Source organism: Ranitomeya imitator, chromosome 2, assembly GCF_032444005.1.
Source record: "Ranitomeya imitator isolate aRanImi1 chromosome 2, aRanImi1.pri, whole genome shotgun sequence".
Classification (NCBI taxonomy): domain Eukaryota; kingdom Metazoa; phylum Chordata; class Amphibia; order Anura; family Dendrobatidae; genus Ranitomeya; species Ranitomeya imitator.
The window spans coordinates 292,665,627-292,726,574 of NC_091283.1; the positions used below are offsets into that span (position 1 = coordinate 292,665,627).

Consider the following 60,948-nt stretch of genomic DNA (forward strand, 5'->3'; position numbering starts at 1 on the left):
CGCAACAAAGATCTATGGAAAACATTATGAATGGCAAAAGAGGCAGGAAGAGCCAAACGAAAAGACACCAGATTAATAATTTCAGAAATTTTATAAGGACCAATAAACCGAGGCTTAAACTTAGGAGAAGAAAACTTCATAGGAACATGACGAGAAGACAACCAAACCAAATCCCCCACACAAAGCCGGGGACCAACACACCGACGGCGGATAGCAAAACGTTGAGCCCTTTCCTGAGACAACGTCAAATTGTCCACCACATGAGTCCAAATCTGCTGCAGCCTGTCCACCACAGAATTAACACCAGGACAATCAGAAGGCTCAACCTGCCCAGAAGAAAAACGAGGATGAAAACCAAAATTACAAAAGAAAGGTTAAACCAAAGTAGCCGAACTAGCCCGATTATTAAGGGCAAACTCGGCCAACGGCAAGAAAGACACCCAATCATCCTGATCAGCAGACACAAAGCATCTCAAATAGGTTTCCAAGGTCTGATTAGTTCGCTCAGTTTGGCCATTAGTCTGAGGATGAAACGCCGAAGAAAAAGACCAATCAATGCCCATCCTAGCACAAAAGGCCCGCCAAAATCTAGAGACAAACTGAGAACCTCTGTCAGACACAATATTCTCCGGAATGCCATGCAAACAAACCACATGCTGAAAAAATAATGGAACCAGATCTGAGGAGGAAGGCAACTTAGGCAAATGTACCAGATGGACCATTTTAGAGAACCGGTCACAAACAACCCAGATAACAGACATCTTCTGGGAAACAGGAAGATCCGAAATAAAATCCATGGAAATATGCGTCCAGGGCCTCTCAAGGACCGGCAAAGGCAAAAGAAACCCACTAGCGCGGGAACAGCAAGGCTTGGCCCGGGCGCAAGTCCCACAGGACTGCACAAAAGCACGCAAATCGCGAGACAAGGAAGGCCACCAAAAGGATCTAGCAACCAAATCTCTGGTACCAAAAATCCCAGGATGACCAGCCAACACTGAACAATGAACCTCAGAAATTACCTTACTTGTCCATCTATCAGGAACAAACAGCTTCCCCACTGGACAGCGGTCAGGCCTATCAGCCTGAAATTCCTGAAGCACCCGCCGCAAATCAGGGGAGATAGCAGAAAGAATCACCCCCTCCTTAAGAATGCCAACCGGCTCAAGGACTCCAGGAGAATCAGGCGAAAAACTCCTAGAGAGGGCATCAGCCTTAACATTCTTAGATCCCGGAAGATACGAGACCACAAAATCAAAACGGGAGAAAAACAGGGACCATCGAGCCTGTCTAGGATTCAGCCGCTTGGCTGACTCGAGGTAAATCAGATTCTTATGATCGGTCAGGACCACAACACGGTGTTTAGCTCCCTCAAGCCAATGTCGCCACTCTTCAAACGCCCACTTCATAGCCAACAACTCCCGATTGCCGACATCATAATTGCGTTCCGCAGGCGAAAACTTTCTGGAAAAAAAAGCACACGGTTTCATCAAAGAACCATCAGACTCCCTCTGAGACAAAACGGCCCCTGCCCCAATCTCAGAAGCGTCGACCTCAACCTGAAAAGAAAGAGAAACATCTGGTTGACGCAACACAGGGGCAGAAGTAAATCGGCGTTTAAGCTCCTGAAAGGCCTCAACAGCCTCAGAGGACCAATTCGTCACATCAGCGCCTTTCTTCGTCAAATCAGTAAGGGGCTTAACCACACTGGAAAAGTTGGCAATGAAACGACGATAGAAATTAGCAAAGCCCAAAGATTTTTGAAGACCCTTCACAGATGTGGGTTGGATCCAGTCATGAATAGCTTGGCCCTTAACAGGATCCATTTCTATAGACGAGGGAGAAAAAATAAAACCCAAAAAAGAGACCTTCTGAACTCCGAATAGGCACTTAGACCCCTTCACAAATAAAGCATTATCACGAAGGATCTGGAACACCATCCTGACCTGCTTCACATGAGACTCCCAACCATCGGAAAAAATCAAAATATCATCCAAATATATGACCATGAATTTATCAAGATAATTGCGGAAAATATCATGCATGAAAGACTGGAACACAGATGGAGCATTAGAGAGCCCAAATGGCATCACAAGGTATTCAAAATGGCCTTCGGGCATATTAAATGCAGTTTTCCATTCGTCACCCTGTTTAATACGAACAAGATTATATGCCCCTCGGAGGCCAATCTTAGTAAACCAACTAGCCCCCTTAATCTGAGCAAACAAATCAGTAAGCAAAGGCAAGGGGTATTGGAATTTGACCGTGATCTTATTAAGAAGACGATAATCAATACAGGGTCTCAAGGAGCCATCCTTCTTAGCAACAAAAAAGAAACCCGCTCCCAATGATGACGAAGAGGGCCGAATATGCTCTTTCTCCAAAGATTCCTTAACATAGCTCCGCATGGCGGCATGCTCTGGCACAGACAGATTGAAAAGTCGGCCCTTAGGGAACTTACAACCAGGAATCAAGTTAATAGCACAATCACAGTCCCTACGAGGAGGAAGGGAACTGGACTTGGGCTCATCAAATACATCCTGGAAATCCGACAAAAACTCAGGGACCTCAGAAGAGGGGGAAGAGGAAATTGACATCAAAGGAACGTCACTATGTACTCCTCGACAACCCCAACTAGTCACCGACATAGTTTTCCAATCCAGCACCGGATTATGTTCCTGTAACCATGGAAATCCCAGTACAACAACATCATGCAGGTTATGCAACACCAGAAAACGGCAATCTTCCTGATGTGCAGGAGCCATGTACATAGTCATCTGTGTCCAGTACTGAGGTTTATCCTTGGCCAAGGGTGTAGCATCAATGCCCCTCAAAGGAATAGGGCTCTGCAAAGGCTGCAAGGAAAAACCACAGCACCTGGCGAATTCTAAGTCCATTAAGTTCAGGGCAGCGCCTGAATCCACAAATGCCATGACAGAACAGGATGACAATGAGCAAATCAGGGTCACAGATAAGGGAAATTTAGGCTGTATAGTACTAATGGTAACAGACCTAGCGACTCTCTTAGTACGCTTAGGGCAATCAGAGATAACATGAGCCGAATCACCACAGTAAAAACACAGCCTATTCTGACGTCTGAATTCCTGCCATTCTATTCTAGTCAAAATCATATCACATTGCATAGGTTCAGGACTTTGCTCAGAGGATACTGCCATATGGTGCACAGCTTTGCGCTCGCGCAGACGCCGATCAATCTGAATGGCTAGAGACATAGATTCGCTCAAACCGGCAGGCGTAGGAAAGCCCACCATAACATCTTTAAGGGTTTCAGAAAGACCTTTTCTGAAAATAGCAGCCAGAGCCTCTTCATTCCATTTAGTGAGCACAGACCATTTTCTAAATTTCTGGCAGTATAACTCTGCCGCTTCCTGACCTTGACACAAGGCCAACAGGGTTTTTTCTGCATGATCCACAGAATTAGGTTCGTCATACAATAATCCGAGCGCTTGAAAAAATGCATCTACATTCAATAATGCCGGATCCCCTGTTTCAAGAGAAAAAGCCCAGTCTTGAGGGTCACCACGCAGCAAGGATATGATGATTTTTACTTGCTGAATGGAATCACCAGAAGAACGGGGTTTCAAAGCAAAAAACAATTTGCAGTTATTTTTAAAGTTCAAAAACTTGGATCTGTCCCCAAAAAACAAATCAGGAGTAGGAATTCTGGGCTCTAAAGCCGGAGTCTGGACAACATAGTCCTGGATACTCTGTACTCTTGCAGCAAGTTGATCCACACGAGAAAACAAACCCTGAACATCCATGCCAAAGCATATATCCTGAACCACCCAGATATCAAGAGGAAAAAAAAAAGACAAACCAAAGAACAGAAAAAAATGGTTCAGAACTTTCTTTTCCTTCGTTAAGTTTGCATTTAATTCATTTTTGGCCACTTGTACTGTTATGATACGGTGGTCTAGGAGCAACATGGAACGAGCTCTGAAGGACGTGGTAACTGTACTGACCGCAGTCCCTAAGCTCAACACAACACTAGAAGTAGCCGTGGAATGCTCCTAACTCTCCTTAGGCATCTCGTCACAGCCTAAGAGCTAACTACCCCTAAAGAAAGAAGCAGGAAAACTATCTTGCCTCAGAGAAAATCCCCAAAGGATAGATTAGCCCCCCACAAATAATGACTGTGAGTGGAGAGGGAAAAGACATACACAGAATGAAACCAGGATGAGCACAGGAGGCCAGTCTAGCTAAATAGATAGGACAGGATGGAATACTGTGCGGTCAGTATAAAACACTACAAAAATCCACGCAGAGTTTACAAAAAATCTCCACACCTGACTAAAGGTGTGGAGGGCAAATCTGCCTCCCAGAGCTTCCAGCAAGACAGAATTAATTCACACTGATAAGCTGGACAAACATAGAAAGCACAGAATGGATAAGTCCACAATCTATGGACAGAAAAGAGCAAGCAAAAACTTAGCTTAGCTGAACTGGTCAGGATAACAGGGAACTCCAAAGAGATGTGAATCCAACCAGGAACCATTTGCAAGTGGCACTTGCTGAAGAAAGAGCCAGACTTAAATAGCCGAGCAGAAGAGACGATAAGTGGAGGCAGCTGATGACAGCTAACTCCAAGGAGCAGCCATACCACTAGAAACCACAAGAGGGAGCCCAAGAGCAGAACTCACAAAAGTGCCAGTTACAACCACCGGAGGGAGCCCAAGAGCGGAATTCACAACATATAACCTCATAAAGGGACAGTGGTCAGAATTGTAAAAATTGACCTGGTCATTAACGTGCAAACCGCCCTTGGGGGTAAAGGGGTTAATCTCATCTGTATCTCAAGGTCTCAAGCTATTGTTGTGCCAAAAGTTAGGCCCATTATGTGGATGGGGATAGTAGACCCAGGAGAGCCATCACCACAGGGGGTCTCACATGCAGTCGCAGATGATGGGTTTAAGACATATACTTCATTATTTTGAGCTAAAAGCAAATGTTTAAGGAGGAGGGAGAATAAGAAGCCAAATGTTTAATGAGAAGTTGTTGAAATGACATGAACAGGAGAGGATCAAGACTGAGCTGGATGGATGGCCTATGGAGTCTTGGAGATTGGTTGCCGGCTGTGCTGGACCCCCCGCTATGATTGAGGGATCTGTCGTTTGGATTTCACAAACTTTCTTAAGGATTGTTGGTCCTGGATACATGGAGGAGGAGCCTGGACTGTAACTGCACACCATACTGGTGAGAAATACGAAATCTGTGGGCCAACTAAAAGTTCTGAGACAGTGAGTATCGCCTGGTATTGAGGCAATGGGACTATCGGCCCTGGGGAGGGACTCTTGTGGTCTGGGGTCAATGTATTTCGGCCATCTGCCTGGATTTGTTGCAACACCATGGACTTATGGAATAAAAAATAGTAGCATCGTTAACCTGCCTAGGTGATTATTACAAAACACAACCTCAGATCTTCACAGCATATGATGGAGAGATGACATGTGAGAGGAGGAGATGTAATGTGAGAGTGGGGAGATGGCATGTGAGAGGGAGGAAATTGCATATCTAGGGGAAAGATGTCATGTGCGATGTTCATGTGTTTTCCTGTCAGCTCGGAGGAAGCTCGCGAAATGTCAATTTATACCAGAGACAGAAACCATCGTTGATCTTGCATTGCCAGAAATTATATTCCTTAGATCAAAACACAAGACATTTTCTATGTAGTAACCTTTGTAATTTATTTCTGTAATTTTCTATGTCCAAACATGTCAGGAAATATAAATATTGTGTGATGTTTTTTCACCTTTTCTGTGTTAACTCCTTCATGACCCAGCCTATTTTGACCTTAATGACCTGGCTGTTTTTTGCAATTCTGACCAGTGTCCCTTTATGAGGTAATAACTCAGGAACGCTTCAACGAATACTAGCGGTTCTGAGATTCTTTTTTCGTGACATATTGGGCTTCATGCTAGTGGTAAATTTAGGTCAATAATTTTTGTGCTTATTTGTGAAAAAAATGGAAATTTGGCTAAAATTTTGAAAATTTCGCAATTTTCAAATTTTGAATTTTTATTCTGTTAAACAAGAGAAATATGTGACACAAAATAAAGTTAATAAATAACATTACCCACACGTCTACTTTAGGCTGGTTTCACACTTGCGTTTCAAAACGCATGCATTTTAAAAAAAAAACGCATGGTGAAAAAACGCATGTAAACGCGTGCAAACGCTGCGTTTTTTTGACGCATGCGTTTTTGCATGTGGTGAAAAAATGCGGCGTTTTGACGCGTTTACATGCGTTTTTTCATGCGTTTGCGTTTTTTAAACGCATGCAGATAAATGTGTGACAGCTGCCAATCATCAAAATAAAGTAAAAGACCCACTATAAACAGAAAGAGCTAGGGTTAGGGTTAGGGGTAGGGTTAGGGGTAGGGATCCTAACCCTAACCCTAAAGGGATCCTAACCCTAACCCTAAAGGGATCCTAACCCTAACCCTACCCCTAACCCTAACCCTACCCCTAACCCTACCCTTAAAGGGATTAGGGTTAGGGGTAGGGTTAGGGGTAGGGTTACGGGTAGGGTTAGGGGTAGGGTTAGGGGTAGGGTTAGGGGTAGGGTTAGGGTTAGGGGTAGGGTTAGGGGTAGGGTTAGGGTTAGGGGTAAGGTTAGGGTTAGGTTAGGGTAGGGTTAGGGGTAGGGTTAGGGTTAGGGGTAGGATCCCTTTATCAATTTTATGGTGTGGGGTGGTTTATCAGTGTGTTTTTATGTTTTGTTTTTTTAAAACGCATGCGTTTTTTTAAAACGCATGCGTTTTTAACGCATGCAAACGCATGCACAAAAAACCGCATGCGTTCCCATTGACTCCAATGTGTTTTTTGACCCAAAAAAACGCATGAAAACGCATGCGTTTTTTTGTGTCCAAAAAACGCCTCTCAAAAATACTACAAGTTGCATTTTTGAAAATGAACGCATACAGTAGAAAAATGCATGCGATTGAAAACGCGACCAAACGCGTACACAAAAAAACGCATGCGTTTTCAATGTTAAATATAGGGAAAAAAACGCATGCGTTTTTTTGTGCAAAAAACGCTGCAGACAAAAACGCAAGTGTGAAACCACCCTTATATCAGCGCAATTTTTGAAACAAAATTTTTTTTTGCTAGGAAGTTATAAGGGTTAAAAGTTGACCAGCGATTTCTCATTTTTACAGCAAAATTTACAAAACCATTTTTTTTAGGGATCACCTCACATTTGAAGTCAGTTTGAGGGGTCTATATGGCTGAAAATACCCAAAAGTGACACTTCTAAAAACTGCACCCCTCAAGGTGCTCAAAACCATATTCAAGAAGTTTATTAACCCTTCAGGTGCTTCACAGCAGCAGAAGCAACATGGAAGGAAAAAATGAACATTTAACTTTTTAGTCACAAAAATGATCTTTTAGCAACAATTTTTTTATTTTCCCAAGGGTAAAAAGAGAAACTGGACACCAAAAGTTATTGTACAATTTGTCTTGAGTACGCTTATACCCCATATGTGGGGGGGGAACTACTGTTTGGGCGCACGACAGGGCTCGGAAGGGAAGGAGCGCCATTTGACTTTTTCAATGAAAAATTGGCTCCAATCTTTAGCGGACACCATGTCGTGTTTGGAGAGCCCCTGTGTGCCTAAACATTGGAGCTCCCCCACAAGTGACCCCATTTTGGAAACTAGACCCCCCAAGGAACTTATCTAGATGCATAGTGAGCACTTTGAACCCCCAGGTGCTTCACAAATTGATCCGTAAAAATGATAAAGTACTTTTTTTCACAAAAAAATTTATTTTAGCCTCAATTTGTTCATTTCCACATGGGCAACAGGATAAAATGGATCCTAAAATGTGTTGGGCAATTTCTCCTGAGTACACAGATACCTCATATGTGGTCACAAACCATTGTTTGTGCACACGGCAAGGCTCGGAAGGGAAGGAGCGTCATTTGACTTTTGAATGAAAAATTAGCTCCAATCGTTAGCGGACACCATGTCGCGCTTGGAGAGCCCCTGTATGCCTAAATATTGGAGCTCCCCCACATGTGACCCCATTTTGGAATCTAGACCCCCAAAGGAACTTATCTAGATGCATAGTGAGCACTTTGAACCCCCAGGTGCTTCACAAATTGATCCGTAAAAATGAAAAAGTACTTTTTTTTCACAAAAAAATTCTTTTAGCCTCAATTTGTTCATTTCCACATGGGCAACAGGATAAGATGGATCGTAAAATTTATTGGGCAATTTCTCCTGGGTACACTGATACCTCACATGTGTGGGTAAACCACTGTTTGGGCACACGGCAGGGCTCGGAAGGGAAGGAGCGCCATTTGACTTTTTGAATGAAAAATTAGCTCCAATCGTTAGCAGACACCATGTCGCGTTTGGAGAGCCCCTGTGTGCCTAAACATTGGAGCTCCCCCACATGTGACCCCATTTTGGAAACTAGACCCCCCAAGGAACTTATCTAGATGCAGAGTGAGCACATTGAACCCACAGGTGCTTCACAAATTGATCCATAACTATGAAAAAGTACTTTTTTTCACAAAAAATTTCTTTTAGCCTCAATTTGTTCATTTCCACATGGGCAACAGGATGAGATGGATCCTAAAATTTATTGGGCAATTTCTCCTGGATACAGTGATACCTCACATGTGGGGTAAACCACTGTTTGGGCACACGGCAGGGCTCGGAAGGGAAGGAGCGCCATTTGACTTTTTGAATGAAAAATTAGCTCCAATCGTTAGCGTTTGGAGAGCCCCTGTTTGCCTAAACATTGGAGCTCCCCCACATGTGACCCCATTTTGGAAATTAGACCTCCCATGGAACTAACCTAGAAGTGCGGTGACCACTTTAAACCCCCAAGTGCTTCACAGAAGTTTATAACGCAGAGCCGTGAAAATAAAAAATAATTTTTCTTTCCTCAAAAATTATGTTTAGCCCGCAATTTTTTATTTTCACAAGAGTAACAGGAGAAATTGGACCCCAAAAGTTGTTGTCCAGTTAGTCCTGAGTACGTTGATACCCCGTATGTGGGGGGGAACCACTGTTTGGGCACACGTCGGGGCTCGGAAGGGAAGTAGTGATGCTTTGAAATGCAGACTTTGATGGAATGGTCTGCGGGCGTCATGTTGCATTTGCAGAGCCCCTGATGTGCCTAAACTGTAGAAACCCCCCACAAGTGACCCCATTTTGGAAACTAGACCCCCCAAGGAACTTATCTAGATATGTGGTGAGCACTTTGAACCCCCAAGTGCTTCACAGAAGTTTATAACGCAGAGCCGTGAAAATAACAAAATAATATTTCTTTCCTCAAAAATGATGTTTTAGCAAGCAATTTTTTATTTTCACAAGGGTAGCAGGAGAAATTGGACCCCAATAGTTGTTGCCCAGTTTGTCCCGAGTATGTCCCGAGTATGCTGGTACCCCATATATGGGGGTAAACCACTGTTTTGGCGCACGTCGGGGCTCGGAAGGGAGGGAGCACCACTTGACTTTTTGAACGCAAGATTGGCTGGAATCAATGGTGGCGCCATGTTGCGTTTGGAGACCCCTGATGTGCCTAAACAGTGGAAACCCCTCAATTCTAACTCCAACACTAACCCCAACACACCCCTAACCCTAATCTCAACTCTAGCCATAACCCTAATCACAACCCTAACCCCAACACACCCCTAACCACAGCCCTAACCCCAACACACCCCTAACCCTAATCCCAACCCTAACCTAACTGTAGTGGAAAAAAAAATTTTTTTCTTTATTTTATTATTGTTCCTACCTATGGGGGTGATAAAGAAGGGGTTCATTTACTTTTTTTTTAACTTTGATCACTGTGATAGGTTTTATCACAGTGATCAAAATATACATGGAACGAATCTGCCGGCCGGCAGATTCAGCGGGCGCACTGCGCATGCGCCCGCCATTTTGGAAGATGGCGGCGCCCATGGAGAAGATGGACAGACACCGGGAGCCTCGGTAAGTATAAGGGGGGAGATCGGGGCACGGCGGGGGGCGTCGGAGCATGGGGGGTGGCATAGGAGCACGGGGGGAGAGGACAGGAGGACGGGGGAGCAGAGCACAGGACGGAGGGGAGCGGACCACAGATCGGTGGAATGGGGGGGCGATCGGTGGGGTGGGGGGTCACATCAGTGTTTCCAGCCATGGCCGATGATATTGCAGCATCGGCCATGGCTGGATTGTAATATTTCACCAGTTTTTTAGGTGAAATATTACAAATCGCTCTGATTGGCAGTTTAACTTTCAACAGCCAATCAGAGCGATCATAGCCACGGGGGGATGGGGGTGAAGCCACCCCCCCCGGACTAAAGTACCACTCCCCCTGTCCCTGCAGATCGGGTGAAATTGGAGTTAACCCTTTCACCCGATCTGCAGGGACGCGATCTTTCCATGATGCCACATAGGCGTCACAGGTCGGATTGGCACCGACTTTCATGACACCTACGTGGCGTCATGGGTCGGGATGGGGTTAATAAAAAAACCTCAAAACATTATACTGTTCCATTTTTTTGCTGTCCATCTTTCTCATTCAAGATGGGTCTGTCCAAAAACATATGTACAACAGTGGTGTATTCAACAATACGTATGTACAACAGTGGTGTATTCAACAATAAAGAGGAGGGAACCATCCGTTGTGTCAGGTAAGAATGAGGCACATGTCATGTCAGCTAGTAGGAGTCACTGGTCATGTAATTTATGAATGAGGCACATGTCAGGTCTGCTAGTAGGAGTCACAGGTCATGCCATTTAGGAATGAGGCACATGTCAGGTCTGCTAGTAGGAGTCACTGGTCATGCCATTTAGGAATGAGGCACACGTCATGTCAGCTAGTAGGAGTCACAGGTCATGTCATTTAGGAATGAGGCGCACGTCATGTCAGCTAGTAGGACTCACAGGTCATGTCATTTAGGAATGAGGCACACGTCATGTCAGCTAGGAGAAGTCACAGGTCCTGTCATTTAGGAATGAGGCACACGTCATGTCAGCTAGTAGGAGTCACAGATCATGTCATTTAGGAATGTGGCACACGTCATGTCAGCTAGTAGGAGTCACAGATCATGTCATTTAGGAATGTGGCACACGTCATGTCAGCTAGTAGGACTCACAGGTCATGTCATTTAGGAACGAGGCACACGTCATGTCAGCTAGTAGGAGTCACAGGTCCTGTCATTTAGGAATGAGGCAAACGTCAGGTCATCTAGTAGGGGTCACAGGTCATGTCATTTAGGAATGAGGCACATGTCATGTCAGCTAGGAGTCACAGGTCGTCATTTAGGGATGAGGAACATGTCATGTCAGCTAGTAGGAGTCACAGGTCATGTCATTTATTAATGAGGTACACGTCATGTCAGCTAGTAGGAATCACAGGTCATGTCATTCACATATGAGGCACACGTCATGTCAGCTAGTAGTAGTCACAGGTCATGTCATTTAGGAATGTGGCACACGTCATGTCAGCTAGTAGGAGTCACAGGTCCTGTCATTTAGGAATGAGGCACACGTCATGTCAGCTAGGAGTCACAGGTCATGTCATTTAGGGATGAGGAACATGTCATGTCAGCTAGTAGGAATCACAGGTCATGTCATTCACATATGAGGCACACGTCATTTCAGCTAGTAGGAGTCACAGGTCATGTCATTTATGAATGAGGCACACGTCATGTCAACTAGTAGGAGTCACAGGTCATGTCATTTAGGAATGAGGCACAGTCATGTCAGCTAGTAGGAGTCACAGGTCATGTCATTTGCGAATGAGGCACATGTAATAATAATAATAATAATAATCTTTATTTTTATATAGCGCTAACATATTCCGCAGCGCTTTACACACATTATCATTGCTGTCCCCATTGGGGCCCACAATCTAAATTCCCTGTCAGTATGCCCCTGTGTGCCTAAACATTGGAGCTTCCCCACAAGTGACCCCATTTTGGAAACTGGACCCCCCAAGGAACTTATCTAGATGCCTAGTGAGCACTTTAAACCCTCAGGTGCTTCACAAATTGATCTGTAAAAATGAAAAAGTACTTTTTTTTTCACAAAAAATTTCTTTTCGACTCAATTTTTTCATTTTCACATGGGCAATAGGATAAAATGGATCCTAAAATTTGTTGGGCAATTTCTCCCGAGTACGCCGATACCTCATATGTGGGGGTAAACCACTGTTTGGGCACACGGCAGGGCTCGGAAGGGAAGGCGCGCCATGTGACTTTTTGAATGGAAAATTAGCTCCAATTGTTAGCGGACACCATGTCGCGTTTGGAGAGCCCCTGTGCGCCTAAACATTGGAGCTCCCCCACAAGTGACCCCATTCTGGAAACTAGACCCCCCAAGGAACTTATCTAGATGCATATTGAGCACTTTAAACCCCCAGGTGCTTTACAGAAGTTTATAACGCAGAGCCATGAAAATAAAAAATAACTTTTCTTTCCTCAAAAATGATTTTTTAGCCTGGAATTTCCTATTTTGCCAAGGGTATTAGGAGAAATTGGACCCCAAATGTTGTTGTCCAGTTTGTCCTGAGTACGCTGATACCCCATATGTGGGGGTAAACCACTGTTTGGGCGCACGGCAGGGCTCAGAAGGGAAGGCACGCCATTTGGCTTTTTAAATGGAAAATTAGCTCGAATCATTAGCGAACACCATGTCACGTTTGGAGAGCCCTTCTGTGCCTAATAGTGTTGAGCATTCCGATACCGCAAGTATCGGGTATCGGCCGATATTTGCGGTATCGGAATTCCGATACTCAATTCCGATACTTCCCGCGTATCGGATACCGGAATCGGAAGTTCCCAGAATTCAAACTGCACGCAGCAGCCAATGAGGAATGAATGGAAGTGTGGGCACATCCTGTTTAGCATAGTGGGCATGTAAGTACTGGCAAGGCTGTGATTGGCTGCTAAAATGATGTCACTCTGCACTATAAAAAAACGCTGCCGCCATTTTGCGCTCACTCTGCTGTGATTTCAGTTAGGGACAGGACGCTGTGTTCTAACTGAGGACCAGTTGAGATAGCTAATTGCTTTATTTTGCTTTCCCAAGGCTAATTTAGCAAAACGCTGTGTGTTGTTCACTGTTCACCTTGCTCTTGCCTTGCAGCGCTGTTTTAACAGCGTTCTGCAAGGTCTCTCTGTGTGTGTGTGTGTGCAGCTCACTCTGTAGTCTGTGTGCAGCCATATACCCGGTTGTATTCAGCTCAGGGGGGGTTCACACTGCCTCATACAGTGCTATCCATTGTCCTTTTTTGCTCATAGTGCAGCCTGCTGCACATTTTTTCTAAAATTTCCTATTAGTGTTTTTCCACCCGTCTCTAGCTAAATTTTGGAAAACACTACATAGGATAACCTAGAGGGGGGTTTTGGGCCTTGCAGCGCCGTTTACGGCTGTCTGCACGGTCTCCGTGTGAGCGCAGCTCGCCCTGTAGTCTGTGTGCAGCCACAGCCCGTTGTATTCAGCTCAGGGTGCGTCACTGCCTCATACCGTGAAAAAACTTTTCCTTTTTTTGAAATAGTGCAGCCAGTTGAAAATTTTTTAAAAAATTTCCTATTAGTGTCTTTCCACCCGTATCCAGCTAAATAGTGGAAAAACACTACATAGGATAACCTAGAGGAGGGTTTTTGGGCCTTGCAGCGCCGTTTACGACTGTCTGCACGGTCTCCATGTGAGCGCAGCTCGCCCTGTAGTCTGTGTGCAGCCACAGCCGGTTGTATTCAACTCAGGGTGCGTCACTGCCTCATACCGTTGAATAACTTGTCCTTTTTTTCAAATAGTGCAGCCTGTTGAAAATTTTTTGAAAAATTTCCTATTAGTGTCTTTCCACCCGTCTCCAGCTAAATAGTGGAAAAACACTACATAGGATAACCTAGAGGAGGGTTTTTGGGCCTTGCAGCGCCGTTTACGGCTGTCTGCACGGTCCCCGTGTGTGTTAAAGTCGCTCTGTAGCCCGATCTGCATAAAAAAAAAGTAAAGTTCACCAAACACCACTTAACACTTGTGTAGGCCACATTTTATCAATAATAAAGTCTAGTCCACACTTTACAACATTAGTGTTTCTTACACATGTTAGGAGGAGCATTTCAGGAATAAGCACACTAAGGCCTTAGTACTTTTCTGCTTATCTTTATCTGTCAACCAAGATGAAGAGGGAAGGGAGCAAGGCACGTGGGCGTGGGCGCGGAGCAGGGAGAGGAGCAGGGAGAGGACGTGGTGATTCTGTGCCTGCTGCGGGCACCGGTGACTCATCATCACTCAGTTTCAGCAGGGAACAGTCCTTCATGCGCAGCTTTGTCGGAGAGCGCCGTGCACCGCTGCTGCGTGAAGATCAAATTGAAGCCGTTGTCGGATGGATGGCAGCTAACGCATCGGCATCGACTTCAATTAGTGCCACATCCTCTCAGGCACAGACCACTGGAGAGCAGCCATCTGTCTCTTTACCACCTGCCAAATTGGCCAGGCAGTCAGAGAGCCCAGGACAGGAGCCATCTCTACTTCTGTTCTCTGAATCTCTTGGCTTGGAAACAGGGGGCCAGCCAAGCAGTATTGGAGAAATGGAAGAAGAGGCAGTGTGCAGTGATGCCCAACAGCTTTGTCTCTCTGACTCTGAAGAGGTGGGTGAGCCAGTGCCTGCGGTGACCACAGCGCAGTACGCATCTGATGATGAAACTCAGGTGCCGCTTTCTGGTGCATACTGTGCTGCCGAGACTACCCAGGAGGAGCAGTTGGTGGCAGAGGGTAGTGGAGATGATGAGGTCCTTGACCCATCGTGGCGTGAGGAACAGGAAGGTGGTGGGAGCAGCTCTGAGGAAGAGATTCCCCTAACGGGCCAAAGAGGGAGAGGGAGGGGGAAGACTGCGGAGCCTGTAGCCTCCACTTTGGCACCCGTTAGGAGCCTGTCTCTTTCAAAAGCAAAAAAGGGCGCTCCCAAGACTTGCAGTGCCTGGTCCTTTTTTGACACAGTTGCAGATGACATTTGTTTTGTCAAATGCAAGCTGTGTCATCAGAAAGTAAAAAGAGGTAAAAGTGTCAGCAACCTCAATACCACAAATATGTGGAAACATGCGCGGACCAGGCACACGGTGGAGTTACAAAAACACACTGAAGACGTAGGCCAACCAACAGCGGAAGCTACCACCTCTTCAGCTCGTGTTGCCTCTTCCTCCAGCTCACGCACAGCTGGTTTGGCTTCCTCCCAGGATCGCCATGGAAGAACCTCTGGCACTGTTGTCCAGAGACCTAGTGTAATTCCACCCACAGCACCACATTCCCAGTCATCCTCACACTCCCAGTCTACTCTACAGCCATCAGTAGTCCAGGCATGGGAGAAAAGGCGGGCATTCTCGGCCAACCACCCCCGAGCACAGGCTCTGAATGCAGGCATTGCCAAACTTCTGTCACTGGAAATGCTCTCATTCAGGCTGGTGGAGACTGACAGCTTCCGTGACTTGATGGCATTGGCAGTCCCACAGTACAAGGTGCCCAGCCGATTTTACTTCAGCAGGCAAGCTGTCCCTGCCCTGCACAAGCATGTGGAGGGAGACATAAAACACGCGCTACTGAACGCTGTCAGTAGCAAGGTCCACCTCACCACCGATGCGTGGACCAGACAACATGGACAGGGGCGATACATTTCTCTCACTGCCCATTGGGTTAATGTTGTTGAGCCAGGTACAGATCGTGCGAGTGGCGCAGGACGTGTCCTGCCCACTCCAAGGATTGCAGGAATCCAGTCTGTACGCATTGACTCCTCCTCATACACAAGTTCCTCGGAATCATCGCTGCAGGAGCCATCACAGTCCACCTCCACATGGGCCCGTGAACGTTTACCTGTTACGACCGACATGAGCACAGCCGTGGCCAAACATCAACAGGCCGTCTTGAAACTAGTTTCTTTGGGGAATCGAAGCCACACAGCGCAGGAGCTCTGGAATGCCATCAAGCAGGAGAGCGATGTGTGGTTACTGCCAGCGAATCTCCAGCCAGGCATGGTAGTGTGTGACAATGGCCGAAATATGGTGGCAGCTTTGGCCATTGGCAACCTCACTCACATCCCATGTCTGGCACGTGCTCAATTTGGTTGTGCAGAGTTTTCTGAGGGACTATCCGGATCTTGATGCACTGCTGCACAAGGTCCGCCTAGAGTGTGCTCACTTGCGGCGTTCCAGCTTGGCAAGATCCCGCATTGCTGCTCTGCAGCGCCGATTCCGCCTTCCGGAACACCGCATCATATGTGACCTACCTACCAGGTGGAATTCCACGTTACATATGTTGGAGCGGTTGTGTGAGCAGCAGCAAGCAGTAATGGAGTACCAGCTGCATCAGGCGCTAAAAAGTCGCAGTCAGCGCCGATCAGACTTCACAACCACAGAGTGGGCCACTATGAAGGACGTCTGCCAGGTTTTGCGTCCTTTCGATTATTCCACGCGGATGGCAAGTACAGATGATGCACTAGTCAGCATGATGTCCCCCTTATCTGCCTGCTTCAACAAACTTTGCAAGCGTTAAGGGATGATGTTGTGGAAGAGGTGGTGGATGAGGAGTCACCTTTTCCATCAGCTTCTGGAGAGTCAGCGCCGCGTGGTTCCTCACAAAGGGGTACGCAGGGGCCACTTTGTGAGAAGGATGAGAAGGAGTCAATGGAGGAGGAAGAGCTCCGTCCAGAGGAGGGAGTGAGACAATTGTCCAGTGGTCAGTGTGTACAGCGAGGGTGGGGTGATGACGAGCGGGCAGAGATCATGTCTCAAGCAGGGGACAGCGTTTCTGGGCCAGTTGGCAGTCTGCAGCACATGGTGGATTTCATGCTGCAGTGCCTGAGAAACGACCGCCGCATCGACCACATTCTCAACATGCCTGATTATTGGGTGTTCACCCTCCTCGATCCTCGCTACCGGGACAACGTCCAAAACCTCATCCCAGCGTTGATCCGGGAGCGTAAAATGCGGGAGTACCACGACACACTGGTGAATTCCATCATCTTCTCCAGTCCAACTGAGAGGAGTGCTGCTAGTGCTTTACAAAGCAGCTCAGTGCGTCGAGGCAGTGGGGGAGGCTCTGCACAAAGAGGGAGCAGAAGCAGTGCCTCTGCCCAAGGCAAGCCCAGTATGGCACAACTGTGGCAAACTTTTGTGTGCCCGCCCCAACTGTCTACACCATCACCGGCGGCTCCAGTCAGCAGGAGGCAACGGTTCCGTCAGATGGTGACAGACTACATGGCTTGCCCTCTTACTGTACTCCCAGACGGCTCTTCCCCGTTCAAGTTTTGGGTCTCTAAGCTGGATACATGGCCAGAGCTAAGCCATTATGCATTGGAGGTGCTGGCTTGCCCTGCGGCTAGTGTCTTATCGGAATGTGTCTTTAGTGCCGCAGGTGGTGTACTAACAGACACTAACAGACCGTCGCATGCGACTATCCTCCGATAACGTTGACCGGCTTACTTTCCTGAAAATGAACCAGGCCTGGATCTTGCAGGAATTTGCCACTCCTCTGCCTGATTAAGTAATTGGGTGTCATCCAGGTCTCCTGATGTGTTCATCTTTCTACCACCTGAACTGCTATTCCTGGGCTCCAACACCGCCAGTTGCGGCTCAGAAGTGCAGGCTGCACAGTCAAAACATACGACCCAGTGTTATTGGGTTTCAGTAACGTCAGCTGATCCCCAGCTGTGTAGCCGGCAATGTGTCCTGCGACCGCCACGCTGGCACAACAACCTAAATGTAAGGGAACCTGCCCTCCCCCCCCCGTCGTTTGTTACTGAAAGAGCCATCTTGTGCAGCAGTAATATTGCACAAGAAAAAGGTAGCTCTTTTAGTTTAGCTCCTTGCACACACAGAACTTAACACTTATAAAATGTGTTCACTGATACCGTTATACCGTCCCGGAGCTGGGACTTTCCTTCATAATGTGACACAGCACAGCCGTCATTCCTACCCCCTTGGTGCCATGCGCTGCCTCCTCAGCGTTGTTTTAAGCTGTCACGGAGCCTGCGCTGTTCTGTTATCCCTTGGCCATGCCCAATTTGCGCTGCCTGTCTTCTGACATAATTTGGTGTCAGGCTGGCTGCGCCTGTGCGCCCGCGCTGCCCGAGAACCCGCCTTGCAGTGTCTTCTGATTGAATCACACTGCGAGCCTGGGATCCATGGGCATGCGCAGTGCATATCTTCACCTCGGGCTCTCGCTCATCTCCCTCCGCCTTCTTTAGACTGTGCGCCGTCAGCTGATCCCTAATAGCATGCCACGGCCGTGACGCCGCACAGTCTGAAGAAGAGGGAAGGAGGGGAGTGAGAGGCGAGGATATGCACTGTGCATGCCCATGGATCCAAGGCCCACAGTGGGATCACATTAGACGACACTGCGAGGTGAGATCTGGAGCAGCGTGGATGCACAGGCACTGACAGCCTGACACCAAATTATGTCAGAAGACAGGCAGCGCTAATTGGGCATGGCCAAGGGATAACAGACCAGCGCAGGCTCCGTGACAGCTTAAAACAACGCTGAGGAGGCAGTGCACGGCACCAAGGGAATAGGAATGACAGCTGTGCTGCGTCCCATTATGAAGGAAATTCCCACCTCCGGGACGGTTTTACGGTATAAGGGGACACATTTTTAGTGTTTACTTCTGTGTTTGCAAGGAGCATAATTAAAAGAGCAACCTTTTCCTTTTGCACCCTTAGTGCTGCACAAGATGGCTCTTTCAGCTACAAACGTCTTGGGGGGGGGGGGGTTAAAGGTTCCTTTTCAACTTGCTCCTATCAGGCTTCGACCTATACTCTGTTCCTCCTGCTGTCCCTGGGCTCTAACACCGCCAGTTGGTGCCTGGAAGTGCTGTCTGCACAGTCAACAGTCGCTCCTCTGTTATTGGGGTTCAGTAACGTCAGCTGATCCCCAGCTGTGTGTGCGGCAATACCTCCAATCTGCTCCTCCTGCTGTACCTGGGCTCTAACACCGCCAGTTGGTGCCTGGAAGTGCTGTCTGTACAGTCAACAGTTGCTCCTCTGTTATTGGGGTTCAGTAACGTCAGCTGATCCCCAGCTGTGTATCCGGCAACGTGTCATGCGACCGCCATGCTGGCACAACAAAAATGTAAGGGAACCTGTCCCCCCCCCCTAGGCGTTTGTTACTGAAAGAGCCACCTTGTGCAGCACTAATTCTGCACAAGGAAAAGGTCGCTCTTGAAATTATGCTCCTTGGAAACGCTGAACTACACACTCATGTAATGTGTCCCCTCACACCGTCCAACCGTCCCGGAGGTGGGACTTTCCTTTGTAATGTGACGCAGCACAGCCGTCATTCCTACCCCCTTGGCTCCGTGAGCTGCCTCCTTAGCGTTGTTTGATTCCGTCATGGACCCTGCGTTGTTATGTTATCCCTTGGCCATGCACAGTTTGCGCTGCCCGTCCTCTGACATCATTTGTTGTCGTCCTGGCTGCGCCTGTGTGTCCACGCTGCCCGAAATGCCACCTCGCAGTGTCGTCTAATGTGATCCCACAGTGGGCCTGGTATCCATGGCCATGCGCAGTGCATATATTAGCCTCTCACTCCCCTTCTTCACGCTTCTTCAGACTAGGCGGCGTCAGCTGATCCCTAATAGCATGCCACGGCCGTGACGCCGCACAGTCTGAAGAAGCAGGAAGGAGGTGAGTGAGAGGCGATGATATGCACTGCGCATGCCCATGGATCCCTGGCCCGCAGTGGGATTATATTAGATGACACTGCGAGGTTGGATCTCAGGCAGCTTTGACGCACAAGCACTGCCAGCCTGACACCTAAATGATGTCAGAAGACGGGCACCGCTAACTGTGCACGGCACCAAGGGGGTTGGAATGACGGCTGTGCTGTGTCACATTACAAAGGAAAGTCCCACTTCCGGGACGGTTTTACGGTGTGAGGGGACACATTATATGAGTGTGTACTTCAGCGTTTGCAAGGAGCATAATTTTAGGAGCCACCATTTTCCATGTGCAGTATTACTGCTGTACAAGATGGCTCTTTCAGCAACAAATTCCTGGGGGGGGGTTAAAGGTTCCCTTTCAACTTGCTCCACTGCAGGCTTCGGCCTACACTCTGCTCCTCTTTGATTCCCTGGGTTTCAACACTGTCAGTTGCCACCTGGAAGTGTTGTCTACACAGAAAAAACACTAGCTGATGTGTCAGTGGGGTTCGGCACCGCCAGCTGTTCCCCTGCTGTGTAGTCGGCAACGTGTCCAGCACAAGCCACACTGGCACAACAGAACAAAAGCTGCCACCAGTGCAGGCTTCGGCCTACACTCTGCTCCTCTCCTCCTCCTGCTGACCCTGGGCTCTAACACCGCCAGTTTTTGCCCGGACGTGCTAGCTGCACAGAGAAAAACACCAGTCAATGTGTCAGTGGGGTTCAGCACCGCCAGCTGTTCCCCTGCTGTGTAGCTGGCAACATGTCCTGCAAATGCCATGCAGGCACCTGAACTGAAATTAAAGGGAACCTGCCCCCACCCCCCCAGATGTTTCTATGTATAACAGCCACCTAGTTCAGCAGTACTGCTGCATTTGTACAAGGTGGCTGACTTTTTCTCCTTGCCCACGTTGAATTTAACACGTACAAAATGTGTCTCATTACAGACCATTACAGTGTCCCTGAGGTGTGACTTTCCTTTTTAATTACACGCAGCACCCCCCTTGGTAGCGCTGCCCATCTTCTGACATCATTGGTTGGCTGCCTGTGCCTGTGCGTCCGCCCTGCCTGACACAACGCCCCTCGTTGTCTCATATATTTTGACTGCGAGGGTGTGATTGATGGGCATGTGCAGTGCATATCTTCGCCTGTCTTAACTCATCTCCTTCCGCCTTCTTCAGACTGTGCGGCCTCATGGCCGCGGCATGCGATAAGGGATCAGCTGAGGCCGCCCAGTCTGAAGCAGGTGTAAGGACATGAGTGAGCGGCAAACATATTTACTGCGCAAGGCCATGAATCCCAGCCCTGCAGTGTGACTTTATGAAAAGACACTGCGGGTCAGGGATTCATGGCCATCGCTAACCGCACCGGCCAACATGAAATGAGGTCATAAGACGGGCAGCGCTAACTAGCCATGGCCAAGGGCTAACAAGAGCACAGACTCCTGTACAGCAAATAACAACGCTCAGGAGGCTGCGCCCAGCACAACGGCGTTATTTTTGGACACCTGTGCTGCGTCTCCTTACAAAGACAAGTCACGCCTCCAATACAGTTCTACTGTACAATGGGCATAATTGTGTACGTCTTTCATTCTGCGTGTGCAATGAGCAAAATTCAAAGAGCAACCTTTCACTTGTGGAGCATTACTGCTGCACAAGGTGTGGCTCTTCTACTTTGTAACACCTGAGGGAGGGTTAAAGGTTACCTTTGAAATTGGTTCAATTAGGCATCGGCCTACACTCTGCTCCTCTCCTCCTCCTGCTGACCCTGGGCTCAAACACCGCCAGTTTCTGCCCGGACGTGCTAGCTGCACAGAGAAGAACACCAGCCAAAGTATGTGGGGTTCAGCACCGCCAGCTGTTCTCCTGCTGTGTAGCCGGCATCGTGTCCAGCACAAGCCACGCTGGCACAACAGACCAAAAGCTGCCACCAGTGCAGGCTGCGGCCTACACTCTGCTCCTCTCCTCCTCCTGCTGACCCTGGGCTCTAACACCGCCAGTTGGTGCCCGGAAGTGCTAGCTGCACAGAGAAAAACACCAGCCAATGTGTTAGTGGGGTTCAACACCGCCAGCTGTTCCCCTGCTGTGTAGCCGGCAACGTGACCTGCAAACGCCACGCAGGCACCTGAACTGAAATTAAAGGGACCCTGACCCCCACCCCCAGGTGTTTCTATGTATAACAGCCACCTTGTACAGCAGTACTGCTGCATTTGTACAAGGTGGCTGACTTTTTCTCCTTGCCCACGTTGAATTTAACACGTACAAAATGTGTCTCATTACAGACCATTTCACTGCCCCTGAGGTGTGATTCTCCTTTTTAAATGACACGCAGCACCCCCCTTGGTAGCACTGCCCGTCTTCTGACATCATTTGTTGGCTGCTTGTGCCTGTGCGTCCGCCCTGCCCAACAAAATGCCCCTCGTTGTCTGACCTATTTTGACTGCGAGGGTGTGGTTGATGGGCATGTGCAGTGCATATGTTCGCCTGTCTTCATTCATCTCCTTCCGCCTTCTTCAGACTGTGCGGCCTCATGGCCGCGGCATGCGATAAGGGATCAGGTGAGGCCGCCCAGTCTGAAGCAGGTGTAAGGACATTTGTGAGCGGTGAACATATTTACTGCACAAGGCCATGAATCCCAGACCCGCAGTGTGAATTACTGAAAACACACTGTGGGTCTGGGATTCATGGCCATCGATAACCGCACCGGCCAACATGAAATGAGATCTTAAGACAGGCAGCGCTCACAGCGCATGGCCAAGGGATAACATGACCGCAGACTCCTGTACAGCAAATAACAACGCTCAGGAGGCTGCGCCCAGCACCAAGGCGTTATTTTTGGATACCTGTGCCGCGTCTCCTTAAAAAGACAAGTCACGCCTCCAATACAGTTCTACTGTACAATGGGCAAAAATTGTGTACGTCTTTCATTCTGCGTGTGCAATGAGCAAAATTTAAAGAGCAACCTTTCACTTGTGGAGCATTACTGCTGCACAAGGTGTGTCTCTTCTACATTGTAACACCTGAGGGTGGGTTAAAGGTTACCTTTGAAATTGGTTCAATTAGGCTTCGGCCTACACTTTGCTCCTCTCCTCCTCCTGCTGACCCTGGGCTCTAACACCGCCAGTTGGGGCCCGGAAGTGCTAGCTGCACAGAGAAAAACACCAGCCAATGTGTCAGTGGGGTTCAGCACCGCCAGCTGTTCCCCTGCTGTGTAGCCGGCAACGTGTCCAGCACAAGCCACGCTGGCACAACAGACCAAAAGCTGCCACCAGTGCAGGCTTCGGCCTACACTCTGCTCCTCTCCTCCTCCTGCTGACCCTGGGCTCTAACACCGCCAGTTTTTGCCCGGACGTGCTAGCTCCACAGAGAAAAACACCAGCCAATGTGTTAGTGGGGTTCAGCACCGCCAGCTGTTCCCCTGCTGTGTAGTCGGCAACATGTCCAGCACAAGCCACGCTGGCACAACAGAACAAAAGCTGCCACCAGTGCAGGCTTCGGCCTACACTCTGCTCCTCTCCTCCTCCTGCTGACCCTGGGCTCTAACACCGCCAGTTGGGGCCCGGAAGTGCTAGCTGCACAGAGAAAAACACCAGCCAATGTGTTAGTCGGGTTCAGCGCCGCCAGCTGTTCCCCTGCTGTGTAGCCGGCAACGTGTCCTGCAAACGCCACGCAGGCACCTGAACTGAAATTAAAGGGACCCTGCCCCCCCCCCCCCAGGTGTTTCTATGTATAACAGCCACCTTGTACAGCAGTAATGCTGCATTTGTACAAGGTGGCTGACTTTTTCCCCTTGCCCACGTGGAACTCAACACGTACAAAATGTGTCTCATTAGAGACCATTACATTGTCCCTGAGGTGTGACTTTCCTTTTTAATGACACGCAGCACCCCCATTGGTAACGCTGGCCATCTTCTGACATCGTTGGTTGGCTGCCTGTGCCTGTGCGTGCGCCCTGCCCAACACGACGCCCCTCGTTGTCTCATGTATTTTGACTGCGAGGGTGTGATTTATGGGCACGAGCAGTGCATATCTTCGCCTGTCTTCACTCCCCTCCTTCCGCCTTCTTCAGACTGTGCGGCCTCATGGCTGCGGCATGCGATAAGGGATCAGCTGAGGCCGTCCAGTCTGAAGCAGGTGTAATGACATGTGTGAGCGGCGAACATATTTACTGCGCAAGGCCACGAATCCCAGCCCCGCAGTGTGACTTTATAAAAAGACACTGTGGGTCTGGGATTCATGGCCATCGTTAACCGCACCAGCCAACATGAAATGAGGTCATAAGACGGGCAGCGCTAACTGGCCATGGCCAAGGGATAACAAGAGCGCAGACTCCTGTACGGCAAATAACAACGCTCAGGAGGATGCGCCCAGCACCAAGGCGTTATTTTGGACACCTGTGCTGCATCTCCTTAAAAAGACAAGTCACGCCTCCAATACAGTTTTACTGTACAATGGGCAAAATTGTGTACGTCTTTCATTCTGCGTGTGCAATGAGCAAAATTTAAAGAGCAACCTTTCACTTGTGGAGCATTACTGCTGCACAAGGTGTGGCTCTTCTACATTGTAACACCTGAGGGTGGGTTAAAGGTCACCTTTGAAATTGGTTCAATTAGGCTTCGGCCTACACTCTGCTCCTCCTGCAGACCCTGGGCTCTAACTACGCCAGTTGGGGCACGGAAGTGCTGGCTGCACAGAGAAAAACACCCGCCATTGTGTCAGTGGGGTTCAGCACCGCCAGCTGTTCCCCTGCTGTGTAGCCGGCAACGTGTCCAGCACAAGCCTCGCTGGCACAACAGACCAAAAGCTGCCACCAGTGCAGGCTTCGGCCTACACTCTGCTCCTCTCCTCCTCCTGCTGACCCTGGGCTCTAACACCGCCAGTTTTTGCCCGGACGTGCTAGCTCCACAGAGAAAAACCCCAGCCAATGTGTTAGTGGGGTTCAGCACCGCCAGCTGTTCCCCTGCTGTGTAGTCGGCAACGTGTCCAGCACAAGCCACGCTGGCACAACAGAACAAAAGCTGCCACCAGTGCAGGCTTCGGCCTACACTCTGCTCCTCTCCTCCTCCTGCTGACCCTGGGCTCAAACACCGCCAGTTTCTGCCCGGACGTGCTAGCTGCACAGAGAAGAACACCAGCCAATGTGTTAGTGGGGTTCAGCGCCGCCAGCTGTTCTCCTGCTGTGTAGCCGGCATCGTGTCCAGCACAAGCCACGCTGGCACAACAGACCAAAAGCTGCCACCAGTGCAGGCTTCGGCCTACACTCTGCTCCTCTCCTCCTCCTGCTGACCCTGGGCTCTAACACCGCCAGTTTTTGCCCGGACGTGCTAGCTCCACAGAGAAAAACACCAGCCAATGTGTTAGTGGGGTTCAGCACCGCCAGCTGTTCCCCTGCTGTGTAGCCGGTAACATGACCTGCAAACGCCACGCAGGCACCTAAACTGAAATTAAAGGGACCCTGACCCCCACCCCCAGGTGTTTCTATGTATAACAGCCACCTTGTACAGCAGTACTGCTGCATTTGTACAAGGTGGCTGACTTTTTCTCCTTGCCCACGTTGAATTTAACACGTACAAAATGTGTCTCATTACAGACCATTTCACTGCCCCTGAAGTGTGATTCTCCTTTTTAAATGACACGCAGCACCCCCCTTGGTAGCACTGCCCGTCTTCTGACATCATTTGTTGGCTGCTTGTGCCTGTGCGTCCGCCCTGCCCAACAAAACGCCCCTCGTTGTCTGATCTATTTTGACTGCGAGGGTGTGATTGATGGGCATGTGCAGTGCATATGTTCGCCTGTCTTCACTCATCTCCTTCCGCCTTCTTCAGACTGTGCGGCCTCATGGCCGCGGCATGCGATAAGGGATCAGCTGAGGCCGCCCAGTCTGAAGCAGGTGTAAGGACATGTGTGAGCGGCAAACATATTTACTGCGCAAGGCCATGAATCCCAGACCCGCAGTGTGAATTACTGAAAACACACTGTGGGTCTGGGATTCATGACCATCGCTAACCGCACCGGCCAACGTGAAATGAGGTGAGAAGACAGTCAGCGCTCACAGCGCATGGCCAAGGGCTAACAAGAGCGCAGACTCCTGTACAGCAAATAACAACGCTCAGGAGGCTGCGCCCAGCACCAAGGCGTTATTTTTGGACACCTGTGCCGCATCTCCTTAAAAAGACAAGTCACGCCTCCAATACAGTTCTACTGTACAATGGGCAAAATTGTGTACGTCTTTCATTCTGCGTGTGCAATGAGCAAAATGTAAATAGCAACTTTTCACTTGTGGAGCATTACTGCTGCACAAGGTGTGGCTCTTCTACATTGTAACACCTGAGGGTGGGTTAAAGGTTACCTTTGAAATTGGTTCAATTAGGCTTCGGCCTACACTCTGCTCCTCTCCTCCTCCTGCTGTCCCTGGGCTCTAACACCGCCAGTTTTTGCCCGGAAGTGCTAGCTGCACAGAGAAAAACACCAGCCAATGTGTCAGTGGGGTTCAGCACCGCCAGCTGTTCCCCCGCTGTGTAGCCGGCATCGTGTCCTGCAAACGCAACGCAGACACAAAGCTGCTTCCAGTGCAGGCTTTGGCCTACACTATGCTCCCCCTGCTTACCCTTTGCTCCAACACCGCTATTTGGGGCTCTAGGAAGACAATCTTGAATAGGCAACGCATCCGGGTTCCAGCACCGCCAGCTGGTTCTCGGCAGTGTTTTTGTCACGGGTACTCCCTCGTGCCCAGCCTGGTTCCAGCACCGTCAGCTGTTTCCGGGTACTGTCAAACTCACTGAGACACCTATGCGTTGCCCCGTCGTGTTGCGGTCGGGTTAGCCAACTCCATGGTGCCTCCTGTTTAGGAGCTTCCTATGTGGGCTGCGTGAATTGGCAGTCAAGGCTGGTTCTGTAGTGCGAGTAGGCCAAGCTCCCCCTGTAGGACTGTTGGTGTTCGGTAACTGCGGCTGCCTCGCGGCCTAGCTGTTCTCTCCTCTCCTGTGGACCTTCTGGTCCACCACCTGGTTCCAGCACCGTCAGCTGGTTCCAGGCAGAGCCTTTGGCTTAGGTGCCTCCTCCTGGGTATCCGAGTTCCGGCAACACCAGGCGGTCCTTGGTAGTGCTTTTAAGCGCGGGCACCTACAGCTTAGTAACCGGGTTCCAGCACCGTCAGCTGGTCCTCGGTGCCATTGGCTCATGCACACTGGGGCAACGCATCCGTGTTCCAGCACCGCCAGCTGGTTCTCGGCAGTGTTTTTGTCACGGGTACTCCCTCGTGCCCAGCCTGGTTCCAGCACCGTCAGCTGTTTCCGGGTACTGTCAAGCTCACTGAGACACCTATGCGTTGCCCCGTCGTGTTGCGGTCAGGTTAGCCAACTCCAGGGTGCCTCCAGTTGAGGAGCTTCCTATGTGGGCTGCGTGAATTGCCAGTCAAGGCTGGTTCTGTAGTGCCAGTAGGCCAAGCTCCCCCTGTAGGACTGTTGGGGTTCGGTAACTGCGGCTGCCTCGCGGTCTAGCTGTTCTCTCCTCTCCTGTGGACCTTCTGGTCCACATCCTGGTTCCAGCACCGTCAGCTGGTTCTCGGCAGTGTCTTTTGCTCTTGTACCTTCTGCTCCCCATCCTGGTTCCAGTACCGTCAGCTGGTTCCAGGCAGAGCCTTTGGCTTAGGTGCCTCCTTCTGGGTATCCAAGTTCCACCAACGTCAGGTGGTCCTTGGTAGTGCTTTCAGGCACGGGTACCTCCTGCTTAGTAACCGGGTTCCAGTAACGTCAGCTGGTCCTCGGTAGTTCCATTGGCTCTTGGACATTCGGCTACCTATCCGGGTTCCAGTACCGTCAGCTGGTTCTCGGCAGTGTCTTTTGCTCTTGTACCTTCTGCTCCCCATCCTGGTTCCAGTAACGTCAGCTGGTTCCGGGCAGAGCCTTTGGCTTAGGTGCCTCCTTCTGGGTATCCGAGTTCCACCAACATCAGGCGGTCCTTGGTAGTGCTTTTTAGCACGGGTACCTCCTGCTTAGTAACCGGGTTCCAGTAACGTCAGCTGGTCCTCGGTAGTTCCATAGGCTCTTGAACCTTCGGGTAGCCATCCGAGTTCCAGTTCCATCAGCTGGTTCTTGGCATTTTCTCAGCCTTCTTGTACCTTCTGCTACATTTCCAAGTTGAAGACCCTAAAGTCGACGACCCGGAAGACCACCCCTAAGATGACGACGACACCAGAGACGACAACCAGTGAGATGACGACGACCCTGAAGACCACCCCGATGACGACGACGGCGGAGACGATGACGGCGGCGGAGACGACGACCCTGGAGACGACGACCCTGGAGACGACGACATGGAAGACCGAGAAGCAGAAGAACAAGAGGCTGCAGAACAAAGAGCAGAAGAACATTAAGCATAACACTTAATATCAGAGCAAAAGATATTATCTAAATTATATGCAGAAGAAGACTAAGCAGTGTATGGGGGTGAGTCCGTTCCTCCTCGTGGTGCCCCTAGATAAAGCCTGATGCTGCAGGCCAAACTGAACGCGGAGAAATGTAACTTTTGTGACAGGCAGAACGGAAGGTGTAATCTTCAAACTTTTATAGATAACAACTACGGGAATGCCTGTCACAAATGAGAATATGATGAAGAAGTAGAATAGGAAGAATAATAACAGTTGAATAAAATGAATATGTAGAATAGGAAGAATAATAATAGTTGAATAAAATGAATATGAAGAATGTAATAAAATAGGTAGAAGATGAAGAAGAAGATGAATAAGGTGAAGAAGAAGTTGATGTCAAAGATGCTGATGATGATGAAGATGAAAGTGTGGGAAAAGAAAAAAAAAAGAAGGGGAAGGGCGTGGAATAGTGAAACATCAATATCTGACAAAATAAAAAAAAATTTACATAGTCAATATCTTTGTCACTCCGAACGTCTTTAAAAAAAAAAAAAACATGCTATTCTATTTGATTGGGCTAAACCTCTATGCCTTTAATGTCTCCGCCACCTCCCCAAATACATCCTGCATTATTCTTAGTTGTTTTCCTTCATGTAGAATGAACCTACAAGGAAAGAAAGGGTTTATTTTAATTCCGATATTTTGGTCCCATTGACTTGCATTGGGATCGGGTATCGGCGATATCCGATATTTTTTGAATATCGGCCGATCCAATCCGATACCGATACTTTCCGATATCGGAAGGTATCGCTCAACACTAAAAAAGACATGTTTAAAAATGTACATACAGTATACAAATCTCAAGTCAAAACTATCGACTCCACAGCCCAGCTCTATGGGGCTATGGTTAGGCGAGTTTGCTGGCCAATCAAGCACAGTGATTTTGTTGTTTGTAAACCAGGTATTGGTACTTTTGGCAGCGTGGACAGGTGCCAAATCCTGCTGGAGAATGACATTTTAATCTCCAAGAAGCTTGTTGGTAGAGGGAAGCATGAAATGCTCTAAAATTTCCTGGGAGATGGCTGTGCTGACTTTAGTCTTGGTAAAACACAGTGGACCTACACCAGCAGATGACATGGCTCCCCAAACCATCACTAATTGTGGAAACTTCACACTAGACCTCAAGCAGCTTGGATTGTGTGCCTCTCCACTCTTCCTCCAGACTCTGGGACCTCGATTTCCAAATGAAATGCAAAATTTACTTTCATCTGGATGAGGTTTAACAATGATAAATGTAAGGTTATACACATGGGAAGAGGGAATCAATATCACCATTACACACTGAACGGGAAACCACTGGGTAAATCTGACAGGGAGAAGGACTTGGGGATCCTAGTTAATGATAAACTTACCTGGAGCAGCCAGTGCCAGGCAGCAGCTGCCAAGGCAAACAGGATCATGGGGTGCATTAAAAGAGGTCTGGATACACATGAGAGCATTATACTGCCTCTGTACAAATCCCTAGTTAGACCGCACATGGAGTACTGTGTCCAGTTTTGGGCACCGGTGCTCAGGAAGGATATAATGGAACTAGAGAGAGTACAAAGGAGGGCAACAAAATTAATAAAGGGGATGGGAGAACTACAATACCCAGATAGATTAGCGAAATTAGGATTATTTAGTCTAGAAAAAAGACGACTGAGGGGCGATCTAATAACCATGTATAAGTATATAAGGGGACAATACAAATATCTCGCTGAGGATCTGTTTATACCAAGGAAGGTGACGGGCACAAGGGGGCATTCTTTGCGTCTGGAGGAGAGAAGGTTTTTCCACCAACATAGAAGAGGATTCTTTACTGTTAGGGCAGTGAGAATCTGGAATTGCTTGCCTGAGGAGGTGGTGATGGCGAACTCAGTCGAGGGGTTCAAGAGAGGCCTGGATGTCTTCCTGGAGCAGAACAATATTGTATCATACAATTATTAGGTTCTGTAGAAGGACGTAGATCTGGGTATTTATTATGATGGAATATAGGCTGAACTGGATGGACAAATGTCTTTTTTCGGCCTTACTAACTATGTTACTATGTTACTATCTGAAAACAACACCTTGGACCACTGAAGAACAGTTCTTTTTCTCCTTGGCCCAGGTAAGACACTTCTGGCGTCTATTGGTCATGAGTGGCTTGATACAAGGAATGTGACACTTGTAGCCCATGTCCTGAATACGTCTGTGTGTGGTGGCTTTGAAGCAATGACTCCAGCAGCAGTCCACTCCTTGTGAATTTCCCCAATTTTTTGAATGACCTTTTCGTAACTATCTTTTCAAAGCTGTGATTATCCCGGTTGCATGTGCACCTTTTTCTACCACACTCTTTCTTTCCACTCAACTTTCCATCAATATGCTTGGATACAGCACTCTGTGAACAGCCAGCTTCTTTAGCAATGACCTTTTGTGGCTTACCTTCTTTGTGGTGTGTCAATGACTGTCTTCTAGACATCTGTCCAGTCAGCAGTCTTCCCTATGATTGTGGAGCCTACTGAAACAGACTAAGGGACCTTTTTAAACGCTTAGAAAGTCTTTGCAGGTGTTTTTTGTTAATTATTCTAATTTACTGAGATAATGACTTTTGAGTATTCATTGGCTGTAAGCCACAATCATCAACATAAATAAATACTTGAAATAGATCACTTTGTTGATACTGACCTTAGCAATGATGTACAACTTGTGGGACAGAGGAGAGACTTTGGGGATAAGGGACTACTCTAATTTTACCCCATTATGGCAAAATCAGCGACTGGTGGACTTTGACAAATTTACTGGTTTCTGAGGTTCAGAATCAAGGGGAATTCAGACTTTAGAACATTTAGTAGAAAATGGAACACTTAAAAGCTTTAAGGGTATGTGCACATGATGCAGATTCCATTGCAGATTTTTCCATGCGGATTCTGCAGAATCTGCAGGTAAAACGCCCTGCATTTTACCTGCGGATTCCCTGTGGATTTTGTGCGGATTTTGTGTGGATTCGCCTGCGTTTTTACACCTGCGGATTCCTATTATGGAATAGGTGTAAAACGCACAAAGAATTGACATGCTACGGAAAATAAACCGCTGCGTTTCTGCCGGAATTTTCCGCAGCATGTGCACTGCGGATTTTGTTTTCCATAGGTTTACATGGTACTGTACACCGCATGGAAAACTGCTGCGGATCCGCAGGGCCAAATCCACTGCGGATCCGCAGCCAAATCTGCAACGTGTGCACATACCCTAACAAACTACAAAAAGAGTTTGGATTGCTTCACGGCCTCTTCTTTCGATACCTACAACTTAGGAATGCATATCTAACTTAGTTTAGCGCTGCGGCACCAGATATACTAAAAAAATATTTACTATACTAAATAGCAGAGGCAAAATACACGACTGGCTTAATTTCAAACATCTATCAGAAACTCTCTCACATTCTCACATGGGAGACCATCCTCTGACAGCTACATTAAAAAAGCAGATGTGATGCTTATTACGGATGTTTTGAATCCACAATGATTGTAGGTCTTTTGCGAACATTGTATCAAGCTCGCAAACTTATTGCACAACATTGGACAAGCGCTCAACCACTGACAGTTAATGAGTTAATAAATAAGCAAAACAATATTATTTCATTGGAAATTTGACAACACTTGGGGATACTGGATGGATGTTCCAGGCCTACCATCTAGAGTACTCCTGAGAAAACATATGGCAATTTCTGGCTTCATGAACACTTGTAGTATCATCAATCCAGGTTAAATGATATAAGTAGGGCGAGTACACATGCAAACTACAGTAATTATGATAACTGAATGGTAGATATTCTAATGTATACACATCATAAAAAAAAATAGTATGAATACAGATTTATCTGGAATGTTATCGGGGAGGGGGGTTGTATTAGTTTGAATGAAAAAAAAAATTGAATCCTTGGAAGAAGATGACAACTTTATTGTATTTTATGTACAACAATTTCATAATGATACCATGTAACATTGAAAATATCTTTGTTCTACTGATGTCTCTTTGTAAAAACTATTGTGTAATTTTCTTAATAAAATTATCTAAAAAAGTGTGTCTTATAGTCTAAGAAATATAGTAAGTTCTAAAGTAATTTCCCTCTCTCTCAATAATACGTCCATTAAATGTTTTTGTAAAATTTGTCAATAACGTATATAGTTTGAATTATTTTTGATGGTCAACAAAATAATATTTTCCAGTAATTAATTTTTCACACTCTAGGTATGATAAAGTCCTCTCCTCTGTGTGGGATTTTGACTTCTCATTCCTCATGTTTGGTCCTGTTAAAATATAAACACTTCCATAAACCACCCATGCTGGGTCAGTTCCAGCAGTGTCAGCACTTGCATTTCGGCGGCTCAGGTTTTTATGTCATATGAGCCCTACATCCAATTAGTGGTGGCTTCACTGTTCTCACCTTCAGAACAATAAAAGGAAGTCAAAGAGAAGTCACAGCACTGGCTTCCTCTCCATGTTCAATACGTCTGAGGGTGGGGACAGTTTAGCTGGGGCTGATTGGACACAGGGCTCGTGTGATGCAACAACCTCATATGAGTCCCAGGAATGCGAGTGACGATACCACTGGAACAGCACCGGCACGGAAGTTGAATATGATTTTTTTTAATTTAACAAGGCCAAACATGATGACAATTCCTTTAAGAAAACACCATTTCCGTTTAAAACATTTCCCACATTAAGAACATGAAAAAGGCTTCTACCCTGTGTGAATTCTCTGGTGTATAACAAGATATGATTTCTTGTTAAAACATTTCCCACATTCTGAACATGAAAAAGGCTTCTCCCCTGTGTGAATTCTCTGGTGTATAACAAGATATGATTTCTGGCTAAAACATTTCCCACATTCTGAACATGAAAAAGGCTTCTCCCCTGTGTGAATTCTCTGGTGTATAACAAGATATGATTTCTGGCTAAAACATTTCCCACATTCTGAACATGAAAAAGGCTTCTCCCCTGTGTGAATTCTCTGGTGTATAACAAGATATGATTTCTGGCTAAAACATTTCCCACATTCTGAACAGGAAAAAGGCTTCTCCCCTGTGTGAGTTCTCTGGTGTCTAACAAAATATGATATCTGGTTAAAACATTTCCCACATTCTGAACAGGAAAAAGGCTTCTTCCCTGTGTGAGTTATTTTGTGTATAACAAGATGTGATTTCTTGTTAAAACATTTCCCACATTCTGAACAGGAAAAAGGCTTCTCCTCTGTGTGAGTTATTTGGTGTCTAACAAGATGTGATTTCTGGTTAAAACATTTCCCACATTCTGAACAGGAAAAAGGCTTCTCCCCTGTGTGAGTTCTTTGGTGTATAACAAGATATGATTTCTTGTTAAAACATTTCCCACATTCTGAACAGGAAAAAGGCTTCTCCCCTGTGTGAGTTCTTTGGTGTATAACAAGATATGATTTCTTGTTAAAACATTTCCCACATTCTGAACATGAAAAAGGCTTCTCCCCTGCGTGAATTCTCTGGTGCTGAAGCAAATCTGATTTCTGGCTAAAACATTTCCCACATTCTGAACAGGAAAAAGGCTTCTCCCCTGTGTGAGTTCTTTGGTGCATTACAAGATGCGCCTTCTGTTTAAAACATTTCCCACATTCTGAACAGGAAAAAGGCTTCTCCCCTGTGTGAGTTATTTGGTGTATAACAAGATGTGATTTCTTGTTAAAACATTTCCCGCATTTTGAACAAGAAAATCTGTTCTCTGCTGTGTGAATTGTTTGATGTTTAATAAAAGACTTTTCAAGGGGAAAGCTATTTCCATATTTGGAAGATGAAATCGGCTTCTTTGATTTAGGAGCAGTTCGTTTTTTAAAGCTTATTTTGTGACTTTGATTTTCCTTAGTAGTTGGTAATGAATCAGACGACAGGACTTGTTTCAAAAAATCAGATGACAGATCTTTGCTGTGAAGGGATGATGGTACATCTGGCGTAATGACATTCACTTCAATTGTATCCTGTGTGATCTCAAGATCATCTGATTTATAAATTGAAGATGTCAGCTGCACCTCTGATCTCCTGGTACAGTAATCTGCTAAGAATAAAACAAATTATTATTTTTCAATGAAATATCCTCAAATTTAATTTTTGAACATTTCTACTTAAACTGTCATTAATAATGGCAAGTTATGTTAAATATTTGAATTATGCACCAACAAAATGACAGCTGACAGTCTAAGGCTGCCGTCACACTAGCAGTATTTGGTCAGTATTTTACATCAGTATTTGCAAGCCAAAACCAGGAGTGGGTGATAAATGCAGAAGTGGTGCATATGTTTCTATTACACTTTTCCTCTAATTGTTCCACTACTGGTTTAATATAAAATAATATAAAATACTGACCCAAATACTGCTAGTGTGATGGCAGCCTAATAGAAAACCTCATGGCATGAACCAGTGGAGCGTGGTGTTCAACTATTTGTTCATTCTACCTCCCAAATATGGAATAAAAAGCCACCAAACAATGTTATGTAGACAAAATAATACCAATGAAAAGTTCTACTCATCTTACAAAAAACAAGTCCCCACTCGGGTCCATCATCTGTCAATGGAAAAACAGAGGTTTCTACATTAGTAGTGGCTTGAAAAGCAACATGGCTTCCATAAACCAATCTTGCAAAATCCACTCCTCCAAAGTTAAGTCTCCCCCTCGCTTCGGAGCATTGCAGTGTGCCCAAACCACATTTAGCATCCATGTATTTGACATTACTATAGCGAGAAGAACTCAATTTATGGTACGTGGGTCTTCTGGAGCACAATCTGGGCACTATGTGTTGGGTAATAAAATGGTATATTTTCAATTTTTACTCTCCAACATCCACTGCGCGCTAATTACCGGAAAGTGGCTGTGGAGTCAAAATTGTCACTACTTCTATAGATTAATTCACAGAGGGCTATACTGTCCAAAATGGAGTCATTTATGGGGATTTCTACTGCTCTGGGTTTCTGACATTGTCATATTAGGGATTCAAAAAATGCTGTGTCCTATCTTCTCTGGGATCTGCTCCTATGACGTCTGCTTATCCATTCTGTAGGTGGCGCTGGTAATGGAGGAGACAACAGAACCAGAAGCTCTGGGGGGCACAGATTGTTGAGCCACCAAGTTTAAGATGCCTGCAATCTGTGATACCATCCTTTCCAGCAGGAGTACCATCCATTCTTGCAGTTTGGGTGTGCACGCTGTCGAGCTAGAGTAATTTGCACCCTACTTCAGCCTACTGGAAAGCACCGCACTCCACTAAAGCTGGAAGCATATTGCCGGAAGCTGCAAGATACAGGCTTGTTCTCCTCTGGTTCAGTCCTCTGTACTCAGCTCCCAGCTTGTGTATTTGTTTCTTGTTGTGACCCCGGCTTGTTTACTGACTACTCGTGTCTTTTGATTTAATATTTTCTCTTCCCTCACGGTTGTAGTCAGTCTACCTGACTATTCTTCTTGCCATCTCATACTACTGAAAAGCAAGTATCAATGTGGCCCAAGCCTAGGGGTCTGAGTGTAAGGCCAGGTTCACATTGCGTTGGGTTAACGCTAACGGACTGCATTGCACGGCGAAAATGTCGCAATTAACGCCGTGCAACGGGTCCGTTAGCGCACCCATTGACAGCAATGTGATTTTTGCCTGTAGCGCATGCCATTTTCGGCACGCGCTAGCGATGTGCCGTTCTTTTGTGACGGACCTCGGACGCTGCTTGCAGCGTCCGAGGTCCATCCCTCGCTAGCGCAGATCGGAGATGGCGATGGATGATGGCGGGGATGGCGAACGCTGTCACAAAATAAACATTGCGTTAGCGCAATCCGCTAGCGCTATGCGCTTAACGGATTGCCCTAACGCAATGTGAACCTAGCCTAAGTCCAGATGTAAAGGGGTTAAAGAAGTTAAAGGATGATGGGCAAAACTATGACTATATAACACACCTACTGAAATAATCAAGCTGAACAGTCTTTTTAAGTATAAAAAAAAAATGAGCAACTAACGGCAAAACCTCTTTGGGGTAATTAGAGTATGGGACTGATAGCAATATAAACTATTGTAAAGGCCAATATTACATTAACCCCTTCATGACCCAGCCTATTTTGACCTTAAAGACCTTGCCGTTTTTTGCAATTCTGACCAGTGTCCCTTTATGAGGTAATAACTCAGGAACGCTTCAACGGATCCTAGCGGTTCTGAGATTGTTTTTTCGTGACATATTGGGCTTCATGTTAGTGGTAAATTTAGGTCAATAAATTCTGCGTTTATTTGTGATAAAAACGGAAATTTGGCGAAAATTTTGAAAATTTCGCAGTTTTCACATTTTGAATTTTTATTCTGTTAAACCAGAGAGTTATGTGACACAAAATAGTTAATAAATAACATTTCCCACACGTCTACTTTACATCAGCACAATTTTGGAAACAAAAATTTTTTTTGCTAGGAAGTTATAAGGGTTAAAATTTGACCAGCGATTTCTCATTTTTACAACGAAATTTACAAAACCATTTTTTTTAGGGACCACCTCACATTTGAAGTCAGTTTGAGGGGTCTATATGGCTGAAAATACCCAAAAGTGACACCATTCTAAAAACTGCACCCCTCAAGGTGCACAAAACCACATTCAAGAAGTTTATTAACCCTTCAGGTGCTTCACAGCAGCAGAAGCAACATGGAAGGAAAAAATGAACATTTAACTTTTTAGTCACAAAAATTATCTTTTAGCAACAATTTTTTTATTTTCCCAATGGTAAAAGGAGAAACTGAACCACGAAAGTTGTTGTCCAATTTGTCCTGAGTACGCTGATACCTCATATATGGGGGTAAACCACTGTTTGGGCGCACGGCAGGGCTTGGAAGGGAAGGAGCGCCATTTGACTTTTTGAATGAAAAATTGGCTCCACTCTTTAGCGGACATCATGTCACGTTTGGAGAGCCCCCGTGTGCCTAAAAATTGGAGCTCCCCCACATGTGACCCCATTTTGGAAACTAGACGCCCCAAGGAACTTATCTAGATGCATAGTGAGCACTTTGAACCCCCAGGTGCTTCACAAATTGATCCGTAAAAATGAAAAAGTACTTTTTTTTCACAAAAAAATTATTTTAGCCTCAATTTTTTCGTTTTCACATGGGCAACAGGATAAAATGGATCCTAAAATTTGTTGGGCAATTTCTCCTGAGTACACCAATACCTCACATGTGGGGGTAAACCACTGTTTGGGCACATGGTAAGGCTCGGAAGGGAAGGAGCGCCATTTGACTTTTTGAATGAAAAATTATCTCCATCGTTAGCGGACACCATGTCGCGTTTGGAGAGCCCCTGTGTGCCTAAACATTGGCGCTCCCCCACAAGTGACCCCATTTTGGAAACTAGACCCCCAAAGGAACTTATCTAGATGTGTGGTGAGCACTTTGAACCCCCAAGTGCTTCATAGAAGTTTATAATGCAGAGCCGTGAAAATAATAAATACGTTTTCTTTCCTCAAAAATAATTATTAGCCCAGAATTTTTTATTTTCCCAAGGGTTACAGGAGAAATTGGACCCCAAAAGTGGTTGTCCAGTTTCTCCTGAGTACGCTGATACCCCATGTGTGGAGGTAAACCACTGTTTGGGCACACATCGGGGCTCAGAAGGGAAGTAGTGACTTTTGAAATGCAGACTTTGATGGAATGGTCTGCGGGCGTCACGTTGAGTTTGCAGAGCCCCTGGTGTGCCTAAACAGTAGAAACCCCCCACAAGTGACCCCATTTTAGAAACTAGAGCCCCCAAGGAACTTATCTAGATATGTGGTGAGCACTTTGAACCCCCAAGTGCTTCACAGACGTTTACAACGCAGAGCCGTGAAAATAAAAAATCATTTTTCTTTCCTCAAAAATGATGTTTTAGCAAGCATTTTTTTATTTTCACAAGGGTAACAGGAGAAATTGGACCCCAGTAATTGTTGCGCAGTTTATCCTGAGTATGCTGGTACCCCATATGTGGGGGTAAACCACTGTTTGGGCACACGTCGGGGCTCGGAATTGAGGGAGCACCATTTGACTTTTTGAATACGAGATTGGCTGGAATCAATGGTGGCGCCATGTTGCGTTTGGAGACCCCTGATGTGCCTAAACAGTGGTAACCCCTCAATTCTACCTCCAACACTAACCCCAACACACCCCTAACTCTAATCCCAACTGTAGCCATAACCCTAATCACACCCCTAACCACAACCCTAATTCCAACCCTAACCCTAAGGCTATTTGCCCACGTTGCGGATTCGTGTGAGATTTTTCAGCATCATTTTTTAAAAATCCGCGGGTAAAAGGCACTGCGTTTTACCTGCGGATTTTCCGCGGACTTCCAGTGTTTTTTGTGCGGATTTCACCTGCGGATTCCTATTGAGGAACAGGTGTAAAACGCTGCGGAATCCGCACAAAGAATTGACATGCTGCGGAAAATACAACGCAGCGTTTCCGCGCGGTATTTTCCGCACCATGGTCACAGCGGATTTGGTTTTCCATAGGTTTACATGGTACTGTAAATCTGATGGAACACTGCTGCGAATCCGCAGCGGCCAATCCGCTGCGGATCCGCAGCCAAATCCGCACCGTGTGCACATAGCCTAATTCTAAAGGTATGTGCACACGCTGCGGAAAACGCTGCGGATCCGCAGCAGTTTCCCATGAGTTTACAGTTCAATGTAAACCTATGGGAAACAAAAATCGCTGTACACATGCTGCGGAAAAACTGCACGGAAACGCAGCGGTTTACATTCCGCAGCATGTCACTTCTTTGTGCGGATTCCGCAGCGGTTTTACAACTGCTCAAATAGAAAATCACAGTTGTAAAACCGCAGTGAAATGCGCAGAAAAAATGCGGTAAATGCGCCATAAATCCGCAGCGGTTTAGCACTGCGGATTTATCAAATCCGCAGCGGAAAAAAACGCAGAGGAACAGAATACGTGTGCACATACCGAAACCCTAACCCTAGCCCTAACCCTACCCCTAACCCTACCCCTACCCCTAACATTAGTGGAAAAAAAAAATTCTTTATTTTTTTATTGTCCCTACCTATGGGGGTGACAAAGGGGGGGGGTCATTTATTATTTTTTTTATTTTGATCACTGAGATATAATCTATCTCAGTGATCAAAATGCACTTTGGAACGAATCTGCCGGCCGGCAGATTCGGCGGGCGCACGGGGGAGGTGGAACGGAGCACGGGGGGTGGGGGGTGGAACGGAGCACGGGGGGGGGGTGTGGAACGGAGCACGGGGGGGCGGTGGATCGGAGTACAGGGGGGGGGGTGATTGGAGCACGGGGAGGGTGACTGGAGCACGGGGGGAGCGGACACGAGCACGGGGGGAGTGGAGCACAGGACGGAGGGGAGCCGGAGCAGTGTACCAGACAGATCGGAGGGCTGGGGGGGCGATCGGTGGGGTGGGGGCACATTAGTGTTTCCAGCCATGGCCGATGATATTGCAGCATCGGCCATGGCTGGATTGTAATATTTCACCAGTTATAATAGGTGAAATATTACAAATCGCTCTGATTGGCAGTTTCACTTTCAACAGCCAATCAGAGCGATCGTAGCCACGGGGGGGTGAAGCCACCCCCCTTGGGCTAAACTACCACTCCCCCTGTCCCTGCAAGGTGGGTGAAATGGGAGTTAACCCTTTCACCCGATCTGCAGGGACGCGATCTTTCCATGACGCCACATAGGCGTCATGGGTTGGATTGGCACCGACTTTCATGATGCCTACGTGGCGTCATGGGTCGGGAAGGGGTTAATTTCAACAAGAAATATACTTTTAAATAGAGCTATTTATAAGGTTGTGTGCGCACATTGCGTATTTGCTTGCTGAAATTTTTGCAAGGATTCTGCATCTCCTGGAAGAAAAACGCAGCTGCCAATACACACGGTTTTTCTGCACTTTTGTGAATCCAAAGAGCTAAATAAAGATATATTAAAAAAAAAAATAGTTGTGATGTCATTTCCTTGTTAAACCTCTTCAGCCAGATACCCTCATTAATATTAAATAAAGACAGACACACTCCAGCCTATGTAGGAGTGTTAACATAATTAACCTACATATGCTGTAACAAAAAAAAATTATCAAAAATCTGCGTGAAATGCAATATCTATTTATATTTCAAAATATTTTTTTTAAAATTGTGTGGGCTCCCACTTAATTCTCATAACCAGTAGAGGAAAAGCCGACAGCTGATATTAATATTCTGAGAAGGAGCCAATAGCCAAAGGTTCGCAGGCTATGAGTATTAATATCAGCTCACAGCTGTTTGCTTAGCCTTTACTGGCTAGTTTACAGGAAAACCCCAGAAAAAAAAATTGACATGGGTTCCCCCTATAAAATCAAACCAGCAAAGGCTAGGCAGACAGCTGTAAGCTGATATTAATAGCCTGGGAAGGGGCCATGGATATTGGCATCCCCCCAGGCTAGAAACATCAGCTCTCAGCCGCCCCAGAAATGTTGCATCTTATAGAAGCACCAATTCTGGCACTTAGCCTCACTCTTCCCACTTGCCCTGTAGCGGTGGCAAGTGGGGTTAACATTTGTGGGGTTGATGTCACCTTTGTATTATCAAGTGACATCAAGCCCACAGGTTAGTAAGGAAGAGGTGTCTATAAGACACCTATCCATTACTAACCATAGTGATATTGTATAAAACACAGACACCCAGAATAAAGTCCTTTATTTGAAATAATCACAGACTCCTTTATTGAATCAAAATTTACCATACTTACTGAACGCCTAATCTCAGAACTCCCTTGTCTCCTGCAAACAATCAAAAAGTGATAAACAAACATAATACTATCCTGTCCACCGTAGTCCATTTAATACCGAGTGTCCCACGGCGATCTCATGTGTAGAACAGTCACCACAGGAGATGTGACTGCTCTACCAGGCCTCCGGCGATACACTGACAGGAGGTAAATATTCCCGCAGTGTATCACTGCGCTGCCGTGAGAGTTCACCAGAGTTCATCAACTCCTATGCACTCACTTACGGCACTACCGCTATGTGAGAACTTTCCCACGCAGCTATGCCTTAAGTGAGAGCACCGAAGCTGATCAGCAGATTAACTCCAGTGAACTCTCACGGCGGCTCAGTGACACACTGCAGGAGCAATTACCTCCTGTCAAAAGATGTAGCCGGATGGGAGTAGTAGTCCCATCAGATAATGCCTGGGTATACACGTCGCATGAGTACACACACACACACAGACACACATATTCTCTGCCCACACAAAGACACACGCACATATTCTCCGCCCACACAGAGACACATGCACATATTCTCCGCCCACACACTCTTCCTCCTTCTGACATTCCCTTTGACAATTTGCTGCGTTTTTGGCAGCAAATCCGCAAACCTTTTTACACAAGAATTTTTGCTGCAGATTTGACTCACTCAATTAAAGTCAATGAGTCAAAAATGCTGCAGAAACGCAAAAAGAATTGACATGCTGCAGAAAATAAAAGCTGCAAATACGGACAGAAATTTACTGATAATGTGTAGAACACTTCAGGATTGTCATTGAATTACTTTGCTTTAGTATTCCATTGCGTTTTTTGAAGCATTAACACACGTAAAAAACCCCAGCAAAAATGCATTGTGTGCTACAGTCTAAGGCCGGTGTCACACTAGAGAGTTTTACGGATGTATGAGAGGCGGAAAAACAACGCATTGCACACGGACCAATGATTCTTTATGGGGCAGCTCCTATCTGCCGTATATTTCTCGGCCGTATTTAACAGGCTGAGAAAATCGCAGCATGCTGCGTTTGTCAGCGTATTGCGCAAAAAATCTGCGAATGAAAGTCTATGGGGGTGAGAAAAATACGGATTACACACTGACCATGTGTGTGACTTACTATGTGTAGACATTTATTCTATCTATTCTAACCTGTCAGTGTGATTTTACTGTACACCGCACTGAATTGCCGGCTTTTCTATAGGACACCGATGCGTACTTCTCGCAAGTCTCACTGGGAACTGAAGCTGCCGGCAGCATCGCGAGGAGCGGGACAGCTTCGGTGGACACCAGAAGGTGAGAATAGCACAATTTTATATTTTTTTAAATTATTTTTAACATTCTATCCCGTGCCGCGACCAATTAGCGACACAGGATTTCCGTAACAGACGGAAGTGGACTTTAGATAGAGATATATATATATATATATATATATATATATATATATATATATATATATATATAAAGCTAAGGTCCACTTCCGTCTGTTACGGAAATCCTGTGTCGTTGATTGGTCGCGGCACGGGATATAATGTTAAAAATAATAAAAAAAATATAAAATCGTGCTATTCTCACCTTCCGGTGTCCACCGAAGCTGTCCCGCTCCTCGCGATACTGCCGGCAGCTTCCGTTCCCAGTGATGCATTGCGATTCCCCCAGATGACTTAGCGGTTTTGCGAGACCGCTAAGTCATCAGGGGTTATTGCCGCAAAGCCTCACTGGGAACGGACCTGGCGGGAGCATCAGGACAGCTTCAGTGGACGCCGGAAGGAGAGTATATTATTTTTTATTACTATTTTATATTTTAATTCTTTTTTTTAACAGGGATATGGTGGCCACACTTCTATATACTACGTGGGCTGTGTTATATACTGCGTGGGCTGTGTTATATACTACGTGGCTGTGCTATATACTACGTGGGCTGTGTTATATACAACGTGGGTTGTGTTATATACTATGTGGGCTGTGCTATATACTACGTGGGCTGTGCTATATACTACGTTGCTGTCTGTGTTATATATTACGTGGCCTGTGTTATATCCTGCGTGGGCTGTGCTATATACTACGTGGCTGTGCCATGTACTACGTGGGCTGTGCTATATACTACGTGGCTGCTATATACTACATGGCTGCTATATACTACGTGGCAATGCTATATACTACGTGGCTGTCTGTTGTATATGTGGGCTGTGCTATATGCTACGTGGCTGTGCTATATACTACGTAGCCTGTGTTATATACTATATGGCTGCTATATGCTACGTGGCTGCTACACACTACGTGGCTGTGCTATATACTACGTGGCTGTGCTATATACTACTTGGCTGTGCTATATACTACGTGGCTGTGCTATATACTACATGGCTGTGCTATATACTACATGGCTGTCTGTTATATACGTGGGCTGTGCTATATGCTACGTGGCTGTGCTATATACTACGTGGCTGTGCTATATACTACGTGGGCTGTGTTATATACAACGTGGGCTGTGCTATATACTACGTGGGCTGTGCTATATACTACGTTGCTGTCTGTGTTATATATTACGTGGCCTGTGTTATATACTATGTGGCTGTGCTATATACTTCTTGGCTGTCTGTGTTATATACTACGTGGGCTGTGCTATATACTATGTGGGCTGTGTTATATACAACGTGGGTTGTGTTATATACTATGTGGGCTGTGCCATATACTACGTGGGCTGTGCTATATACTACGTGGCTGCTATATACTACATGGCTGTGCTATATACTACGTTTCTGTCTGTGTTATATATTACGTGGCCTGTGTTATATACTATGTGGCTGTGCTATATACTATGTGGCTGTGTTATATCCTACGTGAGCTGTGCTATATACTACATGGCTGTGCTATGTACTACATGGGCTGTGCTATGTACTACGTGGCTGCTATATACTACGTGGTTGCTATATACTACGTGGCTGTGCTATATACTATGTGGCTGTCTGTTATATAGTACATGGCTGTGCTATATACTACGTGGGTTATGTTATATACTACATGGCTGTGTTATATACTACGTTGCTGTCTGTGTTATATACTACATGGCTGTGCTATATGCTACGTGGCTGTGCTATATACTACGTGGACTGTGCTATATACTACGTGGGAAACACGTAGTATATAGAACCCCAGAATACTTTTTTTTCAAAATATTTTCCCACGCTAGAGTAGTATATACTACATGGCTGTGCTATATACTACGTTGCTGTCTGTGTTATATACTACATGGCCTGTGTTATATACTACGTGGCTGTGCTATATACTACGTGGCTGTCTGTGTTATATACTACGTGGGCTGTGCTATATACTAGGTGGCTGTGCTAGATACTACATGGCTGTCAGTATATAACACAAACACAAATGAGGGATGTGGAGGGCACCACCATGTATATAACTACGAGGGGCTCACCATGGGCAAAAAAATGCAAGTTAAAAACCAAAAAGAGAAAAAGCATGCCCATATAACAGGGAACACCCAAACTCATTAAACTTGCCAAAAGATTTTTTATTTCAATTGCACAAAATAAACAAAGCACATAAGACACACTAACAATTAAAAATATTTAAAAACACATTGTGAAATACTCAATGGTCATGCCTTATAATAAAGTCCATGATCCACCGCAGCTGCCTGCTCAAACTCAAATTGCGGATATAAGCTCCAGAACATGCATGTGAAAATCCCTTAATGACAATGAAACTGCATATATAATGACAAATCTTATGTATAATATTATGCATACCATAAACACATGCAAGTTAATACACTGACCTAACTATTCACAGTACCATATAACCAATAAGATGGGAAGGAACATGGTCAGTCCTGAACAAAACTTTAAGTTTAGTCTCACCTGAAGAAACCAGACTAAGTAAATCTGTGTGTTTCCAAGACCATGTGGTCCCTGTTCAGCAAGTAATGTTAATGGGACTCAGGCTATAATTGTATACAAAACCTGTTTCCACCGCAGGCAACGAAAAGAAGGCCAATACTCAGACTCCACGATTGGGGTGTGAACAAGTCCAATGGAGCGTCATTTGAGCTGAGAGCAGGTGTGGGTGAACCTTTTCCTTGTCTGTATACCATTATAGCCTGATATACTAGACTAACACTGAGTTACAGACCCAGATAACTGAGGTAGGGTGATCCCACCACAATCAAACTATCATACAGAAGAACAGGTAAAAAAAGACATAGTTTTTTATTCTATGTTACATCCCCAACAACAGCGTATGTATGAGGGGAGTGCTCAAACATTAAACCAGAGTTGCACTCATTTATGGTGGATCACTGGAGCTACTATGCGTCCTGTCCAGAAGATTAGAGAAAGTATTCGCGCTCCCATTTCAGGAGAGATTGTGCAGTAATCTGAAATTCTTAGGATCGAAAACATAATGTCATTTAAAACACGGAGTGAAGCCATGAAACCAGGGCTCGAGCCATGCCAACACATCTCCTGCAGGTGTGAATAAATGTATATTACAGCCATCAGCCACGCACAGCTTAGAGATATATCATGGCACAGGTGTACTGTTTATTATGCAGTTTATCACAATCCTCCTTGAAGTTATTTGATTTTAAAAGAAATTAAAAATTCAGTATAAAGGGAAACTCTGATATTGTACAGAAATTCACACTTGGCCTCACTGCACATTCAATGTTGTCAATCATAAAAGTGAAGTTTGCCCAGAAAGACTGGACCTGGTCTTGTAGGGACCATATGAGCACATTCAGCAGCACAGAAGGGAGAGAAGGTAGATTCATCCAATAAGATATCAGGATTCTAGGAAGCCAACAGCATCCTTACCCTTCGCTTTCTCTTATAGACCCATCATAGTATTTTTCTTAAAGAGATTTTCTAACTTATCAGCACATTCTACGTACGCTGTCATTTGGCTTTGCAGTTTACAGACCTGGGCAGGTTACGGTCAGCGTCTCCTAATTTCAGGGGGTAGGTGGATCCTCCAGGCTATATGTTCTATAGAAAAGGGCTTTTAATGACCAAAGTAATTTGAACAGTTTTGGATGGAGGAGAATGTTGTGGTCTAGAGGCAAAATGGTGATCACATGATTGTGATACGGCCGGACTACACCACCGATAAAGCAGCCACAGCCGGAGACTGAGAAGAATCTGTGACTTCTCTGCATTTAGTGGTCACTACTCACCTGGATAGTCATATGTAGGAATCTCCTTACACCGCTCATCACCCCTCTCATATGACTCTGTAGTGTTAATATGGGTCAGATCTTCACCCTGAAACAAAAATTGTAAAAGTCACAGACAGATGGAGAACTCACCTCTATGATCAGCTCTAATCCTGCCATCTCCACCGTTCTCATTACACAAGTATAAACCAAATTACTTACCGGTAATTGTATTTTATGGAGTCCACGACAGCACCCACAGAGAGGAGATATGCCCCCAGGAACAGGAAACCTACAGATAAAAAGGGCAGTCCCCCTCCCCTCCAGAGTTTGATTACAGAGTACAAGAGGAACTGCCAAAAAAAATTAGAACATCTTCATAAAAACCACTCAATATGTCTAAACATATACCTCAATATATACTACCATCACCCGGAGTAAATAACATACACATCTCTATTATGTGCTACTAAAGGGAGGGAAGTGAGTGGGTGCTGTCGTGGACTCCATAAAATACAATTACCGGTAAGTAATCCATTTTTTTATTCTCGCCACGACAGCACCCACTGAGAGACTGTCAGAGAACCATCATCTGGAAGGGACCTTCATATTGAGGACAGATCTCCCGAAAACCAAGTTAGAAGATGATGGCAAATTGAGACTATAGTGGTTGTAAAAGGTAGATGTTGAAGACCATGTTGCAGCATTACATATCAGATCCATCTAGACGTCCACCTTCTCAGCCCAGGAGGATGCCCTAGCCCATGCCGAATGTGCCCTTATTCCATCCGGAGGACCTTCACCCTTTGCTGAGTAGGCCAGACAGATTGAATCTCTGATCCAAAGTGAAAGTGCTCCTTGTGACTCTAAACCCCTTCCTGTGGCCCTGCGAAGACACAACCAAAGCTCTACTCTGCCTCCAGGGATGAATTCTGTCTATATAAAACTCAGGACATCTCTCCTCCTCAGAAGTAAAAGGGTTATCAAAAATGGAGGGAAGGAAAATCTCCTGACTTCTTTGAAAAGAAAGGGTAGCGGGCACCACACAGAGTATTTAGGGATCAACCAAGTATATATATATATATATATATATATATACATACAGTATATATGTATAGTACAGACCAAAAGTTTGGGCACACCTCATTTATAGATTTTTCTGTCTTTTCATGGCTATGAAAATTGTGCATTCACACTGAAGGCATCAAAACTATGAATTAACACATGTGGAATTATAAACTTAACAAAAAAGTGTGAAGCAACTGAAATTATGTCTTATATTCTAGGTTCTTCAAAGTAGCCACCTTTTGCTTTGATGACTGCTTTGCACACTCTTGGCATTCTCTTGATGAGCTTCAAGTTCCATGCCATCAAGTGGAGACCCCTCACCCTAGGATGACGGAATGGACCCCAAGAGGGCAGGCCCGGATCTGAGGTGAGGATCCAGGTGTCGGATATGGACATGGCTCTGAGCCATGAAAAGCAAAGTCTTTTGGGCCAGAAAGGAGCGATGAGAATTACCCTTGCTCTATCGTCCCTGATCTTCCTGATGGAAGCACCATCATTGGGGGAAACGCATAGGCCAGACTGAACCACCAAGGGAACTGGAGGGAGTCGACCATCTCTGGCTGATCTGCCCTGTTCAGGGAGGCAAACCTTTGGACCTGTCTGTTGCCCCTGGTAGCAAACAAGTCTATTTCCGGAAGCCTCCACAAGTCCACTAACTTCCTGAATACTTGGTGACTGAGAAACCATTCTCTCTGATATAATGTATAGTGACTGAGGAAGTCTGCTTTGAGATTTTCCACTTCCCTGATGTGAAGGGCTTAGAGGGACAAGAGATGGGTTTCAGCGAGTTCGAGAATCTCACCGCAGTAGACATCAGCACTTTTGATCGAGTTCTGCCTTGCCAATTTACGTATGCAATTTACATATGAAACTAACATGGTATTGTCTGACAAAACTCTCACATGAGACCCCCACAGCTGTGGGAGAAAAGTGATGTAAAGCATGGATGACTGTCTTTAATTCCATTAGATTGGAGGAGTCATCAGCCTCCTCTATGGACCTGTGCCCCTGGACCAGGGTTATAGTACCATATGAGCTCCCCATCCATCAGGACTAGCATCTGTAGTAACTATCCAGGACGGTTTCACTACCCATGGAATCCCCTTCCCTCCTGGTCTCCAGGGACCTCCACCACGACATGCTAGATAATAGACATAAAACCTCCAACTCAAGAGCCTCCTGTTGTGCCGGGGATCTAAGAGAGGTCATGACAAAGGAATCTGGGGGGGAAGTGACAAAACTCTAGTTTCAACCCCGATGTTACTAAGCCCAGGGCCCAGGAAGTAGAAGTGATCTCCTGCCATCTGTGGCAAAAGAATTTTAACCTGCCGCCCACAGGAGGGTCAGGGTCAATGGAATTTATTACTCTTCCTGGGAGAGGATCCGCTAAAATGGGCACCTTTTTGTTTGGTCTCCTTTGTCGCCCAGCAATCTCAGTTTTCATAAGGCCACCTTCTACCGAATGGCTGCTTTCTGAAGGCCCTCCTGTAGCATGGAACAGACTGGTTAGGGAACTCCTTCTTTCTCTCTCCCGCCTTGGTGAGCATCTCATCGAGCACGCTGCCAAACAGGAACTCACCCTGGCATGGAATTGCGCACAATTTAGACTTTGATTGCACATCCCCCTTCTAGCACTTCAGCCATGGGGCACGACGAGCAGAATTAACAAGACCAGCTGACCTTGCCGCCAGGTGTAGGGAAGCCACAGAAGCATCGGCTAGATATTCTGTAGCTCCCCTGATCAATGTAATAGAGGACAACAGCCTCTCTCTAGACAATCCTTTCTTGATCTGTTCCTCCAGCTGGTCCACCCAAACAAGTAGAAAAATTCACAGCAAATACGATTTGTTGGGAAAATGATCAAAAAAGCTGATTCACAGAAAAAAATCTCAATTATTAAAAAAATATGAGGATAAGAAAGAACAGGGGCCCCTATTTCATAAAGATAACCACTATGCACGCTATCCAAAGGGGATCCTGTTGTGAATTCCGCTCTTGGGCTCCCTCCGGTGGTTGTAAGTGGCACTTTTGTGAGTTCTGCTCTTGGGCTCCCTCTTGTGGTTTCTAGTGGTATGGCTGCTCATTGGAGTTAGCTGTCATCAGCTGCCTCCACTTATCGTCTCTTCTGCTCGGCTATTTAGGTCTGGCTCTTTCTTCAGCCAGTGCCACTTGCAAATGGTTCCTGGTTGGATTCACATCTCTTTGGAGTTCCCTGTTATCCTGACCAGTTCAGCTAAGCTAAGTTTCTGCTTGCTCTTTTCTGTCCATAGATTGTGGACTTATCCATTCTGTGCTTTCTATGTTTGTCCAGCTTATCAGTGTGATTTAATTCTGTCTTGCTGGAAGCTCTGGGAGGCAGATTTGCCCTCCACACCTTTAGTCAGGTGTGGAGATTTTTTTGTAAACTCTGCATGGATTTTTGTAGTGTTTTATACTGACCGCACAGTATTCCATCCTGTCCTATCTATTTAGCTAGACTGGCCTCCTGTGCTCATCCTGGTTTCATTCTGTGTATGTCTTTTCCCTCTCCACTCACAGTCATTATTTGTGGGGGGCTAATCTATCCTTTGGGGATTTTCTCTGAGGCAAGATAGTTTTACAGCTTCTTTCTTTAGGGGTAGTTAGCTCTTAGGCTGTGACGAGATGCCTAGGGAGAGTTAGGAGCATTCCACGGCTACTTCTAGTGTTGTGTTGAGCTTAGGGACTGCAGTCAGTACAGTTACCACTTCCTTCAGAGCTCGTTCCATGTTGCTCCTAGACCACCGTATCATAACAGGATCCACCCTGTGTGTCTGTGTCGTTATGCCATAGGATATTTGACATCACCAAGCTAAGTAGCAGACTTTAACAAAATGTGTATTTACTCCTGATGAACCTCGGTGTAGAGGGTTATTCTATATACACATGTCCTTTTGCAATATGTTGGGCTCATAAGCTTTGGTTGTTTTTTTTGCACAAAGTATCATTACGGGGAGAACATGTCCCAAGTGGTTATCTTTAGGAAATAGGGGCCCCTGTTATTTCTTATCCTCATTGTTTTTATCATTATAGAAGACATCTTGACATTCATTAGTGGGATTAGATTTATGAAAATTGTCAGATAATCATTATTAAATTTAATAGATAGTCAATAATGCACTTTTCCAGCAACTGTAAGCCCAGCAATATTTTTTTGCTACATTATTTTTTGCACATTAGCACCTTAAGATCTCTCTATCAGGGTCAGCATTGGGACAGCCGTCGAGGAGTGGCGGCGCCACATGTCGCAAAGAAATCTAGGACGCCAACCCCCGCAGTGAGGCAGGATCAGAATACGGGCAATTCAGTACATTTTTTGGCCTCCAAAAGTCATATCCTCAGGCCCATAGCCTTATATGCAGAATTATGGAATTTAACTGTCTTTCTACCTCTTCCCTATAGGGATCGTTAGAATAGAAGGGACAGCCAACGGTGAGCGGAGGTGCCATTGCACAGGAAATAGGGTGCCAACCTCCGCTGCCAGGTAGGGTGCAGTATAGTAATAGGCCCATAGGGTTACGCACCCCCCTAGTGCTTTTCTTTAATAGACGTTTTTTCTTTGGTGATGGTTTTGTGTGCACCAGTTTTTAAACATAAATAAGAATAAAAGGTATTTTTTAATAATTGGGATTTTTTTCTGTGAATCCACTCAAACAAGTATTGACCTTGCTGTACATGTGCTGGATATAGCCGGTCTAAAGGCTCTGTTGTAGGACTCCCATGATCTTTAAGTAATGTATCTGCTTTGCGATCTAGAGGGTCAGATGGGACCCCAGAATCTTCTACAGACAGGACAGAATGCCTAGAAGTCGATGCCACTGCAGAGTCCACCTTGGGAATCTTGAACCAAGCTGTCAGGTTATCATCCTCAAAGGGACAAAGGGATACCTCCTCTTGGAAAATGAAGAGAGGAACCCTCGCGCTGCCCCTGCTTGCTCCATTCCTTCCAGACCAAATCCTTCTCCAATAACGGGGAAAGCACGTCTCTTTTTCTATGAAAGAACTGCAAACATAATTTCCTGCGTAGATCTAGCCTCTGTCGCCTCTGAAAGCCCCATGGTATTTCTAACTGATTTCACCAGATTATCCATACTCTCTATGAGAAAACAAGATAGCCCTTCTTCATGATGATGAATCAGAAGCACCAGAGGATCCTGCCTGGACGGTACCGGAAGCAGAACTGGAGACAGGGGTAACACTCCTTGCTTTGGACTTATGTTTCTTAGGCCTGTTTGAACATCCTAAGGACTGAAGTTCCTCTCTTATCATTAATCGTATATCAGCGGAACTAACCAAGGACTCCTCCTCTAAAGTCTGGCTGATACAACTCTGACAAAGTCTTTTAAGATAGAGGTCAGGAAGGGGTTGAGAGCACGAGGCACATTCTTTGTGCTTGGATTTTTTAGATTTCTTAGCCTGAAGGGGAGGTACACAGAAAGAAGGTGACTCAGCTTAGTAGGCAGAGTCATGTAACACTCACCCAGTGAAGCTGTGATGTGGTACCGGTTCTGGAAGCGGAGGCACAGTACGAGTTCTAGACAGATCAGATCTCTTACTCCGTACCCTCTTGTCAGTGGAGTCGCCCTCTCGGGAGTGCCCACTGTTGCTCTTGGGATTGCTGTGCGGCTGCACCTCCACCACCTGTGAGTGCACCTAAGATTCTCCTGGGGAGGACATCTTTGGGACACATCGGTAGCAGGAGGCCACCGGATCTTATACTTTCAGCCCGTCCATCTCCAGAACACGCCTACCCGGATCCTCGGAAGTGAACCCAAGCAATTTCAGTTCAGGAAGCCTGATGGAGGAGCAGGTCGGCCGATGCACGCATCCCGCTCCACAAGATGAGTGCCGGTCTGGTCCTACTGCACCGCGTAAGCCAGGACAGCCTCTTCCGGATCCTGGCCTCACATCATCCACCATCAGACGAGGGGAAGTCAGACATGCAGGGCTCCCCTGACGCTGCTTCTGGTGCCGCAGCCCCTGCCGTTCCCCCAACACCGCACAGGCGGCAAGCACGGGCCCTGGTAACCTTTCCCCTGCTGGTTCCCGCAGGAACAGGAAACCAACATAGGAGGTGAGGGGGACCACCCCTTTTTATCTGTAGGTTTCCTGATCCTGGGGGCGGATCCCCTCGCTCAGTGGGTGCTGTCATGGCAATAATAAAAAACCCCCATATAATACTGGTGGATAAAACAGGACTGAGCACAAGACCTTCACAGCCATCTACACATCATAGGGGAGATCTCATGACACCTTCTCTCCATCTACCTGAGGATCCTGAGGAACATTGGGATCTTCTTGTTTACAGTCCTGTGGAAGAAGAGGACGGGAACATCTCTCTGGTGTTGTCCTCGTACTGGATAGATCTGGAGGAAACACATACAGGGACTGAATTCATTCTTTACATACAGATAATTATAGGCCATGTGTATTTAGTCCTGTCTATTACCTGGTGATGTGAGGGGCTGGGGAACCTCCATCATGACGTCCTTATACAGATCTTTGTGTCTTTCTAAATACTCCCACTCCTCCATGGAGAAATAGACAGCGACATCCTGACACCTTATAGGAACCTGACACATACAATTATACCGTCATCTCCTGATCCCTTCATAGTGTTACAGTGTAATGTCCCAGAATTCCCACCTCTCCAGTCAGCAGCTCAATCATCTTGTAGGTGAGTTCTAGGATCTTCTGGTCATTGATGTCCTCATGTATCAGGGGGTGAGGTGGAGGCCCCGTGATTGGGCTCAGGGGTCTCCCCCATCCCTCAGACACAGGGTCCTGACAGTGCTCATTAGAGGTCTTCTTCACTACTGTGTAATCCTGGTTATGGAGAAACACATTAATAAATCTCACTACAGACATTTCCAGAGTCCTCACCTCTCCAGTTCTGTCCATCTGTTATTCCCATAGATAAGAATGATGTAATGTGACGTCATCAGAATCTCTCACCTCTCCAGTAAGTCGGAAGAGGATCTCTAGGGTGAGGTGTAATATCCTCTCCGCCATCTTGTCTCTGTCTATATTCATCTGTGATGGGTAATTCAGGAAAATTTTCTTCTATAGAAGATCTTCACTGAGAGGATCTGATATTGTAGAGATCTGAATGAGAAGATGAGCCGATGTAACATCATAAAAATCCTGTGCTTCTGTGCGGTAGCCGCACACGTCAAATCCCGCATGCAGATGCATCCGCATACAACGCACATCCCTGCGTACCCAATGTTAAAGATAGGTACGCAGGACACATGCAGAGTAGGCGGAGCTTCAAGGAGGAAGAAGGGAGGAAGTACACCGCTATCCACAGCCCTCCCGACCACAAATGTGAAACCAGCCTGAGACATCTCCTCCATGCTCCCAATCACTGGCTATGTTACTCACTGCTTCAGCAACTGATTGGCTGTAGGAATCACAAGTTCGTTAGGACTGAGCAGGAAATACAGAGACTGGCGGGGACTCAAGCAGCAATGGTATTTTTTTTTTGTTATTTTACAACATACCGCCTTCTTCCCTGACATCTAGTAATAAAACCTATATATTTAGGCCACAGACAACAAGCAGTTTCTCCTCGGAGTCGGCAGCTGAATACGTTCCTCATAGACTCATCTTCCATAACGCTAATTCTCGTCTCATTTACCGACACTGGAATCGGCATTAGCAATACTGCAGGAGATATTCATTACACGTGACAGGAGAAATAACTACTTCATGGTGAGGACGACATCTTCATCTTCTACTACGGCTCTAGAAACATATTTGTCCAGAGTCGGTCACTGACTCCATCACCACCGGCCGTCTATATGAAGGTTTCCCATCTTCCCCGCACTGTAATCTTCTATCACGTTAGATCTCAGGTCTGATTCACACATAGAAGTTTGAGGCTTTTAGAAAAGATTTTTTGTAAGAACAAGACAGGAGATATATGAGGCCAACGTCTCCATATACTGGTTTTTTTTCTCTGGATATGATGTTTTTGGGGGCATTTTCCCATAGGCTTCCATATATTACATGAAAAAACATTATACTGTATGGGCCCCGTACTATGAGATTAAGGCCGGAGTCACACATGCGAGAAATACGTTCGTGTCTCGCATGTGAAAAGCAAGCTCTGGCGCCGGCACTCCAAAGCGGAGCTTGCAGCCACATAGCAACACATAGAGCCACACACTCCGCTCCGAAGTGCCGGCGCCAGAGCTTGGTTTTAACATGCGAGACACGAACGTATTTCTCGCATGTGTGACTCCGTCCTAATACAGGTTTCCTTGGTTCCCGTCTTTCATAGTTGGGTCGTTTATCAGCGGAAAAGGAACAAAACCATTGTGATTCTTATAAGGAGACAACACAAACCCCCTAAATATAACATTTTATAACAACCCCACAATCTGTGACTCTTCGGGGTAAATCGCTCTCTCCCCATTGGATTAGAGCTGATACTATGAAGCTAAAGAGACTAAACAGACTTTCTGTCACCTCCATAAAGGGGCACTTTACTGTGTTTGTCAGAACTGTCCGAGGATTATTAGAGGGGATAGTTTCCCCCTATTAGAAGGGACACCTGTGGATATTGGGGTCTTTACCTGCTACACTTCTGGGGGGATTTACTTGGTAAAGTGGATGTTGGACAAATATCACCATCAATTACCATCAGACTGTAGGAACATCGCTCTTCTATTCGGCTCTATGGATCCAGGACCTGTGATGAGGTCACAGGAGGGGAGGAGTCAGGGGTCACATGATCAGGGGCCTCAGTGTATGCAGGACTCTGCTGTGCTGGGTGTCATGGTGCTGGATGAGGGGAAGTTTATGTGTGAGGTCAGGAGGAGTTTACAGTGTGGATGTAGCAGAGCTGTGTGTGTATGAGGTGTACGGAGCTGAGCCGTGTGTGTACGAGGTGTACGGAGCGGAGCCGTGTGTGTACGAGGTGTACGGAGCGGAGCAGTGTGTGTACGAGGTGTACGGAGCAGAGCTGTATGTGTACGAGGTGTACGGAGCAGAGCTGTATGTGTACGAGGTGTACGGAGCGGAGCAGTGTGTGTACGAGGTGTACGGAGCGGAGCCGTGTGTGTACGAGGTGTACAGAGCGGAGCCGTGTGTGTACGAGGTGTACGGAGCAGAGCTGTATGTGTACGAGGTGTACGGAGCGGAGCAGTGTGTGTACGAGGTGTACGGAGCGGAGCCATGTGTGTACGAGGTGTACGGAGCGGAGCCGTGTGTGTACGAGGTGTACGGAGCGGAGCCGTGTGTGTACGAGGTGTACGGAGCGGAGCCGTGTGTGTACGAGGTGTACAGAGCGGAGCCGTGTGTGTACGAGGTGTACGGAGCGGAGCTGTATGTGTACGAGGTGTACGGAGCGGAGCAGTGTGTGTACGAGGTGTACGGAGCGGAGCCGTGTGTGTATTACATGTACGGAGTGGAGCCGCGTGTGTACGAGGTGTACGGAGCGGAGCCATGTGTGTACGAGGTGTACGGAGCGGAGCCGTGTGTGTACGAGGTGTACGGAGCAGAGCCGTGTGTGTATTACATGTACAGAGCGGAGCCATGTGTGTATGAGGTGTACGGAGCGGAGCCGTGGGTATGAGGTGTATGGAGCAGAACCATGCATGTATATGTACAAAGCGGAGCCGTATGTTTGTGCGGAGTGGCTACGGTATTAATGTGTATGGCAGGCAATCCCCACATGTTTAATGTCGGTCTAACAGCTGTGAAACATGCGGGGTGACGACTCAATTGAAGGGGGAAACTGGGATGTAGAAGGCGCCGTGGTAACGGGTGGCTGTGACGATGCTGTTGAGTTTTAAATACAAGTGTGATAAAGTGATGTTATATTTTATCCTTATGGCCGGCGTTGTATGTTCGGTTCTCCTACAGGTTATCCTTATGGCCTTCCCTGGGAATGCGGGAGGTCCGTCCACTAGGGGAACCATACACTATACCGTAGATAGGGACATAGTTTGCACTACACTGGGTAGTATATAGTTAATACTGTTGGGATTAGCCCACAGTTTGGGAGGGGTTAGATGAGGTTTTATAGAGAATGTTTTCCAGCTGACAGTCAGTCAGAGTCTAGCAAGTTATCCAGGAGATGTATGGTGATTTTGAGGATGATCTTCAGGTCCTGGATAAATAGCTGGACGCTCTGCCGGAGCTCCTCCATCTGCTTGTCCTCACATGCCGTCGAGGCTGCCACTAGGAATTTTGGGGCCCCATACTGGGGAAATTTTCAGGGCCCCCCTGAGACTCCGTCCGGGCTCCACCCCTCGAACTGTCCACAGCCCCACTTCTCTCTCTTGGAAAAACTCCACTTCTCAATCATCACACATTAAGGCTGGGGTCACACTTGCGAGTTCAATGCGGAAAACTCACGCGAGTCTCCCTCATCAAGTCCTGACACTGCCGCCGGCACTCGGGACTGGAGCGTGCTGCTGCATAGAAATACATGCAGCTGCAAACTCCAGTCCAGAGTGCCGGCGGCAGTGCCAGGACTTGCAAGTGTGACCCCGGCCTAACAGTTCCCATCACCAGATCACACACATAAGCAGCTTTTGTTTTGGCCAAAAGATTTTTTAAGCCTCCACCACAACAAGGTAGACTCTTTTGGTCGAGCTCTACTCTACTCTAACCTACTAATCATTTGATATAATATACAATACAATTTTGGTATATTTTTATTTACTTTTTAATTTTTAAAATGACCAATAATATCACATACAAGGGGCAAATACCACCGCACCATGACCAGACACCATGTTACCACCACAGTGATCGAATAATATCACATACAAGGAACAAATATCGCCACACCATGTCCAGACCACATATTACCACCACAGTGACCGAATAATATCACATACAAGGAACAAATATCGCCACACCATGTCCAGACCACATATTACCACCACAGTGACCGAATAATATCACATACAAGGAACAAATACCGCCATACCATGTGCAGACCATCTGTCCCATGATCCTGCCCCATCTGTCCCATGATCCTGCCCCATCATATCCATCCTGTCCCATGATTCTGTACCATCTGTCTCCATTCTTGCCCCCTGTGTCTCCATTCTTGCCTCCTGTGTCTCCATTCTTGCCCGTATCTCCATTCTTGCTCTGTGTCTCCATTCTTCCCTCCGTGTCTCCATTCTTGCCCCTGTGTCTCCATACTTCCCCGTGTCTCCATTCTTGCCCCGTGTCTCCATTCTTGCCTCCTGTGTCTCCATACTTCCCCGTGTCTCCAGTCTTGCTCTGTGTCTCCATTCTCCCCCCCGTGTCTCCATTCTTGCCCGTGTCTCCATTCTTGCCCTGTGTCTCCATTCTTCTCCCCGTGTCTCCATTCTTGCACCTGTGTCTCCATTCTTCCCCGTGTCTCCATTCTTGCCCCGTGTCTCCATTCTTGCCCCGTGTCTCCATTCTTGCCTCCTGTGTCTCCATACTTCCCCGTGTCTCCAGTCTTCCCCCCGTGTCTCCATTCTTCCCCCCGTGTCTCCATTCTTGCCTCCTGTGTCTCCATACTTCCCTGTGTCTCCATTCTTGCCCCCATGTCTCCATTCTTGCCCCTGTGTCTCCATTCTTGCCCCTGTGTCTCCATTCTTGCCTCCTGTGTCTCCAGTCTTCCCCCGTGTCTCCATTCTTCCCCCCGTGTCTCCATTCTTCCCCCCGTGTCTCCATTCTTCCCCCCATGTCTCCATGCTTCCCCCCGTGTCTCCATGCTTCCCCCGTCTCCATTCTTGCCCCGTGTCTCCATTCTTGCCCCTGTGCCTCCATTCTTGCCCCTGTGTCTCCATTCTTGCCCTGTGTCTCCATTCTTGCCCCTGTGTCTCCATTCTTGCCTCCTGTGTCTCCATTCTTGCCCCTGTGTCTCCATTTTTGCACGTGTCTCCATTCTTGCCCCGTGTCTCCATTCTTGCCTCCTGTGTCTCCATTCTTGCCTCCTGTGTCTCCATTCTTGCCCCATGTCTCCATTCTTACCCCCGTGTCTCCATTCTTGCCCATGTTTCCATTCTTGCCCCGTGTCTCCATTCTTGCCCATGTGTCTCCATTCTTGCCTCCTGTGTCTCCATTCTTGCCCCGTGTCTCCATTCTTGCCTCCTGTGTCTCAATTCTTGCCCCTGTGTCTCCATTCTTACCCGTGTTTCCATTCTTGCCCCTGTGTCTCCATTCTTCCCCCGTGTCTCCATACTTCCCTCTGTCTCCATTCTTGCCCTTGTGTCTCCATTCTTGCCCCGTGTCTCCATTCTTGCCTCCTGTGTTTCCATACTTCCCCCTGTGTCTCCATTCTTATCCCCTGTGTCTCCATTCCTGCCTCCTGTGTCTCCATACTTCCCCGTGTCTCCATTCTTGCCCCTGTGTCTCCATTCTTGCCTCCTGTGCCTCCATACTTCTCCCTGTGTCTCCATTCTTGCCCCTGTGTCTCCATTCTTGCCCCTGTGCCTCCATTCTTGCCTCCTTTGTCTCCATTCTTGCCTCCTGTGTCTCCATTCTTGCCTCCTGTGTCTCCATTCTTTCCCCCAGTGTCTCTATTCTTCCCTCTCGGTCTCCCATCCAGCCCTTTCGTACCGCTTTCAATAAGAATAAAAAATACACCTTTCTCCTTACCTTGCCGCGCTCCTGCGGCGAAGTTCCGTCCTCACAGTTCCAGCCCGCGCTCGCTGGTGAATGACAATGATGTCATACACCGGCGACATGCGTGCCGACGTCAACTGCCAGCCTCCGATTGGCTGGCAGCTTTTAACTATTGCCATGCAACCCTGGTGCCCGCACGTCTATAGAGTTTAACAGAAGCGTCAGGACCCTGCCGCTGTGGCCCGATGACAGCGACTGCTCATACAGGTACTATACATATGACCAGGTTTTAAATACATTAGATAGGGATTACATACATTAGTTAGGACTGCTCTGATACGGGTATACCTTGACGTTTGGTAGAGCGGTGTGACTAGACTCCTTGAAGCTGCTATGCATCACTGTATGTGATATCTCTATCATGAGATTTTTATCTATATCCTATCTCGTCTTACACTATTAAGTGGTGTCATTAATAACCGATTATAGGAAACCCCGGTGCCATCCGCTTTATCCCACCCACATATACTAATCTATTTATTTGACATCTATTACCTAACCACTCACTCCTACATCGGAGTGTGCTGAGGAATGTATTTTATTCATTGCAATGTGACCTCCTTATTATAAACATTGGAGATCCCCCACAAATGACCCCATTTTGGAAACTAGACCCCGAAAGGAACTTATCTAGATGTGTGGTGAGCACTTTGAACCCCCAAGTGCTTCACAGAAGTTTATAACGCAGAGCCGTGAAAATAATAAATACGTTTTCTTTCCTCAAAAATAATTATTAGCCCAGAATTTTTTATTTTCCCAAGGGTTACAGGAGAAATTGGACCCCAAAAGTTGTTGTCCAGTTTCTCCTGAGTACGCTGATACCCCATGTGTGGGGGTAAACCACTGTTTGGGCACACGTCAGGGCTCAGAAGGGAAGTAGTAACTTTCGAAATGCAGACTTTGATGGAATGGTCTGCGGGTGTCACGTTGCGTTTGCAGAGCCCCTGGTGTGCCTAAACAGAAGAAACCCCCCACAAGTGACCCCATTTTAGAAACTAGACCCCCAAAGGAACTTATCTAGATATGTGGTGAGCACTTTGAACCCCCAAGTGCTTCACAGACGTTTACAACGCAGAGCCGTGAAAATAAAAAATCATTTTTCTTTCCTCAAAAATGATGTTTTAGCAAGCATTTTTTTTATTTTCACAAGGGTAACAGGAAAAATTGGACCCCAGTAATTGTTGCGCAGTTTATCCTGAGTACGCTGATACCCCATATGTGGGGGTAAACCACTGTTTGGGCACACGTCGGGGCTCGGAAGTGAGGGAGCACCATTTGACTTTTTGAATACAAGATTGGCTGGAATCAATGGTGGCGCCATGTTGCGTTTGGAGACCCCTGATGTGCCTAAACAGTGGAAACCCCTCAATTCTACCTCCAACACTAACCCCAACACACCCCTAACCCTAATCCCAACTGTAGCCATAACCCTAATCACAACCCTAACCGCAACACACCCCTAACCACAAGCCTAATCCCAACACACCCCTAACCCTAACCACAACCCTAATTCCAACCCTAAGGCTATGTGCCCACGTTGCGGATTCGTGTGAGATTTTTCAGCATCATTTTTGAAAATTCCACGGGTAAAAGGCATTGCGTTTTACCTGCGGATTTACCATGGATTTCCAGTGTTTTTTGTGCGGATTTCACCTGCGGTTTCCTATTGAGGAACAGGTGTAAAACGCAGCGGAATCCGCACAAAGAATTGACATGCTGCGGAAAATACAACGCAGCGTTTCCGCGCGGTATTTTCCGAACCATGGGCACAGCGGATTTGGTTTTCCATAGGTTTATATGGTACTGTAAACCTGATGGAACACTGCTGCGAATCTGCAGCGGCCAATCCGCTGCGGATCCGCAGCCAAATCCGCACCGTGTGCACATGGCCTAATTCTAAAGGTATGTGCACACGCTGCGGAAAACGCTGCGGATCCGCAGCAGTTTCCCATGAGTTTACAGTTCAATGTAAACCTATGGAAAACAAAAATCGCTGTACACATGCTGCAGAAAAACTGCACGGAAACGCAGCGGTTTACATTCCGCAGCATGTCGCTTCTTTCTGCGGATTCCACAGCGGTTTTACAACTGCTCCAATAGAAAATCGCAGTTGTAAAACTGCAGTGAAATGCGCAGAGAAACCGCGGTAAATCTGCCATAAATCCGCAGCGGTTTAGCACTGCGGATTTATCAAATCCGCAGCGGAAAAATCCGCAGAGGACCAGAATACGTGTGCACATACCGAAACCCTAACC

At 46.7% G+C, this 60,948-nt stretch overlaps 1 protein-coding gene across 3 annotated transcripts; it reads right to left on the bottom strand.

The window, feature by feature from the left end:
- Nucleotides 1-31,971: 31,971 nt before the first annotated feature.
- Nucleotides 31,972-54,777, bottom strand: LOC138663267 (oocyte zinc finger protein XlCOF22-like). 3 transcript variants are annotated; one of them, XM_069749443.1, is made up of 7 exons: nucleotides 54,649-54,777; nucleotides 53,024-53,173; nucleotides 52,715-52,894; nucleotides 52,518-52,641; nucleotides 52,337-52,434; nucleotides 46,004-46,091; nucleotides 31,972-34,119 (listed from the first exon to the last, which is right to left on the bottom strand). In XM_069749443.1, exons 2-7 carry the CDS (start codon nucleotides 53,099-53,101, stop codon nucleotides 32,780-32,782), a joined length of 1,908 nt encoding a protein of 635 aa, XP_069605544.1. In that variant the 5' UTR covers nucleotides 53,102-53,173; nucleotides 54,649-54,777; the 3' UTR covers nucleotides 31,972-32,779. The 3 variants fall into 3 exon arrangements, with proteins under 3 accessions (XP_069605544.1, XP_069605543.1, XP_069605542.1); XM_069749442.1 differs by having other exon boundaries at nucleotides 31,973-34,116; nucleotides 54,714-54,768; XM_069749441.1 differs by having other exon boundaries at nucleotides 31,981-34,119; nucleotides 54,714-54,768.
- Between the last annotated feature and the right edge of the window lie 6,171 nt (nucleotides 54,778-60,948).

Excerpts from the sequence above, each read along its gene's own strand:
- LOC138663267 (XM_069749443.1), bottom strand. The coding sequence starts at position 53,101 with ATGAATATAGACAGAGACAAGATGGCGGAGAGGATATTACACCTCACC. Across the intron at positions 52,435-52,517 it reads CCAGCCCCTCACATCACCAG|ATCTATCCAGTACGAGGACA; the intron begins GTAATAGACAGG and ends TGTTTCCTCCAG. Across the intron at positions 34,120-46,003 it reads TCCTACATATGACTATCCAG|CAGATTACTGTACCAGGAGA; the intron begins GTGAGTAGTGAC and ends TTTTATTCTTAG.